Raw genomic sequence first — 72,089 nt, 5'->3', positions numbered from 1 at the left:
AATCTCAAGTGACCCTTAGCCCTGTGTTTAAAGCTGCTGTTGTGGGAAACGGCCACAAGGCGGCAGCATTTCTCCATTCCCAAGTCTGGTTACTAGGGCAGCAGAGCCTTCCTGAAAGTTGTGTTCCTAGGTTGTAAATTAGAATGGGATGTGCCAGGGAAAACCCCAATAACTTTATGTCTCATTAATTGTTGTTCGTGGTTTTAATTTTTTAAATTGGGGTAATGAGCAGAATAGTGTTTGTTCTGGGTGTGCACAATCAGGTTCAATGGAACATTATATATATCTACTCATGTACAGATCCTCTTCCCATGTAAATTACTATTATTTTTTTAAATAAATTTATTTTATTTATTTATTTATTTTTGGCTGAGTTGGATCTTCGTTGCTGCATGTGGGCTTTCTCCAGTTGCGGTGAGCGGGGGCTACTCTCCGTTGCGGTGCACCGGCTTCTCACTGCAGTGGCTTCTCTTGTTGCGGAGCACGGGCTCTAGGCGTGTGGGCTTCAGTAGTTGTGGTGCATGGGCTCAGTAGTTATGGCTCATGGGCTCCAGAGCGTAGGCTCATTAGTTGTGGTGCACGGGCTTAGTTGCTCTGCTGCATGTGGGACCTTCCCGAACCAGGGATCGAACCTGTGTCCCCTGCATTGGCAGGTGGATTCTTAACCACGGTGCCACCAGGCAAGCCCCCGTGTAAATTATTACAGCGCGTTCAGTAGACCTCCCTTGGTATATGGTCGGTCTTTTTGATACGTGTGTTTAATATGTATTTGTATACGTACGGTAACCCTAATCTTAATGTGTCCATTCCTCCCACCTTTCCTTTTAGATAACCATAGTTTGTTTTCTAAGTCTGTGAGAGTCTTTCTCTGTGGAAATATGTTCATACGTGTCAGTTGTTAGGTAACAGCTAGGAGTGATATCACAGGTTATTTGTCGGCTGCTTTCCGACTTACCTCATGTTCTGTGATTATCTCTAGGCTCATCTATGGTGCTGCAAAGAGCAGTGTTTCATCCTTTTCCATGGCGAATATTGCATTGTGTACATGGACCACTTCTTCTTTGTGCATTCATCTGTGGATGGACATTTTGGTTACTTCCAAGTCTTGGCAATGCTAAATATTGATGCAGTGCAGGATTGCCAGCCTGTGTCTTTTGGATTCTGGTCTTCTCAGGGATTAGGCCCAGCAGTGGGCCTACTAGATCATATGGTGGTTCAAATTTTTCCCTTTCAACGCACCTCCATTCTGTTCTCACTACTGGCTGTTACCAGTTTACATGCCACCAGCAACTAGAGGGTACACAGTTCTCTAAAACCCCTTCAGAATTTATTGTTTGTAGACTTTTTACTGATGGCATTTTGAGTGTTGGGTGGTGATACCTTCTTGTAGGTTGGATTTGCATGCGTCTAATAATTCCCGATATTGAGCTTTCATCTACGTTTTTTTTTTTAAGTAAAACAGAGAAACTCACCTCTTCAAATTGTTTCCTTGAAAAATTTGCCATGTTCCCTGAATTCCTGTGGCCATTACCTGCACCAGGACATTTTTTGAGGGCAGGTGTCCTTTACAGCCCTGTAGTAATTGTGAATATCACATGACCATTAGTTCTGCATTTAAAGCTGCTGTTGCAGGAAACGGCCACAAGGGGGCAGCATTTCTATATTCCCAACTCTGGTTACTAGGGCAACACAGCCTTCCTGGAAGTCCTGTTTGTAGGTTGTAAAGTAGAGTGGAATGTGCCAGGACAAACCCCCAGAAACTATGTCTACTTATTTGTTGTTGATATTCTCAGTTTAATTTTCATTTTTCTCAGAGCAAATTTGATTGCAATGTTGTGTTTGTTCTAGGTGTACAGAATGTCTTTCATTGATTCATATATCTTTTCATGTTTGGATCCTGTTCCGTAGAGATTATTACAGAATGTTGTGTAGACCTCTCTTGGTATTCGGTATGTCTGATGATTATATATTTTATAAGTATTAGCATATGTCTGTTAAACCCAATATCCTCCGTTATACATTCCTCACACCTTTCCGTTTGGTTAAGCACAAGCTTGTTTTCTGAACACGTGAGTGTCCCTCTCTGTGGAAATAGGTTCATTCCTATCAATTTTTAGATAAGACCTATACGTGATATCATAGGATATGTGTCTCTCGCTTTCTGACTTACTTCAAGGTGCGTGATTGTCTGTAGCCTCGTCTATGGTGCTGCAAACGGCATTGTTTCATTCTTTTCTGTGTCTAATATTGCATTGTGTACATGGACCACTTTTTCGTCCATTCATCTGATGGTGGACATTTTTGTTGCTTCCATGTCTTGGCTATTGTAAATACTGCTGCAATACACGATGTTCCATCCTGTGTCTTTTTGATTCTGGCTTTCACAGGTGACAGGCCCAATAGTGGGCCTTCCGGATCATATGGGGACTCAATTTTTACCTTTCAACGCACTGCCATTCTGTTCCTATTATTGGCGGTTACCAGTTTACATCCCACTTAGACCGAGAGGTTACGCTATTCTCCACAACTTCTTCAACATCTATTGTTTGTTGACGTTTTGCTGATGGTCATTCTGACTGGTGTGAGGTGATACGTTTGTGTAGATTGGATTTGCATGCGTCTAATAATTCCTGATGTTTTGCGTGGATCAATGTCCTTTTCATTTTTTTTTTAAGATTCAGCTAAACTTACAACTTCAAATTTCCTTCTTGAAAAATTTGCCGCGTTTGGATTTTTTTGGCCATTCCCTACCCCAGGACAGTTTTTGAGGGCATGAGTCATTTACAGCCCTGCAGTCCTTGTGAATATTAGTGACCATTAGCAGTGGATTTAAAGCTGCTGTTTGAGGAAACGGCCTTAAGGTGGCAGCATTTCTACGTTGGCAACTCTGCTTGCTAGGGAAACAGAACCTTGCTGCAAGTTGTGCTTTTAGGTTGCAGATTAGAGTGGAATGTGTCAGGACAAACCCCCATAAGTTTTAGCCTCCTTAATTCTTGTTTGTGTCTTTAAGTTTTCATTTTTATCAGAGCAAATTGGATTTTAAAATGTCTTTTGTTCTAGCTGCACAGAATCTTGTTCATGTACACATATACATATATCTATTGATCGTTGTGTCCTTTTCCATGTAGGTTATTGTAGAGTGTTGAATAGACCACTCTTGGTATTCCATAGGTCTTTGGGGATGATATATTTTATATGTATTAGTATATGTTTGTTAACCCCAATATCCTAATTTGTCCATTCCTCACACCTTTTCTTTGGCTTAACCATAAGTTTGTCTTCTCCATCTGAGATCGTCTTTCCCTATGGAAATATGTTCATTTTTATGAATTTTCAGATAACATAAGTGATATCGTAGAACATTTGTCTTTCGCAATCTGACTTACTTCACGTTGTGTGATTATCTCTAGGCTCATCCGTGGTGCTGCATATGCCATTCTTTTATTTTTTTTCGTGGCTAATATTCCATTCTGTACATATACCACTTCTTCTTTGTCCATTCATCTGTTTATGGAGCTTTTTTTTGCTTCCATGTCTTGGCTCTTTCAATATTGCTGCAGTGCACATTTGCCTGCCTCTGTCTTTCCGATTCTGGTGGTCTTAGGTTATAGGCCCAGAAGGTGCCCTGCCGCATCATACGGTAGCTCAATTTTTACCTTTTAAAGCAGCTGCATTCAGTTTTCATTAGTGCTGTTAGCACTTTACACCCCATCAGCAGCTAGAAGGTACACAGTTCCCTAAAACCTCTTCAGCATTTATAGTTTGTAGACTTTTTGCTGATGGTCATTTGACTGGTGTGAGCTGAAACCTTTGTGGACGTGGGATTTGCATGCAGCTAATAATTCCTTATACTGAGCTATAGGCATGTCTTTTTTTTTCTTTTCCTTTTTTTTAAAGAGTGAGTACAACTTCCCTCTCATATTGACTTCTTGAAAACTTTGTCATGTGTTGAAATTTCTTGCCTATTCCCTACCCCAGGACATTTTTCGAGGGCAGGTATCATTTACAGCCCCGCAGTCCTCGTGACTATTAAGCGACCATTAGCACTGTGTTTAAAGCTGCTGTTGTGGGAAACAGCCACAAGGCGGCAGCATTGTTACGTTCTCAACTCTTGTTACTAGGGCAACAGAGTCTTCCTGGACGTCGTGTTCCTCGGTTGTAAATTAGAGTGGAATGTGCTGGGACAAGCCCCCAGAAGTTTATGTCTCCTTACTTATGTTCGTTTTTTAAATTTAATTTATATTTCTTATCGGAGGAAATTTGATTAGAGTGTTGTGATTGTCTGGCTGTACAGAATCTGGTCAATGATTCATACATATGTCTGTTCATCTTCGGATCCTGTTACCATGTATGTTATTACAGAATGTTGAGTAGACCTCCCTTGGTATTTGGTAGGTGTTTTGTCATGATATATTTTATATGTATTGGTGATTATATATTTCATATAGTTTATATGTTATATGTTTATATACATTTAACATACATTAGTATATGTATGCTACCCCCATAATCCTAATTTATCCATCCTCCCACCTTTCATTTTGGTTAACCATTAGTTTGTTTTATCAGTCTGTGAGTGTGTTTTTCTGTGGAAATATGTTCATTGGGAGCAATCTTAGGATGGATAACACGTATAAATGATATCATAGGATATTTGTCATTCCTTTTTGACTTACTTAACGTACTATGATTATTTCTAGGCTCATGTGTAGTCCTGAAAACGGCATTGTTCATTTTTTTCCCGAGGCTACTATTCCATTCGGTACGTACACCACTTCTTCTTTGTCCATTTGTCTGTTGATGGACATTTTGTTTGCTTGCATGGCTTGGCTATTGTAAATATTGCTGCAGTGCATGTTTGCCTGTCTGTGCCTTTCCCATTCTGGTCTTCTTAGGGTATAGGCCCATTAGGGGATCGGCCGCATGATATGGTAGCTCAATTTTTACCTTTTAAACGCAGCTCCGTTCTGTTCTCATGATTAGCTGTTACCAGTTTACATCCAACCAACAGCATAGTGGGTATGCATTTCTCCCCCAACCCGTCAGCATGCATGGTTTGTAGACTTTTTACGGATGGCATTTTGAATATTGGGTGGTGAAATCTTTTTGTAGTTTGGATTTGCATCCAACCAATAATTCCTGATATTGAGCTTTTATCCATGTTCTTCTTTTTTTAGAACAACCGAGTGAGTAACACTTACCTCTTCAAATTGTTTTCTTGAAAAATTTTCCGTGTTGTGAACTTTCTTGGCCATTACCTACCCCAGGACATTTTTTGAGGACACGTGTCATTTACGGCCCTACAATTACTGTGAATCTCAAGTGACCCTTAGCCCTGTGTTTAAAGCTGCTGTTGTGGGAAACGGCCACAAGGCGGCAGCATTTCTCCATTCCCAAGTCTGGTTACTAGGGCAGCAGAGCCTTCCTGAAAGTTGTGTTCCTAGGTTGTAAATTAGAATGGGATGTGCCAGGGAAAACCCCAATAACTTTATGTCTCATTAATTGTTGTTCGTGGTTTTAATTTTTTAAATTGGGGTAATGAGCAGAATAGTGTTTGTTCTGGGTGTGCACAATCAGGTTCAATTGAACATTATATATATCTACTCATGTACAGATCCTCTTCCCATGTAAATTACTATTATTTTTTAAAATAAATTTATTTTATTTATTTATTTATTTTTGGCTGAGTTGGATCTTCGTTGCTGCATGTGGGCTTTCTCCAGTTGCGGTGAGCGGGGGCTACTCTCCGTTGCGGTGCACCGGCTTCTCACTGCAGTGGCTTCTCTTGTTGCGGAGCACGGGCTCTAGGCGTGTGGGCTTCAGTAGTTGTGGTGCATGGGCTCAGTAGTTATGGCTCATGGGCTCCAGAGCGTAGGCTCATTAGTTGTGGTGCACGGGCTTAGTTGCTCTGCTGCATGTGGGACCTTCCCGAACCAGGGATCGAACCTGTGTCCCCTGCATTGGCAGGTGGATTCTTAACCACGGTGCCACCAGGCAAGCCCCCGTGTAAATTATTACAGCGCGTTCAGTAGACCTCCCTTGGTATATGGTCGGTCTTTTTGATACGTGTGTTTAATATGTATTTGTATACGTACGGTAACCCTAATCTTAATGTGTCCATTCCTCCCACCTTTCCTTTTAGATAACCATAGTTTGTTTTCTAAGTCTGTGAGAGTCTTTCTCTGTGGAAATATGTTCATACGTGTCAGTTGTTAGGTAACAGCTAGGAGTGATATCACAGGTTATTTGTCGGCTGCTTTCCGACTTACCTCATGTTCTGTGATTATCTCTAGGCTCATCTATGGTGCTGCAAAGAGCAGTGTTTCATCCTTTTCCATGGCGAATATTGCATTGTGTACATGGACCACTTCTTCTTTGTGCATTCATCTGTGGATGGACATTTTGGTTACTTCCAAGTCTTGGCAATGCTAAATATTGATGCAGTGCAGGATTGCCAGCCTGTGTCTTTTGGATTCTGGTCTTCTCAGGGATTAGGCCCAGCAGTGGGCCTACTAGATCATATGGTGGTTCAAATTTTTCCCTTTCAACGCACCTCCATTCTGTTCTCACTACTGGCTGTTACCAGTTTACATGCCACCAGCAACTAGAGGGTACACAGTTCTCTAAAACCCCTTCAGAATTTATTGTTTGTAGACTTTTTACTGATGGCATTTTGAGTGTTGGGTGGTGATACCTTCTTGTAGGTTGGATTTGCATGCGTCTAATAATTCCCGATATTGAGCTTTCATCTACGTTTTTTTTTTAAGTAAAACAGAGAAACTCACCTCTTCAAATTGTTTCCTTGAAAAATTTGCCATGTTCCCTGAATTCCTGTGGCCATTACCTGCACCAGGACATTTTTTGAGGGCAGGTGTCCTTTACAGCCCTGTAGTAATTGTGAATATCACATGACCATTAGTTCTGCATTTAAAGCTGCTGTTGCAGGAAACGGCCACAAGGGGGCAGCATTTCTATATTCCCAACTCTGGTTACTAGGGCAACACAGCCTTCCTGGAAGTCCTGTTTGTAGGTTGTAAAGTAGAGTGGAATGTGCCAGGACAAACCCCCAGAAACTATGTCTACTTATTTGTTGTTGATATTCTCAGTTTAATTTTCATTTTTCTCAGAGCAAATTTGATTGCAATGTTGTGTTTGTTCTAGGTGTACAGAATGTCTTTCATTGATTCATATATCTTTTCATGTTTGGATCCTGTTCCGTAGAGATTATTACAGAATGTTGTGTAGACCTCTCTTGGTATTCGGTATGTCTGATGATTATATATTTTATAAGTATTAGCATATGTCTGTTAAACCCAATATCCTCCGTTATACATTCCTCACACCTTTCCGTTTGGTTAAGCACAAGCTTGTTTTCTGAACACGTGAGTGTCCCTCTCTGTGGAAATAGGTTCATTCCTATCAATTTTTAGATAAGACCTATACGTGATATCATAGGATATGTGTCTCTCGCTTTCTGACTTACTTCAAGGTGTGTGATTGTCTGTAGCCTCGTCTATGGTGCTGCAAACGGCATTGTTTCATTCTTTTCTGTGTCTAATATTGCATTGTGTACATGGACCACTTTTTCGTCCATTCATCTGATGGTGGACATTTTTGTTGCTTCCATGTCTTGGCTATTGTAAATACTGCTGCAATACACGATGTTCCATCCTGTGTCTTTTTGATTCTGGCTTTCACAGGCGACAGGCCCAATAGTGGGCCTTCCGGATCATATGGGGACTCAATTTTTACCTTTCAACGCACTGCCATTCTGTTCCTATTATTGGCGGTTACCAGTTTACATCCCACTTAGACCGAGAGGTTACGCTATTCTCCACAACTTCTTCAACATCTATTGTTTGTTGACGTTTTGCTGATGGTCATTCTGACTGGTGTGAGGTGATACGTTTGTGTAGATTGGATTTGCATGCGTCTAATAATTCCTGATGTTTTGCGTGGATCAATGTCCTTTTCATTTTTTTTTTAAGATTCAGCTAAACTTACAACTTCAAATTTCCTTCTTGAAAAATTTGCCGCGTTTGGATTTTTTTGGCCATTCCCTACCCCAGGACAGTTTTTGAGGGCATGAGTCATTTACAGCCCTGCAGTCCTTGTGAATATTAGTGACCATTAGCAGTGGATTTAAAGCTGCTGTTTGAGGAAACGGCCTTAAGGTGGCAGCATTTCTACGTTGGCAACTCTGCTTGCTAGGGAAACAGAACCTTGCTGCAAGTTGTGCTTTTAGGTTGCAGATTAGAGTGGAATGTGTCAGGACAAACCCCCATAAGTTTTAGCCTCCTTAATTCTTGTTTGTGTCTTTAAGTTTTCATTTTTATCAGAGCAAATTGGATTTTAAAATGTCTTTTGTTCTAGCTGCACAGAATCTTGTTCATGTACACATATACATATATCTATTGATCGTTGTGTCCTTTTCCATGTAGGTTATTGTAGAGTGTTGAATAGACCACTCTTGGTATTCCATAGGTCTTTGGGGATGATATATTTTATATGTATTAGTATATGTTTGTTAACCCCAATATCCTAATTTGTCCATTCCTCACACCTTTTCTTTGGCTTAACCATAAGTTTGTCTTCTCCATCTGAGATCGTCTTTCCCTATGGAAATATGTTCATTTTTATGAATTTTCAGATAACATAAGTGATATCGTAGAACATTTGTCTTTCGCAATCTGACTTACTTCACGTTGTGTGATTATCTCTAGGCTCATCCGTGGTGCTGCATATGCCATTCTTTTATTTTTTTTCGTGGCTAATATTCCATTCTGTACATATACCACTTCTTCTTTGTCCATTCATCTGTTTATGGAGCTTTTTTTTGCTTCCATGTCTTGGCTCTTTCAATATTGCTGCAGTGCACATTTGCCTGCCTCTGTCTTTCCGATTCTGGTGGTCTTAGGTTATAGGCCCAGAAGGTGCCCTGCCGCATCATACGGTAGCTCAATTTTTACCTTTTAAAGCAGCTGCATTCAGTTTTCATTAGTGCTGTTAGCACTTTACACCCCATCAGCAGCTAGAAGGTACACAGTTCCCTAAAACCTCTTCAGCATTTATAGTTTGTAGACTTTTTGCTGATGGTCATTTGACTGGTGTGAGCTGAAACCTTTGTGGACGTGGGATTTGCATGCAGCTAATAATTCCTTATACTGAGCTTTAGGCATGTCTTTTTTTTCTTTTCCTTTTTTTTTAAAGAGTGAGTACAACTTCCCTCTCATATTGACTTCTTGAAAACTTTGTCATGTGTTGAAATTTCTTGCCTATTCCCTACCCCAGGACATTTTTTGAGGGCAGGTATCATTTACAGCCCCGCAGTCCTCGTGACTATTAAGCGACCATTAGCACTGTGTTTAAAGCTGCTGTTGTGGGAAACAGCCACAAGGCGGCAGCATTGTTACGTTCTCAACTCTTGTTACTAGGGCAACAGAGTCTTCCTGGACGTCGTGTTCCTCGGTTGTAAATTAGAGTGGAATGTGCTGGGACAAGCCCCCAGAAGTTTATGTCTCCTTACTTATGTTCGTTTTTTAAATTTAATTTATATTTCTTATCGGAGGAAATTTGATTAGAGTGTTGTGATTGTCTGGCTGTACAGAATCTGGTCAATGATTCATACATATGTCTGTTCATCTTCGGATCCTGTTACCATGTATGTTATTACAGAATGTTGAGTAGACCTCCCTTGGTATTTGGTAGGTGTTTTGTCATGATATATTTTATATGTATTGGTGATTATATAATTCATATAGTTTATATGTTATATGTTTATATACATTTAACATACATTAGTATATGTATGCTACCCCCATAATCCTAATTTATCCATCCTCCCACCTTTCATTTTGGTTAACCATTAGTTTGTTTTATCAGTCTGTGAGTGTGTTTTTCTGTGGAAATATGTTCATTGGGAGCAATCTTAGGATGGATAACACGTATAAATGATATCATAGGATATTTGTCATTCCTTTTTGACTTACTTAACGTACTATGATTATTTCTAGGCTCATGTGTAGTCCTGAAAACGGCATTGTTCATTTTTTTCCCGAGGCTACTATTCCATTCGGTACGTACACCACTTCTTCTTTGTCCATTTGTCTGTTGATGGACATTTTGTTTGCTTGCATGGCTTGGCTATTGTAAATATTGCTGCAGTGCATGTTTGCCTGTCTGTGCCTTTCCCATTCTGGTCTTCTTAGGGTATAGGCCCATTAGGGGATCGGCCGCATGATATGGTAGCTCAATTTTTACCTTTTAAACGCAGCTCCGTTCTGTTCTCATGATTAGCTGTTACCAGTTTACATCCAACCAACAGCATAGTGGGTATGCATTTCTCCCCCAACCCGTCAGCATGCATGGTTTGTAGACTTTTTACGGATGGCATTTTGAATATTGGGTGGTGAAATCTTTTTGTAGTTTGGATTTGCATCCAACCAATAATTCCTGATATTGAGCTTTTATCCATGTTCTTCTTTTTTTAGAACAACCGAGTGAGTAACACTTACCTCTTCAAATTGTTTTCTTGAAAAATTTTCCGTGTTGTGAACTTTCTTGGCCATTACCTACCCCAGGACATTTTTTGAGGACACGTGTCATTTACGGCCCTACAATTACTGTGAATCTCAAGTGACCCTTAGCCCTGTGTTTAAAGCTGCTGTTGTGGGAAACGGCCACAAGGCGGCAGCATTTCTCCATTCCCAAGTCTGGTTACTAGGGCAGCAGAGCCTTCCTGAAAGTTGTGTTCCTAGGTTGTAAATTAGAATGGGATGTGCCAGGGAAAACCCCAATAACTTTATGTCTCATTAATTGTTGTTCGTGGTTTTAATTTTTTAAATTGGGGTAATGAGCAGAATAGTGTTTGTTCTGGGTGTGCACAATCAGGTTCAATTGAACATTATATATATCTACTCATGTACAGATCCTCTTCCCATGTAAATTACTATTATTTTTTTAAATAAATTTATTTTATTTATTTATTTATTTTTGGCTGAGTTGGATCTTCGTTGCTGCATGTGGGCTTTCTCCAGTTGCGGTGAGCGGGGGCTACTCTCCGTTGCGGTGCACCGGCTTCTCACTGCAGTGGCTTCTCTTGTTGCGGAGCACGGGCTCTAGGCGTGTGGGCTTCAGTAGTTGTGGTGCATGGGCTCAGTAGTTATGGCTCATGGGCTCCAGAGCGTAGGCTCATTAGTTGTGGTGCACGGGCTTAGTTGCTCTGCTGCATGTGGGACCTTCCCGAACCAGGGATCGAACCTGTGTCCCCTGCATTGGCAGGTGGATTCTTAACCACGGTGCCACCAGGCAAGCCCCCGTGTAAATTATTACAGCGCGTTCAGTAGACCTCCCTTGGTATATGGTCGGTCTTTTTGATACGTGTGTTTAATATGTATTTGTATACGTACGGTAACCCTAATCTTAATGTGTCCATTCCTCCCACCTTTCCTTTTAGATAACCATAGTTTGTTTTCTAAGTCTGTGAGAGTCTTTCTCTGTGGAAATATGTTCATACGTGTCAGTTGTTAGGTAACAGCTAGGAGTGATATCACAGGTTATTTGTCGGCTGCTTTCCGACTTACCTCATGTTCTGTGATTATCTCTAGGCTCATCTATGGTGCTGCAAAGAGCAGTGTTTCATCCTTTTCCATGGCGAATATTGCATTGTGTACATGGACCACTTCTTCTTTGTGCATTCATCTGTGGATGGACATTTTGGTTACTTCCAAGTCTTGGCAATGCTAAATATTGATGCAGTGCAGGATTGCCAGCCTGTGTCTTTTGGATTCTGGTCTTCTCAGGGATTAGGCCCAGCAGTGGGCCTACTAGATCATATGGTGGTTCAAATTTTTCCCTTTCAACGCACCTCCATTCTGTTCTCACTACTGGCTGTTACCAGTTTACATGCCACCAGCAACTAGAGGGTACACAGTTCTCTAAAACCCCTTCAGAATTTATTGTTTGTAGACTTTTTACTGATGGCATTTTGAGTGTTGGGTGGTGATACCTTCTTGTAGGTTGGATTTGCATGCGTCTAATAATTCCCGATATTGAGCTTTCATCTACGTTTTTTTTTTAAGTAAAACAGAGAAACTCACCTCTTCAAATTGTTTCCTTGAAAAATTTGCCATGTTCCCTGAATTCCTGTGGCCATTACCTGCACCAGGACATTTTTTGAGGGCAGGTGTCCTTTACAGCCCTGTAGTAATTGTGAATATCACATGACCATTAGTTCTGCATTTAAAGCTGCTGTTGCAGGAAACGGCCACAAGGGGGCAGCATTTCTATATTCCCAACTCTGGTTACTAGGGCAACACAGCCTTCCTGGAAGTCCTGTTTGTAGGTTGTAAAGTAGAGTGGAATGTGCCAGGACAAACCCCCAGAAACTATGTCTACTTATTTGTTGTTGATATTCTCAGTTTAATTTTCATTTTTCTCAGAGCAAATTTGATTGCAATGTTGTGTTTGTTCTAGGTGTACAGAATGTCTTTCATTGATTCATATATCTTTTCATGTTTGGATCCTGTTCCGTAGAGATTATTACAGAATGTTGTGTAGACCTCTCTTGGTATTCGGTATGTCTGATGATTATATATTTTATAAGTATTAGCATATGTCTGTTAAACCCAATATCCTCCGTTATACATTCCTCACACCTTTCCGTTTGGTTAAGCACAAGCTTGTTTTCTGAACACGTGAGTGTCCCTCTCTGTGGAAATAGGTTCATTCCTATCAATTTTTAGATAAGACCTATATGTGATATCATAGGATATGTGTCTCTCGCTTTCTGACTTACTTCAAGGTGCGTGATTGTCTGTAGCCTCGTCTATGGTGCTGCAAACGGCATTGTTTCATTCTTTTCTGTGTCTAATATTGCATTGTGTACATGGACCACTTTTTCGTCCATTCATCTGATGATGGACATTTTTGTTGCTTCCATGTCTTGGCTATTGTAAATACTGCTGCAATACACGATGTTCCATCCTGTGTCTTTTTGATTCTGGCTTTCACAGGTGACAGGCCCAATAGTGGGCCTTCCGGATCATATGGGGACTCAATTTTTACCTTTCAATGCACTGCCATTCTGTTCCTATTATTGGCGGTTACCAGTTTACATCCCACTTAGACCGAGAGGTTACGCTATTCTCCACAACTTCTTCAACATCTATTGTTTGTTGACGTTTTGCTGATGGTCATTCTGACTGGTGTGAGGTGATACGTTTGTGTAGATTGGATTTGCATGCGTCTAATAATTCCTGATGTTTTGCGTGGATCAATGTCCTTTTCATTTTTTTTTTAAGATTCAGCTAAACTTACAACTTCAAATTTCCTTCTTGAAAAATTTGCCGCGTTTGGATTTTTTTGGCCATTCCCTACCCCAGGACAGTTTTTGAGGGCATGAGTCATTTACAGCCCTGCAGTCCTTGTGAATATTAGTGACCATTAGCAGTGGATTTAAAGCTGCTGTTTGAGGAAACGGCCTTAAGGTGGCAGCATTTCTACGTTGGCAACTCTGCTTGCTAGGGAAACAGAACCTTGCTGCAAGTTGTGCTTTTAGGTTGCAGATTAGAGTGGAATGTGTCAGGACAAACCCCCATAAGTTTTAGCCTCCTTAATTCTTGTTTGTGTCTTTAAGTTTTCATTTTTATCAGAGCAAATTGGATTTTAAAATGTCTTTTGTTCTAGCTGCACAGAATCTTGTTCATGTACACATATACATATATCTATTGATCGTTGTGTCCTTTTCCATGTAGGTTATTGTAGAGTGTTGAATAGACCACTCTTGGTATTCCATAGGTCTTTGGGGATGATATATTTTATATGTATTAGTATATGTTTGTTAACCCCAATATCCTAATTTGTCCATTCCTCACACCTTTTCTTTGGCTTAACCATAAGTTTGTCTTCTCCATCTGAGATCGTCTTTCCCTATGGAAATATGTTCATTTTTATGAATTTTCAGATAACATAAGTGATATCGTAGAACATTTGTCTTTCGCAATCTGACTTACTTCACGTTGTGTGATTATCTCTAGGCTCATCCGTGGTGCTGCATATGCCATTCTTTTATTTTTTTTCGTGGCTAATATTCCATTCTGTACATATACCACTTCTTCTTTGTCCATTCATCTGTTTATGGAGCTTTTTTTTGCTTCCATGTCTTGGCTCTTTCAATATTGCTGCAGTGCACATTTGCCTGCCTCTGTCTTTCCGATTCTGGTGGTCTTAGGTTATAGGCCCAGAAGGTGCCCTGCCGCATCATACGGTAGCTCAATTTTTACCTTTTAAAGCAGCTGCATTCAGTTTTCATTAGTGCTGTTAGCACTTTACACCCCATCAGCAGCTAGAAGGTACACAGTTCCCTAAAACCTCTTCAGCATTTATAGTTTGTAGACTTTTTGCTGATGGTCATTTGACTGGTGTGAGCTGAAACCTTTGTGGACGTGGGATTTGCATGCAGCTAATAATTCCTTATACTGAGCTTTAGGCATGTCTTTTTTTTTCTTTTCCTTTTTTTTTAAAGAGTGAGTACAACTTCCCTCTCATATTGACTTCTTGAAAACTTTGTCATGTGTTGAAATTTCTTGCCTATTCCCTACCCCAGGACATTTTTCGAGGGCAGGTATCATTTACAGCCCCGCAGTCCTCGTGACTATTAAGCGACCATTAGCACTGTGTTTAAAGCTGCTGTTGTGGGAAACAGCCACAAGGCGGCAGCATTGTTACGTTCTCAACTCTTGTTACTAGGGCAACAGAGTCTTCCTGGACGTCGTGTTCCTCGGTTGTAAATTAGAGTGGAATGTGCTGGGACAAGCCCCCAGAAGTTTATGTCTCCTTACTTATGTTCGTTTTTTAAATTTAATTTATATTTCTTATCGGAGGAAATTTGATTAGAGTGTTGTGATTGTCTGGCTGTACAGAATCTGGTCAATGATTCATACATATGTCTGTTCATCTTCGGATCCTGTTACCATGTATGTTATTACAGAATGTTGAGTAGACCTCCCTTGGTATTTGGTAGGTGTTTTGTCATGATATATTTTATATGTATTGGTGATTATATAATTCATATAGTTTATATGTTATATGTTTATATACATTTAACATACATTAGTATATGTATGCTACCCCCATAATCCTAATTTATCCATCCTCCCACCTTTCATTTTGGTTAACCATTAGTTTGTTTTATCAGTCTGTGAGTGTGTTTTTCTGTGGAAATATGTTCATTGGGAGCAATCTTAGGATGGATAACACGTATAAATGATATCATAGGATATTTGTCATTCCTTTTTGACTTACTTAACGTACTATGATTATTTCTAGGCTCATGTGTAGTCCTGAAAACGGCATTGTTCATTTTTTTCCCGAGGCTACTATTCCATTCGGTACGTACACCACTTCTTCTTTGTCCATTTGTCTGTTGATGGACATTTTGTTTGCTTGCATGGCTTGGCTATTGTAAATATTGCTGCAGTGCATGTTTGCCTGTCTGTGCCTTTCCCATTCTGGTCTTCTTAGGGTATAGGCCCATTAGGGGATCGGCCGCATGATATGGTAGCTCAATTTTTACCTTTTAAACGCAGCTCCGTTCTGTTCTCATGATTAGCTGTTACCAGTTTACATCCAACCAACAGCATAGTGGGTATGCATTTCTCCCCCAACCCGTCAGCATGCATGGTTTGTAGACTTTTTACGGATGGCATTTTGAATATTGGGTGGTGAAATCTTTTTGTAGTTTGGATTTGCATCCAACCAATAATTCCTGATATTGAGCTTTTATCCATGTTCTTCTTTTTTTAGAACAACCGAGTGAGTAACACTTACCTCTTCAAATTGTTTTCTTGAAAAATTTTCCGTGTTGTGAACTTTCTTGGCCATTACCTACCCCAGGACATTTTTTGAGGACACGTGTCATTTACGGCCCTACAATTACTGTGAATCTCAAGTGACCCTTAGCCCTGTGTTTAAAGCTGCTGTTGTGGGAAACGGCCACAAGGCGGCAGCATTTCTCCATTCCCAAGTCTGGTTACTAGGGCAGCAGAGCCTTCCTGAAAGTTGTGTTCCTAGGTTGTAAATTAGAATGGGATGTGCCAGGGAAAACCCCAATAACTTTATGTCTCATTAATTGTTGTTCGTGGTTTTAATTTTTTAAATTGGGGTAATGAGCAGAATAGTGTTTGTTCTGGGTGTGCACAATCAGGTTCAATTGAACATTATATATATCTACTCATGTACAGATCCTCTTCCCATGTAAATTACTATTATTTTTTTAAATAAATTTATTTTATTTATTTATTTATTTTTGGCTGAGTTGGATCTTCGTTGCTGCATGTGGGCTTTCTCCAGTTGCGGTGAGCGGGGGCTACTCTCCGTTGCGGTGCACCGGCTTCTCACTGCAGTGGCTTCTCTTGTTGCGGAGCACGGGCTCTAGGCGTGTGGGCTTCAGTAGTTGTGGTGCATGGGCTCAGTAGTTATGGCTCATGGGCTCCAGAGCGTAGGCTCATTAGTTGTGGTGCACGGGCTTAGTTGCTCTGCTGCATGTGGGACCTTCCCGAACCAGGGATCAAACCTGTGTCCCCTGCATTGGCAGGTGGATTCTTAACCACGGTGCCACCAGGCAAGCCCCCGTGTAAATTATTACAGCGCGTTCAGTAGACCTCCCTTGGTATATGGTCGGTCTTTTTGATACGTGTGTTTAATATGTATTTGTATACGTACGGTAACCCTAATCTTAATGTGTCCATTCCTCCCACCTTTCCTTTTAGATAACCATAGTTTGTTTTCTAAGTCTGTGAGAGTCTTTCTCTGTGGAAATATGTTCATACGTGTCAGTTGTTAGGTAACAGCTAGGAGTGATATCACAGGTTATTTGTCGGCTGCTTTCCGACTTACCTCATGTTCTGTGATTATCTCTAGGCTCATCTATGGTGCTGCAAAGAGCAGTGTTTCATCCTTTTCCATGGCGAATATTGCATTGTGTACATGGACCACTTCTTCTTTGTGCATTCATCTGTGGATGGACATTTTGGTTACTTCCAAGTCTTGGCAATGCTAAATATTGATGCAGTGCAGGATTGCCAGCCTGTGTCTTTTGGATTCTGGTCTTCTCAGGGATTAGGCCCAGCAGTGGGCCTACTAGATCATATGGTGGTTCAAATTTTTCCCTTTCAACGCACCTCCATTCTGTTCTCACTACTGGCTGTTACCAGTTTACATGCCACCAGCAACTAGAGGGTACACAGTTCTCTAAAACCCCTTCAGAATTTATTGTTTGTAGACTTTTTACTGATGGCATTTTGAGTGTTGGGTGGTGATACCTTCTTGTAGGTTGGATTTGCATGCGTCTAATAATTCCCGATATTGAGCTTTCATCTACGTTTTTTTTTTAAGTAAAACAGAGAAACTCACCTCTTCAAATTGTTTCCTTGAAAAATTTGCCATGTTCCCTGAATTCCTGTGGCCATTACCTGCACCAGGACATTTTTTGAGGGCAGGTGTCCTTTACAGCCCTGTAGTAATTGTGAATATCACATGACCATTAGTTCTGCATTTAAAGCTGCTGTTGCAGGAAACGGCCACAAGGGGGCAGCATTTCTATATTCCCAACTCTGGTTACTAGGGCAACACAGCCTTCCTGGAAGTCCTGTTTGTAGGTTGTAAAGTAGAGTGGAATGTGCCAGGACAAACCCCCAGAAACTATGTCTACTTATTTGTTGTTGATATTCTCAGTTTAATTTTCATTTTTCTCAGAGCAAATTTGATTGCAATGTTGTGTTTGTTCTAGGTGTACAGAATGTCTTTCATTGATTCATATATCTTTTCATGTTTGGATCCTGTTCCGTAGAGATTATTACAGAATGTTGTGTAGACCTCTCTTGGTATTCGGTATGTCTGATGATTATATATTTTATAAGTATTAGCATATGTCTGTTAAACCCAATATCCTCCGTTATACATTCCTCACACCTTTCCGTTTGGTTAAGCACAAGCTTGTTTTCTGAACACGTGAGTGTCCCTCTCTGTGGAAATAGGTTCATTCCTATCAATTTTTAGATAAGACCTATACGTGATATCATAGGATATGTGTCTCTCGCTTTCTGACTTACTTCAAGGTGTGTGATTGTCTGTAGCCTCGTCTATGGTGCTGCAAACGGCATTGTTTCATTCTTTTCTGTGTCTAATATTGCATTGTGTACATGGACCACTTTTTCGTCCATTCATCTGATGGTGGACATTTTTGTTGCTTCCATGTCTTGGCTATTGTAAATACTGCTGCAATACACGATGTTCCATCCTGTGTCTTTTTGATTCTGGCTTTCACAGGTGACAGGCCCAATAGTGGGCCTTCCGGATCATATGGGGACTCAATTTTTACCTTTCAACGCACTGCCATTCTGTTCCTATTATTGGCGGTTACCAGTTTACATCCCACTTAGACCGAGAGGTTACGCTATTCTCCACAACTTCTTCAACATCTATTGTTTGTTGACGTTTTGCTGATGGTCATTCTGACTGGTGTGAGGTGATACGTTTGTGTAGATTGGATTTGCATGCGTCTAATAATTCCTGATGTTTTGCGTGGATCAATGTCCTTTTCATTTTTTTTTTAAGATTCAGCTAAACTTACAACTTCAAATTTCCTTCTTGAAAAATTTGCCGCGTTTGGATTTTTTTGGCCATTCCCTACCCCAGGACAGTTTTTGAGGGCATGAGTCATTTACAGCCCTGCAGTCCTTGTGAATATTAGTGACCATTAGCAGTGGATTTAAAGCTGCTGTTTGAGGAAACGGCCTTAAGGTGGCAGCATTTCTACGTTGGCAACTCTGCTTGCTAGGGAAACAGAACCTTGCTGCAAGTTGTGCTTTTAGGTTGCAGATTAGAGTGGAATGTGTCAGGACAAACCCCCATAAGTTTTAGCCTCCTTAATTCTTGTTTGTGTCTTTAAGTTTTCATTTTTATCAGAGCAAATTGGATTTTAAAATGTCTTTTGTTCTAGCTGCACAGAATCTTGTTCATGTACACATATACATATATCTATTGATCGTTGTGTCCTTTTCCATGTAGGTTATTGTAGAGTGTTGAATAGACCACTCTTGGTATTCCATAGGTCTTTGGGGATGATATATTTTATATGTATTAGTATATGTTTGTTAACCCCAATATCCTAATTTGTCCATTCCTCACACCTTTTCTTTGGCTTAACCATAAGTTTGTCTTCTCCATCTGAGATCGTCTTTCCCTATGGAAATATGTTCATTTTTATGAATTTTCAGATAACATAAGTGATATCGTAGAACATTTGTCTTTCGCAATCTGACTTACTTCACGTTGTGTGATTATCTCTAGGCTCATCCGTGGTGCTGCATATGCCATTCTTTTATTTTTTTTCGTGGCTAATATTCCATTCTGTACATATACCACTTCTTCTTTGTCCATTCATCTGTTTATGGAGCTTTTTTTTGCTTCCATGTCTTGGCTCTTTCAATATTGCTGCAGTGCACATTTGCCTGCCTCTGTCTTTCCGATTCTGGTGGTCTTAGGTTATAGGCCCAGAAGGTGCCCTGCCGCATCACACGGTAGCTCAATTTTTACCTTTTAAAGCAGCTGCATTCAGTTTTCATTAGTGCTGTTAGCACTTTACACCCCATCAGCAGCTAGAAGGTACACAGTTCCCTAAAACCTCTTCAGCATTTATAGTTTGTAGACTTTTTGCTGATGGTCATTTGACTGGTGTGAGCTGAAACCTTTGTGGACGTGGGATTTGCATGCAGCTAATAATTCCTTATACTGAGCTATAGGCATGTCTTTTTTTTCCTTTTCCTTTTTTTTTAAAGAGTGAGTACAACTTCCCTCTCATATTGACTTCTTGAAAACTTTGTCATGTGTTGAAATTTCTTGCCTATTCCCTACCCCAGGACATTTTTCGAGGGCAGGTATCATTTACAGCCCCGCAGTCCTCGTGACTATTAAGCGACCATTAGCACTGTGTTTAAAGCTGCTGTTGTGGGAAACAGCCACAAGGCGGCAGCATTGTTACGTTCTCAACTCTTGTTACTAGGGCAACAGAGTCTTCCTGGACGTCGTGTTCCTCGGTTGTAAATTAGAGTGGAATGTGCTGGGACAAGCCCCCAGAAGTTTATGTCTCCTTACTTATGTTCGTTTTTTAAATTTAATTTATATTTCTTATCGGAGGAAATTTGATTAGAGTGTTGTGATTGTCTGGCTGTACAGAATCTGGTCAATGATTCATACATATGTCTGTTCATCTTCGGATCCTGTTACCATGTATGTTATTACAGAATGTTGAGTAGACCTCCCTTGGTATTTGGTAGGTGTTTTGTCATGATATATTTTATATGTATTGGTGATTATATAATTCATATAGTTTATATGTTATATGTTTATATACATTTAACATACATTAGTATATGTATGCTACCCCCATAATCCTAATTTATCCATCCTCCCACCTTTCATTTTGGTTAACCATTAGTTTGTTTTATCAGTCTGTGAGTGTGTTTTTCTGTGGAAATATGTTCATTGGGAGCAATCTTAGGATGGATAACACGTATAAATGATATCATAGGATATTTGTCATTCCTTTTTGACTTACTTAACGTACTATGATTATTTCTAGGCTCATGTGTAGTCCTGAAAACGGCATTGTTCATTTTTTTCCCGAGGCTACTATTCCATTCGGTACGTACACCACTTCTTCTTTGTCCATTTGTCTGTTGATGGACATTTTGTTTGCTTGCATGGCTTGGCTATTGTAAATATTGCTGCAGTGCATGTTTGCCTGTCTGTGCCTTTCCCATTCTGGTCTTCTTAGGGTATAGGCCCATTAGGGGATCGGCCGCATGATATGGTAGCTCAATTTTTACCTTTTAAACGCAGCTCCGTTCTGTTCTCATGATTAGCTGTTACCAGTTTACATCCAACCAACAGCATAGTGGGTATGCATTTCTCCCCCAACCCGTCAGCATGCATGGTTTGTAGACTTTTTACGGATGGCATTTTGAATATTGGGTGGTGAAATCTTTTTGTAGTTTGGATTTGCATCCAACCAATAATTCCTGATATTGAGCTTTTATCCATGTTCTTCTTTTTTTAAAACAACCGAGTGAGTAACACTTACCTCTTCAAATTGTTTTCTTGAAAAATTTTCCGTGTTGTGAACTTTCTTGGCCATTACCTACCCCAGGACATTTTTTGAGGACACGTGTCATTTACGGCCCTACAATTACTGTGAATCTCAAGTGACCCTTAGCCCTGTGTTTAAAGCTGCTGTTGTGGGAAACGGCCACAAGGCGGCAGCATTTCTCCATTCCCAAGTCTGGTTACTAGGGCAGCAGAGCCTTCCTGAAAGTTGTGTTCCTAGGTTGTAAATTAGAATGGGATGTGCCAGGGAAAACCCCAATAACTTTATGTCTCATTAATTGTTGTTCGTGGTTTTAATTTTTTAAATTGGGGTAATGAGCAGAATAGTGTTTGTTCTGGGTGTGCACAATCAGGTTCAATTGAACATTATATATATCTACTCATGTACAGATCCTCTTCCCATGTAAATTACTATTATTTTTTTAAATAAATTTATTTTATTTATTTATTTATTTTTGGCTGAGTTGGATCTTCGTTGCTGCATGTGGGCTTTCTCCAGTTGCGGTGAGCGGGGGCTACTCTCCGTTGCGGTGCACCGGCTTCTCACTGCAGTGGCTTCTCTTGTTGCGGAGCACGGGCTCTAGGCGTGTGGGCTTCAGTAGTTGTGGTGCATGGGCTCAGTAGTTATGGCTCATGGGCTCCAGAGCGTAGGCTCATTAGTTGTGGTGCACGGGCTTAGTTGCTCTGCTGCATGTGGGACCTTCCCGAACCAGGGATCAAACCTGTGTCCCCTGCATTGGCAGGTGGATTCTTAACCATGGTGCCACCAGGCAAGCCCCCGTGTAAATTATTACAGCGCGTTCAGTAGACCTCCCTTGGTATATGGTCGGTCTTTTTGATACGTGTGTTTAATATGTATTTGTATACGTACGGTAACCCTAATCTTAATGTGTCCATTCCTCCCACCTTTCCTTTTAGATAACCATAGTTTGTTTTCTAAGTCTGTGAGAGTCTTTCTCTGTGGAAATATGTTCATACGTGTCAGTTGTTAGGTAACAGCTAGGAGTGATATCACAGGTTATTTGTCGGCTGCTTTCCGACTTACCTCATGTTCTGTGATTATCTCTAGGCTCATCTATGGTGCTGCAAAGAGCAGTGTTTCATCCTTTTCCATGGCGAATATTGCATTGTGTACATGGACCACTTCTTCTTTGTGAATTCATCTGTGGATGGACATTTTGGTTACTTCCAAGTCTTGGCAATGCTAAATATTGATGCAGTGCAGGATTGCCAGCCTGTGTCTTTTGGATTCTGGTCTTCTCAGGGATTAGGCCCAGCAGTGGGCCTACTAGATCATATGGTGGTTCAAATTTTTCCCTTTCAACGCACCTCCATTCTGTTCTCACTACTGGCTGTTACCAGTTTACATGCCACCAGCAACTAGAGGGTACACAGTTCTCTAAAACCCCTTCAGAATTTATTGTTTGTAGACTTTTTACTGATGGCATTTTGAGTGTTGGGTGGTGATACCTTCTTGTAGGTTGGATTTGCATGCGTCTAATAATTCCCGATATTGAGCTTTCATCTACGTTTTTTTTTTAAGTAAAACAGAGAAACTCACCTCTTCAAATTGTTTCCTTGAAAAATTTGCCATGTTCCCTGAATTCCTGTGGCCATTACCTGCACCAGGACATTTTTTGAGGGCAGGTGTCCTTTACAGCCCTGTAGTAATTGTGAATATCACATGACCATTAGTTCTGCATTTAAAGCTGCTGTTGCAGGAAACGGCCACAAGGGGGCAGCATTTCTATATTCCCAACTCTGGTTACTAGGGCAACACAGCCTTCCTGGAAGTCCTGTTTGTAGGTTGTAAAGTAGAGTGGAATGTGCCAGGACAAACCCCCAGAAACTATGTCTACTTATTTGTTGTTGATATTCTCAGTTTAATTTTCATTTTTCTCAGAGCAAATTTGATTGCAATGTTGTGTTTGTTCTAGGTGTACAGAATGTCTTTCATTGATTCATATATCTTTTCATGTTTGGATCCTGTTCCGTAGAGATTATTACAGAATGTTGTGTAGACCTCTCTTGGTATTCGGTATGTCTGATGATTATATATTTTATAAGTATTAGCATATGTCTGTTAAACCCAATATCCTCCGTTATACATTCCTCACACCTTTCCGTTTGGTTAAGCACAAGCTTGTTTTCTGAACACGTGAGTGTCCCTCTCTGTGGAAATAGGTTCATTCCTATCAATTTTTAGATAAGACCTATACGTGATATCATAGGATATGTGTCTCTCGCTTTCTGACTTACTTCAAGGTGCGTGATTGTCTGTAGCCTCGTCTATGGTGCTGCAAACGGCATTGTTTCATTCTTTTCTGTGTCTAATATTGCATTGTGTACATGGACCACTTTTTCGTCCATTCATCTGATGGTGGACATTTTTGTTGCTTCCATGTCTTGGCTATTGTAAATACTGCTGCAATACACGATGTTCCATCCTGTGTCTTTTTGATTCTGGCTTTCACAGGTGACAGGCCCAATAGTGGGCCTTCCGGATCATATGGGGACTCAATTTTTACCTTTCAACGCACTGCCATTCTGTTCCTATTATTGGCGGTTACCAGTTTACATCCCACTTAGACCGAGAGGTTACGCTATTCTCCACAACTTCTTCAACATCTATTGTTTGTTGACGTTTTGCTGATGGTCATTCTGACTGGTGTGAGGTGATACGTTTGTGTAGATTGGATTTGCATGCGTCTAATAATTCCTGATGTTTTGCGTGGATCAATGTCCTTTTCATTTTTTTTTTAAGATTCAGCTAAACTTACAACTTCAAATTTCCTTCTTGAAAAATTTGCCGCGTTTGGATTTTTTTGGCCATTCCCTACCCCAGGACAGTTTTTGAGGGCATGAGTCATTTACAGCCCTGCAGTCCTTGTGAATATTAGTGACCATTAGCAGTGGATTTAAAGCTGCTGTTTGAGGAAACGGCCTTAAGGTGGCAGCATTTCTACGTTGGCAACTCTGCTTGCTAGGGAAACAGAACCTTGCTGCAAGTTGTGCTTTTAGGTTGCAGATTAGAGTGGAATGTGTCAGGACAAACCCCCATAAGTTTTAGCCTCCTTAATTCTTGTTTGTGTCTTTAAGTTTTCATTTTTATCAGAGCAAATTGGATTTTAAAATGTCTTTTGTTCTAGCTGCACAGAATCTTGTTCATGTACACATATACATATATCTATTGATCGTTGTGTCCTTTTCCATGTAGGTTATTGTAGAGTGTTGAATAGACCACTCTTGGTATTCCATAGGTCTTTGGGGATGATATATTTTATATGTATTAGTATATGTTTGTTAACCCCAATATCCTAATTTGTCCATTCCTCACACCTTTTCTTTGGCTTAACCATAAGTTTGTCTTCTCCATCTGAGATCGTCTTTCCCTATGGAAATATGTTCATTTTTATGAATTTTCAGATAACATAAGTGATATCGTAGAACATTTGTCTTTCGCAATCTGACTTACTTCACGTTGTGTGATTATCTCTAGGCTCATCCGTGGTGCTGCATATGCCATTCTTTTATTTTTTTTCGTGGCTAATATTCCATTCTGTACATATACCACTTCTTCTTTGTCCATTCATCTGTTTATGAAGCTTTTTTTTGCTTCCATGTCTTGGCTCTTTCAATATTGCTGCAGTGCACATTTGCCTGCCTCTGTCTTTCCGATTCTGGTGGTCTTAGGTTATAGGCCCAGAAGGTGCCCTGCCGCATCACACGGTAGCTCAATTTTTACCTTTTAAAGCAGCTGCATTCAGTTTTCATTAGTGCTGTTAGCACTTTACACCCCATCAGCAGCTAGAAGGTACACAGTTCCCTAAAACCTCTTCAGCATTTATAGTTTGTAGACTCTTTGCTGATGGTCATTTGACTGGTGTGAGCTGAAACCTTTGTGGACGTGGGATTTGCATGCAGCTAATAATTCCTTATACTGAGCTATAGGCATGTCTTTTTTTTCCTTTTCCTTTTTTTTTAAAGAGTGAGTACAACTTCCCTCTCATATTGACTTCTTGAAAACTTTGTCATGTGTTGAAATTTCTTGCCTATTCCCTACCCCAGGACATTTTTCGAGGGCAGGTATCATTTACAGCCCCGCAGTCCTCGTGACTATTAAGCGACCATTAGCACTGTGTTTAAAGCTGCTGTTGTGGGAAACAGCCACAAGGCGGCAGCATTGTTACGTTCTCAACTCTTGTTACTAGGGCAACAGAGTCTTCCTGGACGTCGTGTTCCTCGGTTGTAAATTAGAGTGGAATGTGCTGGGACAAGCCCCCAGAAGTTTATGTCTCCTTACTTATGTTCGTTTTTTAAATTTAATTTATATTTCTTATCGGAGGAAATTTGATTAGAGTGTTGTGATTGTCTGGCTGTACAGAATCTGGTCAATGATTCATACATATGTCTGTTCATCTTCGGATCCTGTTACCATGTATGTTATTACAGAATGTTGAGTAGACCTCCCTTGGTATTTGGTAGGTGTTTTGTCATGATATATTTTATATGTATTGGTGATTATATAATTCATATAGTTTATATGTTATATGTTTATATACATTTAACATACATTAGTATATGTATGCTACCCCCATAATCCTAATTTATCCATCCTCCCACCTTTCATTTTGGTTAACCATTAGTTTGTTTTATCAGTCTGTGAGTGTGTTTTTCTGTGGAAATATGTTCATTGGGAGCAATCTTAGGATGGATAACACGTATAAATGATATCATAGGATATTTGTCATTCCTTTTTGACTTACTTAACGTACTATGATTATTTCTAGGCTCATGTGTAGTCCTGAAAACGGCATTGTTCATTTTTTTCCCGAGGCTACTATTCCATTCGGTACGTACACCACTTCTTCTTTGTCCATTTGTCTGTTGATGGACATTTTGTTTGCTTGCATGGCTTGGCTATTGTAAATATTGCTGCAGTGCATGTTTGCCTGTCTGTGCCTTTCCCATTCTGGTCTTCTTAGGGTATAGGCCCATTAGGGGATCGGCCGCATGATATGGTAGCTCAATTTTTACCTTTTAAACGCAGCTCCGTTCTGTTCTCATGATTAGCTGTTACCAGTTTACATCCAACCAACAGCATAGTGGGTATGCATTTCTCCCCCAACCCGTCAGCATGCATGGTTTGTAGACTTTTTACGGATGGCATTTTGAATATTGGGTGGTGAAATCTTTTTGTAGTTTGGATTTGCATCCAACCAATAATTCCTGATATTGAGCTTTTATCCATGTTCTTCTTTTTTTAAAACAACCGAGTGAGTAACACTTACCTCTTCAAATTGTTTTCTTGAAAAATTTTCCGTGTTGTGAACTTTCTTGGCCATTACCTACCCCAGGACATTTTTTGAGGACACGTGTCATTTACGGCCCTACAATTACTGTGAATCTCAAGTGACCCTTAGCCCTGTGTTTAAAGCTGCTGTTGTGGGAAACGGCCACAAGGCGGCAGCATTTCTCCATTCCCAAGTCTGGTTACTAGGGCAGCAGAGCCTTCCTGAAAGTTGTGTTCCTAGGTTGTAAATTAGAATGGGATGTGCCAGGGAAAACCCCAATAACTTTATGTCTCATTAATTGTTGTTCGTGGTTTTAATTTTTTAAATTGGGGTAATGAGCAGAATAGTGTTTGTTCTGGGTGTGCACAATCAGGTTCAATTGAACATTATATATATCTACTCATGTACAGATCCTCTTCCCATGTAAATTACTATTATTTTTTTAAATAAATTTATTTTATTTATTTATTTATTTTTGGCTGAGTTGGATCTTCGTTGCTGCATGTGGGCTTTCTCCAGTTGCGGTGAGCGGGGGCTACTCTCCGTTGCGGTGCACTGGCTTCTCACTGCAGTGGCTTCTCTTGTTGCGGAGCACGGGCTCTAGGCGTGTGGGCTTCAGTAGTTGTGGTGCATGGGCTCAGTAGTTATGGCTCATGGGCTCCAGAGCGTAGGCTCATTAGTTGTGGTGCACGGGCTTAGTTGCTCTGCTGCATGTGGGACCTTCCCGAACCAGGGATCAAACCTGTGTCCCCTGCATTGGCAGGTGGATTCTTAACCATGGTGCCACCAGGCAAGCCCCCGTGTAAATTATTACAGCGCGTTCAGTAGACCTCCCTTGGTATATGGTCGGTCTTTTTGATACGTGTGTTTAATATGTATTTGTATACGTACGGTAACCCTAATCTTAATGTGTCCATTCCTCCCACCTTTCCTTTTAGATAACCATAGTTTGTTTTCTAAGTCTGTGAGAGTCTTTCTCTGTGGAAATATGTTCATACGTGTCAGTTGTTAGGTAACAGCTAGGAGTGATATCACAGGTTATTTGTCGGCTGCTTTCCGACTTACCTCATGTTCTGTGATTATCTCTAGGCTCATCTATGGTGCTGCAAAGAGCAGTGTTTCATCCTTTTCCATGGCGAATATTGCATTGTGTACATGGACCACTTCTTCTTTGTGCATTCATCTGTGGATGGACATTTTGGTTACTTCCAAGTCTTGGCAATGCTAAATATTGATGCAGTGCAGGATTGCCAGCCTGTGTCTTTTGGATTCTGGTCTTCTCAGGGATTAGGCCCAGCAGTGGGCCTACTAGATCATATGGTGGTTCAAATTTTTCCCTTTCAACGCACCTCCATTCTGTTCTCACTACTGGCTGTTACCAGTTTACATGCCACCAGCAACTAGAGGGTACACAGTTCTCTAAAACCCCTTCAGAATTTATTGTTTGTAGACTTTTTACTGATGGCATTTTGAGTGTTGGGTGGTGATACCTTCTTGTAGGTTGGATTTGCATGCGTCTAATAATTCCCGATATTGAGCTTTCATCTACGTTTTTTTTTTAAGTAAAACAGAGAAACTCACCTCTTCAAATTGTTTCCTTGAAAAATTTGCCATGTTCCCTGAATTCCTGTGGCCATTACCTGCACCAGGACATTTTTTGAGGGCAGGTGTCCTTTACAGCCCTGTAGTAATTGTGAATATCACATGACCATTAGTTCTGCATTTAAAGCTGCTGTTGCAGGAAACGGCCACAAGGGGGCAGCATTTCTATATTCCCAACTCTGGTTACTAGGGCAACACAGCCTTCCTGGAAGTCCTGTTTGTAGGTTGTAAAGTAGAGTGGAATGTGCCAGGACAAACCCCCAGAAACTATGTCTACTTATTTGTTGTTGATATTCTCAGTTTAATTTTCATTTTTCTCAGAGCAAATTTGATTGCAATGTTGTGTTTGTTCTAGGTGTACAGAATGTCTTTCATTGATTCATATATCTTTTCATGTTTGGATCCTGTTCCGTAGAGATTATTACAGAATGTTGTGTAGACCTCTCTTGGTATTCGGTATGTCTGATGATTATATATTTTATAAGTATTAGCATATGTCTGTTAAACCCAATATCCTCCGTTATACATTCCTCACACCTTTCCGTTTGGTTAAGCACAAGCTTGTTTTCTGAACACGTGAGTGTCCCTCTCTGTGGAAATAGGTTCATTCCTATCAATTTTTAGATAAGACCTATACGTGATATCATAGGATATGTGTCTCTCGCTTTCTGACTTACTTCAAGGTGCGTGATTGTCTGTAGCCTCGTCTATGGTGCTGCAAACGGCATTGTTTCATTCTTTTCTGTGTCTAATATTGCATTGTGTACATGGACCACTTTTTCGTCCATTCATCTGATGGTGGACATTTTTGTTGCTTCCATGTCTTGGCTATTGTAAATACTGCTGCAATACACGATGTTCCATCCTGTGTCTTTTTGATTCTGGCTTTCACAGGTGACAGGCCCAATAGTGGGCCTTCCGGATCATATGGGGACTCAATTTTTACCTTTCAACGCACTGCCATTCTGTTCCTATTATTGGCGGTTACCAGTTTACATCCCACTTAGACCGAGAGGTTACGCTATTCTCCACAACTTCTTCAACATCTATTGTTTGTTGACGTTTTGCTGATGGTCATTCTGACTGGTGTGAGGTGATACGTTTGTGTAGATTGGATTTGCATGCGTCTAATAATTCCTGATGTTTTGCGTGGATCAATGTCCTTTTCATTTTTTTTTTAAGATTCAGCTAAACTTACAACTTCAAATTTCCTTCTTGAAAAATTTGCCGCGTTTGGATTTTTTTGGCCATTCCCTACCCCAGGACAGTTTTTGAGGGCATGAGTCATTTACAGCCCTGCAGTCCTTGTGAATATTAGTGACCATTAGCAGTGGATTTAAAGCTGCTGTTTGAGGAAACGGCCTTAAGGTGGCAGCATTTCTACGTTGGCAACTCTGCTTGCTAGGGAAACAGAACCTTGCTGCAAGTTGTGCTTTTAGGTTGCAGATTAGAGTGGAATGTGTCAGGACAAACCCCCATAAGTTTTAGCCTCCTTAATTCTTGTTTGTGTCTTTAAGTTTTCATTTTTATCAGAGCAAATTGGATTTTAAAATGTCTTTTGTTCTAGCTGCACAGAATCTTGTTCATGTACACATATACATATATCTATTGATCGTTGTGTCCTTTTCCATGTAGGTTATTGTAGAGTGTTGAATAGACCACTCTTGGTATTCCATAGGTCTTTGGGGATGATATATTTTATATGTATTAGTATATGTTTGTTAACCCCAATATCCTAATTTGTCCATTCCTCACACCTTTTCTTTGGCTTAACCATAAGTTTGTCTTCTCCATCTGAGATCGTCTTTCCCTATGGAAATATGTTCATTTTTATGAATTTTCAGATAACATAAGTGATATCGTAGAACATTTGTCTTTCGCAATCTGACTTACTTCACGTTGTGTGATTATCTCTAGGCTCATCCGTGGTGCTGCATATGCCATTCTTTTATTTTTTTTCGTGGCTAATATTCCATTCTGTACATATACCACTTCTTCTTTGTCCATTCATCTGTTTATGGAGCTTTTTTTTGCTTCCATGTCTTGGCTCTTTCAATATTGCTGCAGTGCACATTTGCCTGCCTCTGTCTTTCCGATTCTGGTGGTCTTAGGTTATAGGCCCAGAAGGTGCCCTGCCGCATCATACGGTAGCTCAATTTTTACCTTTTAAAGCAGCTGCATTCAGTTTTCATTAGTGCTGTTAGCACTTTACACCCCATCAGCAGCTAGAAGGTACACAGTTCCCTAAAACCTCTTCAGCATTTATAGTTTGTAGACTTTTTGCTGATGGTCATTTGACTGGTGTGAGCTGAAACCTTTGTGGACGTGGGATTTGCATGCAGCTAATAATTCCTTATACTGAGCTATAGGCATGTCTTTTTTTTTCTTTTCCTTTTTTTTTAAAGAGTGAGTACAACTTCCCTCTCATATTGACTTCTTGAAAACTTTGTCATGTGTTGAAATTTCTTGCCTATTCCCTACCCCAGGACATTTTTCGAGGGCAGGTATCATTTACAGCCCCGCAGTCCTCGTGACTATTAAGCGACCATTAGCACTGTGTTTAAAGCTGCTGTTGTGGGAAACAGCCACAAGGCGGCAGCATTGTTACGTTCTCAACTCTTGTTACTAGGGCAACAGAGTCTTCCTGGACGTCGTGTTCCTCGGTTGTAAATTAGAGTGGAATGTGCTGGGACAAGCCCCCAGAAGTTTATGTCTCCTTACTTATGTTCGTTTTTTAAATTTAATTTATATTTCTTATCGGAGGAAATTTGATTAGAGTGTTGTGATTGTCTGGCTGTACAGAATCTGGTCAATGATTCATACATATGTCTGTTCATCTTCGGATCCTGTTACCATGTATGTTATTACAGAATGTTGAGTAGACCTCCCTTGGTATTTGGTAGGTGTTTTGTCATGATATATTTTATATGTATTGGTGATTATATAATTCATATAGTTTATATGTTATATGTTTATATACATTTAACATACATTAGTATATGTATGCTACCCCCATAATCCTAATTTATCCATCCTCCCACCTTTCATTTTGGTTAACCATTAGTTTGTTTTATCAGTCTGTGAGTGTGTTTTTCTGTGGAAATATGTTCATTGGGAGCAATCTTAGGATGGATAACACGTATAAATGATATCATAGGATATTTGTCATTCCTTTTTGACTTACTTAACGTACTATGATTATTTCTAGGCTCATGTGTAGTCCTGAAAACGGCATTGTTCATTTTTTTCCCGAGGCTACTATTCCATTCGGTACGTACACCACTTCTTCTTTGTCCATTTGTCTGTTGATGGACATTTTGTTTGCTTGCATGGCTTGGCTATTGTAAATATTGCTGCAGTGCATGTTTGCCTGTCTGTGCCTTTCCCATTCTGGTCTTCTTAGGGTATAGGCCCATTAGGGGATCGGCCGCATGATATGGTAGCTCAATTTTTACCTTTTAAACGCAGCTCCGTTCTGTTCTCATGATTAGCTGTTACCAGTTTACATCCAACCAACAGCATAGTGGGTATGCATTTCTCCCCCAACCCGTCAGCATGCATGGTTTGTAGACTTTTTACGGATGGCATTTTGAATATTGGGTGGTGAAATCTTTTTGTAGTTTGGATTTGCATCCAACCAATAATTCCTGATATTGAGCTTTTATCCATGTTCTTCTTTTTTTAGAACAACCGAGTGAGTAACACTTACCTCTTCAAATTGTTTTCTTGAAAAATTTTCCGTGTTGTGAACTTTCTTGGCCATTACCTACCCCAGGACATTTTTTGAGGACACGTGTCATTTACGGCCCTACAATTACTGTGAATCTCAAGTGACCCTTAGCCCTGTGTTTAAAGCTGCTGTTGTGGGAAACGGCCACAAGGCGGCAGCATTTCTCCATTCCCAAGTCTGGTTACTAGGGCAGCAGAGCCTTCCTGAAAGTTGTGTTCCTAGGTTGTAAATTAGAATGGGATGTGCCAGGGAAAACCCCAATAACTTTATGTCTCATTAATTGTTGTTCGTGGTTTTAATTTTTTAAATTGGGGTAATGAGCAGAATAGTGTTTGTTCTGGGTGTGCACAATCAGGTTCAATTGAACATTATATATATCTACTCATGTACAGATCCTCTTCCCATGTAAATTACTATTATTTTTTAAAATAAATTTATTTTATTTATTTATTTATTTTTGGCTGAGTTGGATCTTCGTTGCTGCATGTGGGCTTTCTCCAGTTGCGGTGAGCGGGGGCTACTCTCCGTTGCGGTGCACCGGCTTCTCACTGCAGTGGCTTCTCTTGTTGCGGAGCACGGGCTCTAGGCGTGTGGGCTTCAGTAGTTGTGGTGCATGGGCTCAGTAGTTATGGCTCATGGGCTCCAGAGCGTAGGCTCATTAGTTGTGGTGCACGGGCTTAGTTGCTCTGCTGCATGTGGGACCTTCCCGAACCAGGGATCGAACCTGTGTCCCCTGCATTGGCAGGTGGATTCTTAACCACGGTGCCACCAGGCAAGCCCCCGTGTAAATTATTACAGCGCGTTCAGTAGACCTCCCTTGGTATATGGTCGGTCTTTTTGATACGTGTGTTTAATATGTATTTGTATACGTACGGTAACCCTAATCTTAATGTGTCCATTCCTCCCACCTTTCCTTTTAGATAACCATAGTTTGTTTTCTAAGTCTGTGAGAGTCTTTCTCTGTGGAAATATGTTCATACGTGTCAGTTGTTAGGTAACAGCTAGGAGTGATATCACAGGTTATTTGTCGGCTGCTTTCCGACTTACCTCATGTTCTGTGATTATCTCTAGGCTCATCTATGGTGCTGCAAAGAGCAGTGTTTCATCCTTTTCCATGGCGAATATTGCATTGTGTACATGGACCACTTCTTCTTTGTGCATTCATCTGTGGATGGACATTTTGGTTACTTCCAAGTCTTGGCAATGCTAAATATTGATGCAGTGCAGGATTGCCAGCCTGTGTCTTTTGGATTCTGGTCTTCTCAGGGATTAGGCCCAGCAGTGGGCCTACTAGATCATATGGTGGTTCAAATTTTTCCCTTTCAACGCACCTCCATTCTGTTCTCACTACTGGCTGTTACCAGTTTACATGCCACCAGCAACTAGAGGGTACACAGTTCTCTAAAACCCCTTCAGAATTTATTGTTTGTAGACTTTTTACTGATGGCATTTTGAGTGTTGGGTGGTGATACCTTCTTGTAGGTTGGATTTGCATGCGTCTAATAATTCCCGATATTGAGCTTTCATCTACGTTTTTTTTTTAAGTAAAACAGAGAAACTCACCTCTTCAAATTGTTTCCTTGAAAAATTTGCCATGTTCCCTGAATTCCTGTGGCCATTACCTGCACCAGGACATTTTTTGAGGGCAGGTGTCCTTTACAGCCCTGTAGTAATTGTGAATATCACATGACCATTAGTTCTGCATTTAAAGCTGCTGTTGCAGGAAACGGCCACAAGGGGGCAGCATTTCTATATTCCCAACTCTGGTTACTAGGGCAACACAGCCTTCCTGGAAGTCCTGTTTGTAGGTTGTAAAGTAGAGTGGAATGTGCCAGGACAAACCCCCAGAAACTATGTCTACTTATTTGTTGTTGATATTCTCAGTTTAATTTTCATTTTTCTCAGAGCAAATTTGATTGCAATGTTGTGTTTGTTCTAGGTGTACAGAATGTCTTTCATTGATTCATATATCTTTTCATGTTTGGATCCTGTTCCGTAGAGATTATTACAGAATGTTGTGTAGACCTCTCTTGGTATTCGGTATGTCTGATGATTATATATTTTATAAGTATTAGCATATGTCTGTTAAACCCAATATCCTCCGTTATACATTCCTCACACCTTTCCGTTTGGTTAAGCACAAGCTTGTTTTCTGAACACGTGAGTGTCCCTCTCTGTGGAAATAGGTTCATTCCTATCAATTTTTAGATAAGACCTATACGTGATATCATAGGATATGTGTCTCTCGCTTTCTGACTTACTTCAAGGTGCGTGATTGTCTGTAGCCTCGTCTATGGTGCTGCAAACGGCATTGTTTCATTCTTTTCTGTGTCTAATATTGCATTGTGTACATGGACCACTTTTTCGTCCATTCATCTGATGGTGGACATTTTTGTTGCTTCCATGTCTTGGCTATTGTAAATACTGCTGCAATACACGATGTTCCATCCTGTGTCTTTTTGATTCTGGCTTTCACAGGTGACAGGCCCAATAGTGGGCCTTCCGGATCATATGGGGACTCAATTTTTACCTTTCAACGCACTGCCATTCTGTTCCTATTATTGGCGGTTACCAGTTTACATCCCACTTAGACCGAGAGGTTACGCTATTCTCCACAACTTCTTCAACATCTATTGTTTGTTGACGTTTTGCTGATGGTCATTCTGACTGGTGTGAGGTGATACGTTTGTGTAGATTGGATTTGCATGCGTCTAATAATTCCTGATGTTTTGCGTGGATCAATGTCCTTTTCATTTTTTTTTTAAGATTCAGCTAAACTTACAACTTCAAATTTCCTTCTTGAAAAATTTGCCGCGTTTGGATTTTTTTGGCCATTCCCTACCCCAGGACAGTTTTTGAGGGCATGAGTCATTTACAGCCCTGCAGTCCTTGTGAATATTAGTGACCATTAGCAGTGGATTTAAAGCTGCTGTTTGAGGAAACGGCCTTAAGGTGGCAGCATTTCTACGTTGGCAACTCTGCTTGCTAGGGAAACAGAACCTTGCTGCAAGTTGTGCTTTTAGGTTGCAGATTAGAGTGGAATGTGTCAGGACAAACCCCCATAAGTTTTAGCCTCCTTAATTCTTGTTTGTGTCTTTAAGTTTTCATTTTTATCAGAGCAAATTGGATTTTAAAATGTCTTTTGTTCTAGCTGCACAGAATCTTGTTCATGTACACATATACATATATCTATTGATCGTTGTGTCCTTTTCCATGTAGGTTATTGTAGAGTGTTGAATAGACCACTCTTGGTATTCCATAGGTCTTTGGGGATGATATATTTTATATGTATTAGTATATGTTTGTTAACCCCAATATCCTAATTTGTCCATTCCTCACACCTTTTCTTTGGCTTAACCATAAGTTTGTCTTCTCCATCTGAGATCGTCTTTCCCTATGGAAATATGTTCATTTTTATGAATTTTCAGATAACATAAGTGATATCGTAGAACATTTGTCTTTCGCAATCTGACTTACTTCACGTTGTGTGATTATCTCTAGGCTCATCCGTGGTGCTGCATATGCCATTCTTTTATTTTTTTTCGTGGCTAATATTCCATTCTGTACATATACCACTTCTTCTTTGTCCATTCATCTGTTTATGGAGCTTTTTTTTGCTTCCATGTCTTGGCTCTTTCAATATTGCTGCAGTGCACATTTGCCTGCCTCTGTCTTTCCGATTCTGGTGGTCTTAGGTTATAGGCCCAGAAGGTGCCCTGCCGCATCACACGGTAGCTCAATTTTTACCTTTTAAAGCAGCTGCATTCAGTTTTCATTAGTGCTGTTAGCACTTTACACCCCATCAGCAGCTAGAAGGTACACAGTTCCCTAAAACCTCTTCAGCATTTATAGTTTGTAGACTTTTTGCTGATGGTCATTTGACTGGTGTGAGCTGAAACCTTTGTGGACGTGGGATTTGCATGCAGCTAATAATTCCTTATACTGAGCTATAGGCATGTCTTTTTTTTTCTTTTCCTTTTTTTTTAAAGAGTGAGTACAACTTCCCTCTCATATTGACTTCTTGAAAACTTTGTCATGTGTTGAAATTTCTTGCCTATTCCCTACCCCAGGACATTTTTCGAGGGCAGGTATCATTTATAGCCCCGCAGTCCTCGTGACTATTAAGCGACCATTAGCACTGTGTTTAAAGCTGCTGTTGTGGGAAACAGCCACAAGGCGGCAGCATTGTTACGTTCTCAACTCTTGTTACTAGGGCAACAGAGTCTTCCTGGACGTCGTGTTCCTCGGTTGTAAATTAGAGTGGAATGTGCTGGGACAAGCCCCCAGAAGTTTATGTCTCCTTACTTATGTTCGTTTTTTAAATTTAATTTATATTTCTTATCGGAGGAAATTTGATTAGAGTGTTGTGATTGTCTGGCTGTACAGAATCTGGTCAATGATTCATACATATGTCTGTTCATCTTCGGATCCTGTTACCATGTATGTTATTACAGAATGTTGAGTAGACCTCCCTTGGTATTTGGTAGGTGTTTTGTCATGATATATTTTATATGTATTGGTGATTATATAATTCATATAGTTTATATGTTATATGTTTATATACATTTAACATACATTAGTATATGTATGCTACCCCCATAATCCTAATTTATCCATCCTCCCACCTTTCATTTTGGTTAACCATTAGTTTGTTTTATCAGTCTGTGAGTGTGTTTTTCTGTGGAAATATGTTCATTGGGAGCAATCTTAGGATGGATAACACGTATAAATGATATCATAGGATATTTGTCATTCCTTTTTGACTTACTTAACGTACTATGATTATTTCTAGGCTCATGTGTAGTCCTGAAAACGGCATTGTTCATTTTTTTCCCGAGGCTACTATTCCATTCGGTACGTACACCACTTCTTCTTTGTCCATTTGTCTGTTGATGGACATTTTGTTTGCTTGCATGGCTTGGCTATTGTAAATATTGCTGCAGTGCATGTTTGCCTGTCTGTGCCTTTCCCATTCTGGTCTTCTTAGGGTATAGGCCCATTAGGGGATCGGCCGCATGATATGGTAGCTCAATTTTTACCTTTTAAGCGCAGCTCCGTTCTGTTCTCATGATTAGCTGTTACCAGTTTACATCCAACCAACAGCATAGTGGGTATGCATTTCTCCCCCAACCCGTCAGCATGCATGGTTTGTAGACTTTTTACGGATGGCATTTTGAATATTGGGTGGTGAAATCTTTTTGTAGTTTGGATTTGCATCCAACCAATAATTCCTGATATTGAGCTTTTATCCATGTTCTTCTTTTTTTAGAACAACCGAGTGAGTAACACTTACCTCTTCAAATTGTTTTCTTGAAAAATTTTCCGTGTTGTGAACTTTCTTGGCCATTACCTACCCCAGGACATTTTTTGAGGACACGTGTCATTTACGGCCCTACAATTACTGTGAATCTCAAGTGACCCTTAGCCCTGTGTTTAAAGCTGCTGTTGTGGGAAACGGCCACAAGGCGGCAGCATTTCTCCATTCCCAAGTCTGGTTACTAGGGCAGCAGAGCCTTCCTGAAAGTTGTGTTCCTAGGTTGTAAATTAGAATGGGATGTGCCAGGGAAAACCCCAATAACTTTATGTCTCATTAATTGTTGTTCGTGGTTTTAATTTTTTAAATTGGGGTAATGAGCAGAATAGTGTTTGTTCTGGGTGTGCACAATCAGGTTCAATTGAACATTATATATATCTACTCATGTACAGATCCTCTTCCCATGTAAATTACTATTATTTTTTAAAATAAATTTATTTTATTTATTTATTTATTTTTGGCTGAGTTGGGTCTTCGTTGCTGCATGTGGGCTTTCTCCAGTTGCGGTGAGCGGGGGCTACTCTCCGTTGCGGTGCACCGGCTTCTCACTGCAGTGGCTTCTCTTGTTGCGGAGCACGGGCTCTAGGCGTGTGGGCTTCAGTAGTTGTGGTGCATGGGCTCAGTAGTTATGGCTCATGGGCTCCAGAGCGTAGGCTCATTAGTTGTGGTGCACGGGCTTAGTTGCTCTGCTGCATGTGGGACCTTCCCGAACCAGGGATCGAACCTGTGTCCCCTGCATTGGCAGGTGGATTCTTAACCACGGTGCCACCAGGCAAGCCCCCGTGTAAATTATTACAGCACGTTCAGTAGACCTCCCTTGGTATATGGTCGGTCTTTTTGATACGTGTGTTTAATATGTATTTGTATACGTACGGTAACCCTAATCTTAATGTGTCCATTCCTCCCACCTTTCCTTTTAGATAACCATAGTTTGTTTTCTAAGTCTGTGAGAGTCTTTCTCTGTGGAAATATGTTCATACGTGTCAGTTGTTAGGTAACAGCTAGGAGTGATATCACAGGTTATTTGTCGGCTGCTTTCCGACTTACCTCATGTTCTGTGATTATCTCTAGGCTCATCTATGGTGCTGCAAAGAGCAGTGTTTCATCCTTTTCCATGGCGAATATTGCATTGTGTACATGGACCACTTCTTCTTTGTGCATTCATCTGTGGATGGACATTTTGGTTACTTCCAAGTCTTGGCAATGCTAAATATTGATGCAGTGCAGGATTGCCAGCCTGTGTCTTTTGGATTCTGGTCTTCTCAGGGATTAGGCCCAGCAGTGGGCCTACTAGATCATATGGTGGTTCAAATTTTTCCCTTTCAACGCACCTCCATTCTGTTCTCACTACTGGCTGTTACCAGTTTACATGCCACCAGCAACTAGAGGGTACACAGTTCTCTAAAACCCCTTCAGAATTTATTGTTTGTAGACTTTTTACTGATGGCATTTTGAGTGTTGGGTGGTGATACCTTCTTGTAGGTTGGATTTGCATGCGTCTAATAATTCCCGATATTGAGCTTTCATCTACGTTTTTTTTTTAAGTAAAACAGAGAAACTCACCTCTTCAAATTGTTTCCTTGAAAAATTTGCCATGTTCCCTGAATTCCTGTGGCCATTACCTGCACCAGGACATTTTTTGAGGGCAGGTGTCCTTTACAGCCCTGTAGTAATTGTGAATATCACATGACCATTAGTTCTGCATTTAAAGCTGCTGTTGCAGGAAACGGCCACAAGGGGGCAGCATTTCTATATTCCCAACTCTGGTTACTAGGGCAACACAGCCTTCCTGGAAGTCCTGTTTGTAGGTTGTAAAGTAGAGTGGAATGTGCCAGGACAAACCCCCAGAAACTATGTCTACTTATTTGTTGTTGATATTCTCAGTTTAATTTTCATTTTTCTCAGAGCAAATTTGATTGCAATGTTGTGTTTGTTCTAGGTGTACAGAATGTCTTTCATTGATTCATATATCTTTTCATGTTTGGATCCTGTTCCGTAGAGATTATTACAGAATGTTGTGTAGACCTCTCTTGGTATTCGGTATGTCTGATGATTATATATTTTATAAGTATTAGCATATGTCTGTTAAACCCAATATCCTCCGTTATACATTCCTCACACCTTTCCGTTTGGTTAAGCACAAGCTTGTTTTCTGAACACATGAGTGTCCCTCTCTGTGGAAATAGGTTCATTCCTATCAATTTTTAGATAAGACCTATACGTGATATCATAGGATATGTGTCTCTCGCTTTCTGACTTACTTCAAGGTGTGTGATTGTCTGTAGCCTCGTCTATGGTGCTGCAAACGGCATTGTTTCATTCTTTTCTGTGTCTAATATTGCATTGTGTACATGGACCACTTTTTCGTCCATTCATCTGATGGTGGACATTTTTGTTGCTTCCATGTCTTGGCTATTGTAAATACTGCTGCAATACACGATGTTCCATCCTGTGTCTTTTTGATTCTGGCTTTCACAGGTGACAGGCCCAATAGTGGGCCTTCCGGATCATATGGGGACTCAATTTTTACCTTTCAACGCACTGCCATTCTGTTCCTATTATTGGCGGTTACCAGTTTACATCCCACTTAGACCGAGAGGTTACGCTATTCTCCACAACTTCTTCAACATCTATTGTTTGTTGACGTTTTGCTGATGGTCATTCTGACTGGTGTGAGGTGATACGTTTGTGTAGATTGGATTTGCATGCGTCTAATAATTCCTGATGTTTTGCGTGGATCAATGTCCTTTTCATTTTTTTTTTTAAGATTCAGCTAAACTTACAACTTCAAATTTCCTTCTTGAAAAATTTGCCGCGTTTGGATTTTTTTGGCCATTCCCTACCCCAGGACAGTTTTTGAGGGCATGAGTCATTTACAGCCCTGCAGTCCTTGTGAATATTAGTGACCATTAGCAGTGGATTTAAAGCTGCTGTTTGAGGAAACGGCCTTAAGGTGGCAGCATTTCTACGTTGGCAACTCTGCTTGCTAGGGAAACAGAACCTTGCTGCAAGTTGTGCTTTTAGGTTGCAGATTAGAGTGGAATGTGTCAGGACAAACCCCCATAAGTTTTAGCCTCCTTAATTCTTGTTTGTGTCTTTAAGTTTTCATTTTTATCAGAGCAAATTGGATTTTAAAATGTCTTTTGTTCTAGCTGCACAGAATCTTGTTCATGTACACATATACATATATCTATTGATCGTTGTGTCCTTTTCCATGTAGGTTATTGTAGAGTGTTGAATAGACCACTCTTGGTATTCCATAGGTCTTTGGGGATGATATATTTTATATGTATTAGTATATGTTTGTTAACCCCAATATCCTAATTTGTCCATTCCTCACACCTTTTCTTTGGCTTAACCATAAGTTTGTCTTCTCCATCTGAGATCGTCTTTCCCTATGGAAATATGTTCATTTTTATGAATTTTCAGATAACATAAGTGATATCGTAGAACATTTGTCTTTCGCAATCTGACTTACTTCACGTTGTGTGATTATCTCTAGGCTCATCCGTGGTGCTGCATATGCCATTCTTTTATTTTTTTTCGTGGCTAATATTCCATTCTGTACATATACCACTTCTTCTTTGTCCATTCATCTGTTTATGGAGCTTTTTTTTGCTTCCATGTCTTGGCTCTTTCAATATTGCTGCAGTGCACATTTGCCTGCCTCTGTCTTTCCGATTCTGGTGGTCTTAGGTTATAGGCCCAGAAGGTGCCCTGCCGCATCATACGGTAGCTCAATTTTTACCTTTTAAAGCAGCTGCATTCAGTTTTCATTAGTGCTGTTAGCACTTTACACCCCATCAGCAGCTAGAAGGTACACAGTTCCCTAAAACCTCTTCAGCATTTATAGTTTGTAGACTTTTTGCTGATGGTCATTTGACTGGTGTGAGCTGAAACCTTTGTGGACGTGGGATTTGCATGCAGCTAATAATTCCTTATACTGAGCTTTAGGCATGTCTTTTTTTTTCTTTTCCTTTTTTTTTAAAGAGTGAGTACAACTTCCCTCTCATATTGACTTCTTGAAAACTTTGTCATGTGTTGAAATTTCTTGCCTATTCCCTACCCCAGGACATTTTTTGAGGGCAGGTATCATTTACAGCCCCGCAGTCCTCGTGACTATTAAGCGACCATTAGCACTGTGTTTAAAGCTGCTGTTGTGGGAAACAGCCACAAGGCGGCAGCATTGTTACGTTCTCAACTCTTGTTACTAGGGCAACAGAGTCTTCCTGGACGTCGTGTTCCTCGGTTGTAAATTAGAGTGGAATGTGCTGGGACAAGCCCCCAGAAGTTTATGTCTCCTTACTTATGTTCGTTTTTTAAATTTAATTTATATTTCTTATCGGAGGAAATTTGATTAGAGTGTTGTGATTGTCTGGCTGTACAGAATCTGGTCAATGATTCATACATATGTCTGTTCATCTTCGGATCCTGTTACCATGTATGTTATTACAGAATGTTGAGTAGACCTCCCTTGGTATTTGGTAGGTGTTTTGTCATGATATATTTTATATGTATTGGTGATTATATAATTCATATAGTTTATATGTTATATGTTTATATACATTTAACATACATTAGTATATGTATGCTACCCCCATAATCCTAATTTATCCATCCTCCCACCTTTCATTTTGGTTAACCATTAGTTTGTTTTATCAGTCTGTGAGTGTGTTTTTCTGTGGAAATATGTTCATTGGGAGCAATCTTAGGATGGATAACACGTATAAATGATATCATAGGATATTTGTCATTCCTTTTTGACTTACTTAACGTACTATGATTATTTCTAGGCTCATGTGTAGTCCTGAAAACGGCATTGTTCATTTTTTTCCCGAGGCTACTATTCCATTCGGTACGTACACCACTTCTTCTTTGTCCATTTGTCTGTTGATGGACATTTTGTTTGCTTGCATGGCTTGGCTATTGTAAATATTGCTGCAGTGCATGTTTGCCTGTCTGTGCCTTTCCCATTCTGGTCTTCTTAGGGTATAGGCCCATTAGGGGATCGGCCGCATGATATGGTAGCTCAATTTTTACCTTTTAAACGCAGCTCCGTTCTGTTCTCATGATTAGCTGTTACCAGTTTACATCCAACCAACAGCATAGTGGGTATGCATTTCTCCCCCAACCCGTCAGCATGCATGGTTTGTAGACTTTTTACGGATGGCATTTTGAATATCGGGTGGTGAAATCTTTTTGTAGTTTGGATTTGCATCCAACCAATAATTCCTGATATTGAGCTTTTATCCATGTTCTTTTTTTAGAACAACCGAGTGAGTAACACTTACCTCTTCAAATTGTTTTCTTGAAAAATTTTCCGTGTTGTGAACTTTCTTGGCCATTACCTACCCCAGGACATTTTTTGAGGACACGTGTCATTTACGGCCCTACAATTACTGTGAATCTCAAGTGACCCTTAGCCCTGTGTTTAAAGCTGCTGTTGTGGGAAACGGCCACAAGGCGGCAGCATTTCTCCATTCCCAAGTCTGGTTACTAGGGCAGCAGAGCCTTCCTGAAAGTTGTGTTCCTAGGTTGTAAATTAGAATGGGATGTGCCAGGGAAAACCCCAATAACTTTATGTCTCATTAATTGTTGTTCGTGGTTTTAATTTTTTAAATTGGGGTAATGAGCAGAATAGTGTTTGTTCTGGGTGTGCACAATCAGGTTCAATTGAACATTATATATATCTACTCATGTACAGATCCTCTTCCCATGTAAATTACTATTATTTTTTTAAATAAATTTATTTTATTTATTTATTTATTTTTGGCTGAGTTGGATCTTCGTTGCTGCATGTGGGCTTTCTCCAGTTGCGGTGAGCGGGGGCTACTCTCCGTTGCGGTGCACCGGCTTCTCACTGCAGTGGCTTCTCTTGTTGCGGAGCACGGGCTCTAGGCGTGTGGGCTTCAGTAGTTGTGGTGCATGGGCTCAGTAGTTATGGCTCATGGGCTCCAGAGCGTAGGCTCATTAGTTGTGGTGCACGGGCTTAGTTGCTCTGCTGCATGTGGGACCTTCCCGAACCAGGGATCGAACCTGTGTCCCCTGCATTGGCAGGTGGATTCTTAACCACGGTGCCACCAGGCAAGCCCCCGTGTAAATTATTACAGCGCGTTCAGTAGACCTCCCTTGGTATATGGTCGGTCTTTTTGATACGTGTGTTTAATATGTATTTGTATACGTACGGTAACCCTAATCTTAATGTGTCCATTCCTCCCACCTTTCCTTTTAGATAACCATAGTTTGTTTTCTAAGTCTGTGAGAGTCTTTCTCTGTGGAAATATGTTCATACGTGTCAGTTGTTAGGTAACAGCTAGGAGTGATATCACAGGTTATTTGTCGGCTGCTTTCCGACTTACCTCATGTTCTGTGATTATCTCTAGGCTCATCTATGGTGCTGCAAAGAGCAGTGTTTCATCCTTTTCCATGGCGAATATTGCATTGTGTACATGGACCACTTCTTCTTTGTGCATTCATCTGTGGATGGACATTTTGGTTACTTCCAAGTCTTGGCAATGCTAAATATTGATGCAGTGCAGGATTGCCAGCCTGTGTCTTTTGGATTCTGGTCTTCTCAGGGTTTAGGCCCAGCAGTGGGCCTACTAGATCATATGGTGGTTCAAATTTTTCCCTTTCAACGCACCTCCATTCTGTTCTCACTACTGGCTGTTACCAGTTTACATGCCACCAGCAACTAGAGGGTACACAGTTCTCTAAAACCCCTTCAGAATTTATTGTTTGTAGACTTTTTACTGATGGCATTTTGAGTGTTGGGTGGTGATACCTTCTTGTAGGTTGGATTTGCATGCGTCTAATAATTCCCGATATTGAGCTTTCATCTACGTTTTTTTTTTAAGTAAAACAGAGAAACTCACCTCTTCAAATTGTTTCCTTGAAAAATTTGCCATGTTCCCTGAATTCCTGTGGCCATTACCTGCACCAGGACATTTTTTGAGGGCAGGTGTCCTTTACAGCCCTGTAGTAATTGTGAATATCACATGACCATTAGTTCTGCATTTAAAGCTGCTGTTGCAGGAAACGGCCACAAGGGGGCAGCATTTCTATATTCCCAACTCTGGTTACTAGGGCAACACAGCCTTCCTGGAAGTCCTGTTTGTAGGTTGTAAAGTAGAGTGGAATGTGCCAGGACAAACCCCCAGAAACTATGTCTACTTATTTGTTGTTGATATTCTCAGTTTAATTTTCATTTTTCTCAGAGCAAATTTGATTGCAATGTTGTGTTTGTTCTAGGTGTACAGAATGTCTTTCATTGATTCATATATCTTTTCATGTTTGGATCCTGTTCCGTAGAGATTATTACAGAATGTTGTGTAGACCTCTCTTGGTATTCGGTATGTCTGATGATTATATATTTTATAAGTATTAGCATATGTCTGTTAAACCCAATATCCTCCGTTATACATTCCTCACACCTTTCCGTTTGGTTAAGCACAAGCTTGTTTTCTGAACACGTGAGTGTCCCTCTCTGTGGAAATAGGTTCATTCCTATCAATTTTTAGATAAGACCTATATGTGATATCATAGGATATGTGTCTCTCGCTTTCTGACTTACTTCAAGGTGCGTGATTGTCTGTAGCCTCGTCTATGGTGCTGCAAACGGCATTGTTTCATTCTTTTCTGTGTCTAATATTGCATTGTGTACATGGACCACTTTTTCGTCCATTCATCTGATGATGGACATTTTTGTTGCTTCCATGTCTTGGCTATTGTAAATACTGCTGCAATACACGATGTTCCATCCTGTGTCTTTTTGATGCTGGCTTTCACAGGTGACAGGCCCAATAGTGGGCCTTCCGGATCATATGGGGACTCAATTTTTACCTTTCAATGCACTGCCATTCTGTTCCTATTATTGGCGGTTACCAGTTTACATCCCACTTAGACCGAGAGGTTACGCTATTCTCCACAACTTCTTCAACATCTATTGTTTGTTGACGTTTTGCTGATGGTCATTCTGACTGGTGTGAGGTGATACGTTTGTGTAGATTGGATTTGCATGCGTCTAATAATTCCTGATGTTTTGCGTGGATCAATGTCCTTTTCATTTTTTTTTTAAGATTCAGCTAAACTTACAACTTCAAATTTCCTTCTTGAAAAATTTGCCGCGTTTGGATTTTTTTGGCCATTCCCTACCCCAGGACAGTTTTTGAGGGCATGAGTCATTTACAGCCCTGCAGTCCTTGTGAATATTAGTGACCATTAGCAGTGGATTTAAAGCTGCTGTTTGAGGAAACGGCCTTAAGGTGGCAGCATTTCTACGTTGGCAACTCTGCTTGCTAGGGAAACAGAACCTTGCTGCAAGTTGTGCTTTTAGGTTGCAGATTAGAGTGGAATGTGTCAGGACAAACCCCCATAAGTTTTAGCCTCCTTAATTCTTGTTTGTGTCTTTAAGTTTTCATTTTTATCAGAGCAAATTGGATTTTAAAATGTCTTTTGTTCTAGCTGCACAGAATCTTGTTCATGTACACATATACATATATCTATTGATCGTTGTGTCCTTTTCCATGTAGGTTATTGTAGAGTGTTGAATAGACCACTCTTGGTATTCCATAGGTCTTTGGGGATGATATATTTTATATGTATTAGTATATGTTTGTTAACCCCAATATCCTAATTTGTCCATTCCTCACACCTTTTCTTTGGCTTAACCATAAGTTTGTCTTCTCCATCTGAGATCGTCTTTCCCTATGGAAATATGTTCATTTTTATGAATTTTCAGATAACATAAGTGATATCGTAGAACATTTGTCTTTCGCAATCTGACTTACTTCACGTTGTGTGATTATCTCTAGGCTCATCCGTGGTGCTGCATATGCCATTCTTTTATTTTTTTTCGTGGCTAATATTCCATTCTGTACATATACCACTTCTTCTTTGTCCATTCATCTGTTTATGGAGCTTTTTTTTGCTTCCATGTCTTGGCTCTTTCAATATTGCTGCAGTGCACATTTGCCTGCCTCTGTCTTTCCGATTCTGGTGGTCTTAGGTTATAGGCCCAGAAGGTGCCCTGCCGCATCACACGGTAGCTCAATTTTTACCTTTTAAAGCAGCTGCATTCAGTTTTCATTAGTGCTGTTAGCACTTTACACCCCATCAGCAGCTAGAAGGTACACAGTTCCCTAAAACCTCTTCAGCATTTATAGTTTGTAGACTCTTTGCTGATGGTCATTTGACTGGTGTGAGCTGAAACCTTTATGGACGTGGGATTTGCATGCAGCTAATAATTCCTTATACTGAGCTATAGGCATGTCTTTTTTTTCCTTTTCCTTTTTTTTTAAAGAGTGAGTACAACTTCCCTCTCATATTGACTTCTTGAAAACTTTGTCATGTGTTGAAATTTCTTGCCTATTCCCTACCCCAGGACATTTTTCGAGGGCAGGTATCATTTACAGCCCCGCAGTCCTCGTGACTATTAAGCGACCATTAGCACTGTGTTTAAAGCTGCTGTTGTGGGAAACAGCCACAAGGCGGCAGCATTATTACGTTCTCAACTCTTGTTACTAGGGCAACAGAGTCTTCCTGGACGTCGTGTTCCTCGGTTGTAAATTAGAGTGGAATGTGCTGGGACAAGCCCCCAGAAGTTTATGTCTCCTTACTTATGTTCGTTTTTTAAATTTAATTTATATTTCTTATCGGAGGAAATTTGATTAGAGTGTTGTGATTGTCTGGCTGTACAGAATCTGGTCAATGATTCATACATATGTCTGTTCATCTTTGGATCCGGTTAGCATGTATGTTATTACAGAATGTTGAGTAGACCTCCCTTGGTATTTGGTAGGTGTTTTGTCATGATATATTTTATATGTATTGGTGATTATATAATTCATATAGTTTATATGTTATATGTTTATATACATTTAACATACATTAGTATATGTATGCTACCCCCATAATCCTAATTTATCCATCCTCCCACCTTTCATTTTGGTTAACCATTAGTTTGTTTTATCAGTCTGTGAGTGTGTTTTTCTGTGGAAATATGTTCATTGGGAGCAATCTTAGGATGGATAACACGTATAAATGATATCATAGGATATTTGTCATTCCTTTTTGACTTACTTAACGTACTATGATTATTTCTAGGCTCATGTGTAGTCCTGAAAACGGCATTGTTCATTTTTTTCCCGAGGCTACTATTCCATTCGGTACGTACACCACTTCTTCTTTGTCCATTTGTCTGTTGATGGACATTTTGTTTGCTTGCATGGCTTGGCTATTGTAAATATTGCTGCAGTGCATGTTTGCCTGTCTGTGCCTTTCCCATTCTGGTCTTCTTAGGGTATAGGCCCATTAGGGGATCGGCCGCATGATATGGTAGCTCAATTTTTACCTTTTAAGCGCAGCTCCGTTCTGTTCTCATGATTAGCTGTTACCAGTTTACATCCAACCAACAGCATAGTGGGTATGCATTTCTCCCCCAACCCGTCAGCATGCATGGTTTGTAGACTTTTTACGGATGGCATTTTGAATATTGGGTGGTGAAATCTTTTTGTAGTTTGGATTTGCATCCAACCAATAATTCCTGATATTGAGCTTTTATCCATGTTCTTCTTTTTTTAGAACAACCGAGTGAGTAACACTTACCTCTTCAAATTGTTTTCTTGAAAAATTTTCCGTGTTGTGAACTTTCTTGGCCATTACCTACCCCAGGACATTTTTTGAGGACACGTGTCATTTACGGCCCTACAATTACTGTGAATCTCAAGTGACCCTTAGCCCTGTGTTTAAAGCTGCTGTTGTGGGAAACGGCCACAAGGCGGCAGCATTTCTCCATTCCCAAGTCTGGTTACTAGGGCAGCAGAGCCTTCCTGAAAGTTGTGTTCCTAGGTTGTAAATTAGAATGGGATGTGCCAGGGAAAACCCCAATAACTTTATGTCTCATTAATTGTTGTTCGTGGTTTTAATTTTTTAAATTGGGGTAATGAGCAGAATAGTGTTTGTTCTGGGTGTGCACAATCAGGTTCAATTGAACATTATATATATCTACTCATGTACAGATCCTCTTCCCATGTAAATTACTATTATTTTTTTAAATAAATTTATTTTATTTATTTATTTATTTTTGGCTGAGTTGGATCTTCGTTGCTGCATGTGGGCTTTCTCCAGTTGCGGTGAGCGGGGGCTACTCTCCGTTGCGGTGCACCGGCTTCTCACTGCAGTGGCTTCTCTTGTTGCGGAGCACGGGCTCTAGGCGTGTGGGCTTCAGTAGTTGTGGTGCATGGGCTCAGTAGTTATGGCTCATGGGCTCCAGAGCGTAGGCTCATTAGTTGTGGTGCACGGGCTTAGTTGCTCTGCTGCATGTGGGACCTTCCCGAACCAGGGATCGAACCTGTGTCCCCTGCATTGGCAGGTGGATTCTTAACCACGGTGCCACCAGGCAAGCCCCCGTGTAAATTATTACAGCGCGTTCAGTAGACCTCCCTTGGTATATGGTCGGTCTTTTTGATACGTGTGTTTAATATGTATTTGTATACGTACGGTAACCCTAATCTTAATGTGTCCATTCCTCCCACCTTTCCTTTTAGATAACCATAGTTTGTTTTCTATGTCTGTGAGAGTCTTTCTCTGTGGAAATATGTTCATACGTGTCAGTTGTTAGGTAACAGCTAGGAGTGATATCACAGGTTATTTGTCGGCTGCTTTCCGACTTACCTCATGTTCTGTGATTATCTCTAGGCTCATCTATGGTGCTGCAAAGAGCAGTGTTTCATCCTTTTCCATGGCGAATATTGCATTGTGTACATGGACCACTTCTTCTTTGTGCATTCATCTGTGGATGGACATTTTGGTTACTTCCAAGTCTTGGCAATGCTAAATATTGATGCAGTGCAGGATTGCCAGCCTGTGTCTTTTGGATTCTGGTCTTCTCAGGGATTAGGCCCAGCAGTGGGCCTACTAGATCATATGGTGGTTCAAATTTTTCCCTTTCAACGCACCTCCATTCTGTTCTCACTACTGGCTGTTACCAGTTTACATGCCACCAGCAACTAGAGGGTACACAGTTCTCTAAAACCCCTTCAGAATTTATTGTTTGTAGACTTTTTACTGATGGCATTTTGAGTGTTGGGTGGTGATACCTTCTTGTAGGTTGGATTTGCATGCGTCTAATAATTCCCGATATTGAGCTTTCATCTACGTTTTTTTTTTAAGTAAAACAGAGAAACTCACCTCTTCAAATTGTTTCCTTGAAAAATTTGCCATGTTCCCTGAATTCCTGTGGCCATTACCTGCACCAGGACATTTTTTGAGGGCAGGTGTCCTTTACAGCCCTGTAGTAATTGTGAATATCACATGACCATTAGTTCTGCATTTAAAGCTGCTGTTGCAGGAAACGGCCACAAGGGGGCAGCATTTCTATATTCCCAACTCTGGTTACTAGGGCAACACAGCCTTCCTGGAAGTCCTGTTTGTAGGTTGTAAAGTAGAGTGGAATGTGCCAGGACAAACCCCCAGAAACTATGTCTACTTATTTGTTGTTGATATTCTCAGTTTAATTTTCATTTTTCTCAGAGCAAATTTGATTGCAATGTTGTGTTTGTTCTAGGTGTACAGAATGTCTTTCATTGATTCATATATCTTTTCATGTTTGGATCCTGTTCCGTAGAGATTATTACAGAATGTTGTGTAGACCTCTCTTGGTATTCGGTATGTCTGATGATTATATATTTTATAAGTATTAGCATATGTCTGTTAAACCCAATATCCTCCGTTATACATTCCTCACACCTTTCCGTTTGGTTAAGCACAAGCTTGTTTTCTGAACACGTGAGTGTCCCTCTCTGTGGAAATAGGTTCATTCCTATCAATTTTTAGATAAGACCTATACGTGATATCATAGGATATGTGTCTCTCGCTTTCTGACTTACTTCAAGGTGCGTGATTGTCTGTAGCCTCGTCTATGGTGCTGCAAACGGCATTGTTTCATTCTTTTCTGTGTCTAATATTGCATTGTGTACATGGACCACTTTTTCGTCCATTCATCTGATGGTGGACATTTTTGTTGCTTCCATGTCTTGGCTATTGTAAATACTGCTGCAATACACGATGTTCCATCCTGTGTCTTTTTGATTCTGGCTTTCACAGGTGACAGGCCCAATAGTGGGCCTTCCGGATCATATGGGGACTCAATTTTTACCTTTCAACGCACTGCCATTCTGTTCCTATTATTGGCGGTTACCAGTTTACATCCCACTTAGACCGAGAGGTTACGCTATTCTCCACAACTTCTTCAACATCTATTGTTTGTTGACGTTTTGCTGATGGTCATTCTGACTGGTGTGAGGTGATACGTTTGTGTAGATTGGATTTGCATGCGTCTAATAATTCCTGATGTTTTGCGTGGATCAATGTCCTTTTCATTTTTTTTTTAAGATTCAGCTAAACTTACAACTTCAAATTTCCTTCTTGAAAAATTTGCCGCGTTTGGATTTTTTTGGCCATTCCCTACCCCAGGACAGTTTTTGAGGGCATGAGTCATTTACAGCCCTGCAGTCCTTGTGAATATTAGTGACCATTAGCAGTGGATTTAAAGCTGCTGTTTGAGGAAACGGCCTTAAGGTGGCAGCATTTCTACGTTGGCAACTCTGCTTGCTAGGGAAACAGAACCTTGCTGCAAGTTGTGCTTTTAGGTTGCAGATTAGAGTGGAATGTGTCAGGACAAACCCCCATAAGTTTTAGCCTCCTTAATTCTTGTTTGTGTCTTTAAGTTTTCATTTTTATCAGAGCAAATTGGATTTTAAAATGTCTTTTGTTCTAGCTGCACAGAATCTTGTTCATGTACACATATACATATATCTATTGATCGTTGTGTCCTTTTCCATGTAGGTTATTGTAGAGTGTTGAATAGACCACTCTTGGTATTCCATAGGTCTTTGGGGATGATATATTTTATATGTATTAGTATATGTTTGTTAACCCCAATATCCTAATTTGTCCATTCCTCACACCTTTTCTTTGGCTTAACCATAAGTTTGTCTTCTCCATCTGAGATCGTCTTTCCCTATGGAAATATGTTCATTTTTATGAATTTTCAGATAACATAAGTGATATCGTAGAACATTTGTCTTTCGCAATCTGACTTACTTCACGTTGTGTGATTATCTCTAGGCTCATCCGTGGTGCTGCATATGCCATTCTTTTATTTTTTTTCGTGGCTAATATTCCATTCTGTACATATACCACTTCTTCTTTGTCCATTCATCTGTTTATGGAGCTTTTTTTTGCTTCCATGTCTTGGCTCTTTCAATATTGCTGCAGTGCACATTTGCCTGCCTCTGTCTTTCCGATTCTGGTGGTCTTAGGTTATAGGCCCAGAAGGTGCCCTGCCGCATCACACGGTAGCTCAATTTTTACCTTTTAAAGCAGCTGCATTCAGTTTTCATTAGTGCTGTTAGCACTTTACACCCCATCAGCAGCTAGAAGGTACACAGTTCCCTAAAACCTCTTCAGCATTTATAGTTTGTAGACTCTTTGCTGATGGTCATTTGACTGGTGTGAGCTGAAACCTTTGTGGACGTGGGATTTGCATGCAGCTAATAATTCCTTATACTGAGCTATAGGCATGTCTTTTTTTTCCTTTTCCTTTTTTTTTAAAGAGTGAGTACAACTTCCCTCTCATATTGACTTCTTGAAAACTTTGTCATGTGTTGAAATTTCTTGCCTATTCCCTACCCCAGGACATTTTTCGAGGGCAGGTATCATTTACAGCCCCGCAGTCCTCGTGACTATTAAGCGACCATTAGCACTGTGTTTAAAGCTGCTGTTGTGGGAAACAGCCACAAGGCGGCAGCATTGTTACGTTCTCAACTCTTGTTACTAGGGCAACAGAGTCTTCCTGGACGTCGTGTTCCTCGGTTGTAAATTAGAGTGGAATGTGCTGGGACAAGCCCCCAGAAGTTTATGTCTCCTTACTTATGTTCGTTTTTTAAATTTAATTTATATTTCTTATCGGAGGAAATTTGATTAGAGTGTTGTGATTGTCTGGCTGTACAGAATCTGGTCAATGATTCATACATATGTCTGTTCATCTTCGGATCCTGTTACCATGTATGTTATTACAGAATGTTGAGTAGACCTCCCTTGGTATTTGGTAGGTGTTTTGTCATGATATATTTTATATGTATTGGTGATTATATAATTCATATAGTTTATATGTTATATGTTTATATACATTTAACATACATTAGTATATGTATGCTACCCCCATAATCCTAATTTATCCATCCTCCCACCTTTCATTTTGGTTAACCATTAGTTTGTTTTATCAGTCTGTGAGTGTGTTTTTCTGTGGAAATATGTTCATTGGGAGCAATCTTAGGATGGATAACACGTATAAATGATATCATAGGATATTTGTCATTCCTTTTTGACTTACTTAACGTACTATGATTATTTCTAGGCTCATGTGTAGTCCTGAAAACGGCATTGTTCATTTTTTTCCCGAGGCTACTATTCCATTCGGTACGTACACCACTTCTTCTTTGTCCATTTGTCTGTTGATGGACATTTTGTTTGCTTGCATGGCTTGGCTATTGTAAATATTGCTGCAGTGCATGTTTGCCTGTCTGTGCCTTTCCCATTCTGGTCTTCTTAGGGTATAGGCCCATTAGGGGATCGGCCGCATGATATGGTAGCTCAATTTTTACCTTTTAAACGCAGCTCCGTTCTGTTCTCATGATTAGCTGTTACCAGTTTACATCCAACCAACAGCATAGTGGGTATGCATTTCTCCCCCAACCCGTCAGCATGCATGGTTTGTAGACTTTTTACGGATGGCATTTTGAATATTGGGTGGTGAAATCTTTTTGTAGTTTGGATTTGCATCCAACCAATAATTCCTGATATTGAGCTTTTATCCATGTTCTTCTTTTTTTAAAACAACCGAGTGAGTAACACTTACCTCTTCAAATTGTTTTCTTGAAAAATTTTCCGTGTTGTGAACTTTCTTGGCCATTACCTACCCCAGGACATTTTTTGAGGACACGTGTCATTTACGGCCCTACAATTACTGTGAATCTCAAGTGACCCTTAGCCCTGTGTTTAAAGCTGCTGTTGTGGGAAACGGCCACAAGGCCGCAGCATTTCTCCATTCCCAAGTCTGGTTACTAGGGCAGCAGAGCCTTCCTGAAAGTTGTGTTCCTAGGTTGTAAATTAGAATGGGATGTGCCAGGGAAAACCCCAATAACTTTATGTCTCATTAATTGTTGTTCGTGGTTTTAATTTTTTAAATTGGGGTAATGAGCAGAATAGTGTTTGTTCTGGGTGTGCACAATCAGGTTCAATGGAACATTATATATATCTACTCATGTACAGATCCTCTTCCCATGTAAATTACTATTATTTTTTTAAATAAATTTATTTTATTTATTTATTTATTTTTGGCTGAGTTGGATCTTCGTTGCTGCATGTGGGCTTTCTCCAGTTGCGGTGAGCGGGGGCTACTCTCCGTTGCGGTGCACCGGCTTCTCACTGCAGTGGCTTCTCTTGTTGCGGAGCACGGGCTCTAGGCGTGTGGGCTTCAGTAGTTGTGGTGCATGGGCTCAGTAGTTATGGCTCATGGGCTCCAGAGCGTAGGCTCATTAGTTGTGGTGCACGGGCTTAGTTGCTCTGCTGCATGTGGGACCTTCCCGAACCAGGGATCAAACCTGTGTCCCCTGCATTGGCAGGTGGATTCTTAACCATGGTGCCACCAGGCAAGCCCCCGTGTAAATTATTACAGCGCGTTCAGTAGACCTCCCTTGGTATATGGTCGGTCTTTTTGATACGTGTGTTTAATATGTATTTGTATACGTACGGTAACCCTAATCTTAATGTGTCCATTCCTCCCACCTTTCCTTTTAGATAACCATAGTTTGTTTTCTAAGTCTGTGAGAGTCTTTCTCTGTGGAAATATGTTCATACGTGTCAGTTGTTAGGTAACAGCTAGGAGTGATATCACAGGTTATTTGTCGGCTGCTTTCCGACTTACCTCATGTTCTGTGATTATCTCTAGGCTCATCTATGGTGCTGCAAAGAGCAGTGTTTCATCCTTTTCCATGGCGAATATTGCATTGTGTACATGGACCACTTCTTCTTTGTGCATTCATCTGTGGATGGACATTTTGGTTACTTCCAAGTCTTGGCAATGCTAAATATTGATGCAGTGCAGGATTGCCAGCCTGTGTCTTTTGGATTCTGGTCTTCTCAGGGATTAGGCCCAGCAGTGGGCCTACTAGATCATATGGTGGTTCAAATTTTTCCCTTTCAACGCACCTCCATTCTGTTCTCACTACTGGCTGTTACCAGTTTACATGCCACCAGCAACTAGAGGGTACACAGTTCTCTAAAACCCCTTCAGAATTTATTGTTTGTAGACTTTTTACTGATGGCATTTTGAGTGTTGGGTGGTGATACCTTCTTGTAGGTTGGATTTGCATGCGTCTAATAATTCCCGATATTGAGCTTTCATCTACGTTTTTTTTTTAAGTAAAACAGAGAAACTCACCTCTTCAAATTGTTTCCTTGAAAAATTTGCCATGTTCCCTGAATTCCTGTGGCCATTACCTGCACCAGGACATTTTTTGAGGGCAGGTGTCCTTTACAGCCCTGTAGTAATTGTGAATATCACATGACCATTAGTTCTGCATTTAAAGCTGCTGTTGCAGGAAACGGCCACAAGGGGGCAGCATTTCTATATTCCCAACTCTGGTTACTAGGGCAACACAGCCTTCCTGGAAGTCCTGTTTGTAGGTTGTAAAGTAGAGTGGAATGTGCCAGGACAAACCCCCAGAAACTATGTCTACTTATTTGTTGTTGATATTCTCAGTTTAATTTTCATTTTTCTCAGAGCAAATTTGATTGCAATGTTGTGTTTGTTCTAGGTGTACAGAATGTCTTTCATTGATTCATATATCTTTTCATGTTTGGATCCTGTTCCGTAGAGATTATTACAGAATGTTGTGTAGACCTCTCTTGGTATTCGGTATGTCTGATGATTATATATTTTATAAGTATTAGCATATGTCTGTTAAACCCAATATCCTCCGTTATACATTCCTCACACCTTTCCGTTTGGTTAAGCACAAGCTTGTTTTCTGAACACGTGAGTGTCCCTCTCTGTGGAAATAGGTTCATTCCTATCAATTTTTAGATAAGACCTATACGTGATATCATAGGATATGTGTCTCTCGCTTTCTGACTTACTTCAAGGTGCGTGATTGTCTGTAGCCTCGTCTATGGTGCTGCAAACGGCATTGTTTCATTCTTTTCTGTGTCTAATATTGCATTGTGTACATGGACCACTTTTTCGTCCATTCATCTGATGGTGGACATTTTTGTTGCTTCCATGTCTTGGCTATTGTAAATACTGCTGCAATACACGATGTTCCATCCTGTGTCTTTTTGATTCTGGCTTTCACAGGTGACAGGCCCAATAGTGGGATCATATGGGGACTCAATTTTTACCTTTCAACGCACTGCCATTCTGTTCCTATTATTGGCGGTTACCAGTTTACATCCCACTTAGACCGAGAGGTTACGCTATTCTCCACAACTTCTTCAACATCTATTGTTTGTTGACGTTTTGCTGATGGTCATTCTGACTGGTGTGAGGTGATACGTTTGTGTAGATTGGATTTGCATGCGTCTAATAATTCCTGATGTTTTGCGTGGATCAATGTCCTTTTCATTTTTTTTTTAAGATTCAGCTAAACTTACAACTTCAAATTTCCTTCTTGAAAAATTTGCCGCGTTTGGATTTTTTTGGCCATTCCCTACCCCAGGACAGTTTTTGAGGGCATGAGTCATTTACAGCCCTGCAGTCCTTGTGAATATTAGTGACCATTAGCAGTGGATTTAAAGCTGCTGTTTGAGGAAACGGCCTTAAGGTGGCAGCATTTCTACGTTGGCAACTCTGCTTGCTAGGGAAACAGAACCTTGCTGCAAGTTGTGCTTTTAGGTTGCAGATTAGAGTGGAATGTGTCAGGACAAACCCCCATAAGTTTTAGCCTCCTTAATTCTTGTTTGTGTCTTTAAGTTTTCATTTTTATCAGAGCAAATTGGATTTTAAAATGTCTTTTGTTCTAGCTGCACAGAATCTTGTTCATGTACACATATACATATATCTATTGATCGTTGTGTCCTTTTCCATGTAGGTTATTGTAGAGTGTTGAATAGACCACTCTTGGTATTCCATAGGTCTTTGGGGATGATATATTTTATATGTATTAGTATATGTTTGTTAACCCCAATATCCTAATTTGTCCATTCCTCACACCTTTTCTTTGGCTTAACCATAAGTTTGTCTTCTCCATCTGAGATCGTCTTTCCCTATGGAAATATGTTCATTTTTATGAATTTTCAGATAACATAAGTGATATCGTAGAACATTTGTCTTTCGCAATCTGACTTACTTCACGTTGTGTGATTATCTCTAGGCTCATCCGTGGTGCTGCATATGCCATTCTTTTATTTTTTTTCGTGGCTAATATTCCATTCTGTACATATACCACTTCTTCTTTGTCCATTCATCTGTTTATGGAGCTTTTTTTTGCTTCCATGTCTTGGCTCTTTCAATATTGCTGCAGTGCACATTTGCCTGCCTCTGTCTTTCCGATTCTGGTGGTCTTAGGTTATAGGCCCAGAAGGTGCCCTGCCGCATCACACGGTAGCTCAATTTTTACCTTTTAAAGCAGCTGCATTCAGTTTTCATTAGTGCTGTTAGCACTTTACACCCCATCAGCAGCTAGAAGGTACACAGTTCCCTAAAACCTCTTCAGCATTTATAGTTTGTAGACTCTTTGCTGATGGTCATTTGACTGGTGTGAGCTGAAACCTTTGTGGACGTGGGATTTGCATGCAGCTAATAATTCCTTATACTGAGCTATAGGCATGTCTTTTTTTTCCTTTTCCTTTTTTTTTAAAGAGTGAGTACAACTTCCCTCTCATATTGACTTCTTGAAAACTTTGTCATGTGTTGAAATTTCTTGCCTATTCCCTACCCCAGGACATTTTTCGAGGGCAGGTATCATTTACAGCCCCGCAGTCCTCGTGACTATTAAGCGACCATTAGCACTGTGTTTAAAGCTGCTGTTGTGGGAAACAGCCACAAGGCGGCAGCATTGTTACGTTCTCAACTCTTGTTACTAGGGCAACAGAGTCTTCCTGGACGTCGTGTTCCTCGGTTGTAAATTAGAGTGGAATGTGCTGGGACAAGCCCCCAGAAGTTTATGTCTCCTTACTTATGTTCGTTTTTTAAATTTAATTTATATTTCTTATCGGAGGAAATTTGATTAGAGTGTTGTGATTGTCTGGCTGTACAGAATCTGGTCAATGATTCATACATATGTCTGTTCATCTTCGGATCCTGTTACCATGTATGTTATTACAGAATGTTGAGTAGACCTCCCTTGGTATTTGGTAGGTGTTTTGTCATGATATATTTTATATGTATTGGTGATTATATAATTCATATAGTTTATATGTTATATGTTTATATACATTTAACATACATTAGTATATGTATGCTACCCCCATAATCCTAATTTATCCATCCTCCCACCTTTCATTTTGGTTAACCATTAGTTTGTTTTATCAGTCTGTGAGTGTGTTTTTCTGTGGAAATATGTTCATTGGGAGCAATCTTAGGATGGATAACACGTATAAATGATATCATAGGATATTTGTCATTCCTTTTTGACTTACTTAACGTACTATGATTATTTCTAGGCTCATGTGTAGTCCTGAAAACGGCATTGTTCATTTTTTTCCCGAGGCTACTATTCCATTCGGTACGTACACCACTTCTTCTTTGTCCATTTGTCTGTTGATGGACATTTTGTTTGCTTGCATGGCTTGGCTATTGTAAATATTGCTGCAGTGCATGTTTGCCTGTCTGTGCCTTTCCCATTCTGGTCTTCTTAGGGTATAGGCCCATTAGGGGATCGGCCGCATGATATGGTAGCTCAATTTTTACCTTTTAAACGCAGCTCCGTTCTGTTCTCATGATTAGCTGTTACCAGTTTACATCCAACCAACAGCATAGTGGGTATGCATTTCTCCCCCAACCCGTCAGCATGCATGGTTTGTAGACTTTTTACGGATGGCATTTTGAATATTGGGTGGTGAAATCTTTTTGTAGTTTGGATTTGCATCCAACCAATAATTCCTGATATTGAGCTTTTATCCATGTTCTTCTTTTTTTAAAACAACCGAGTGAGTAACACTTACCTCTTCAAATTGTTTTCTTGAAAAATTTTCCGTGTTGTGAACTTTCTTGGCCATTACCTACCCCAGGACATTTTTTGAGGACACGTGTCATTTACGGCCCTACAATTACTGTGAATCTCAAGTGACCCTTAGCCCTGTGTTTAAAGCTGCTGTTGTGGGAAACGGCCACAAGGCGGCAGCATTTCTCCATTCCCAAGTCTGGTTACTAGGGCAGCAGAGCCTTCCTGAAAGTTGTGTTCCTAGGTTGTAAATTAGAATGGGATGTGCCAGGGAAAACCCCAATAACTTTATGTCTCATTAATTGTTGTTCGTGGTTTTAATTTTTTAAATTGGGGTAATGAGCAGAATAGTGTTTGTTCTGGGTGTGCACAATCAGGTTCAATGGAACATTATATATATCTACTCATGTACAGATCCTCTTCCCATGTAAATTACTATTATTTTTTTAAATAAATTTATTTTATTTATTTATTTATTTTTGGCTGAGTTGGATCTTCGTTGCTGCATGTGGGCTTTCTCCAGTTGCGGTGAGCGGGGGCTACTCTCCGTTGCGGTGCACCGGCTTCTCACTGCAGTGGCTTCTCTTGTTGCGGAGCACGGGCTCTAGGCGTGTGGGCTTCAGTAGTTGTGGTGCATGGGCTCAGTAGTTATGGCTCATGGGCTCCAGAGCGTAGGCTCATTAGTTGTGGTGCACGGGCTTAGTTGCTCTGCTGCATGTGGGACCTTCCCGAACCAGGGATCAAACCTGTGTCCCCTGCATTGGCAGGTGGATTCTTAACCATGGTGCCACCAGGCAAGCCCCCGTGTAAATTATTACAGCGCGTTCAGTAGACCTCCCTTGGTATATGGTCGGTCTTTTTGATACGTGTGTTTAATATGTATTTGTATACGTACGGTAACCCTAATCTTAATGTGTCCATTCCTCCCACCTTTCCTTTTAGATAACCATAGTTTGTTTTCTAAGTCTGTGAGAGTCTTTCTCTGTGGAAATATGTTCATACGTGTCAGTTGTTAGGTAACAGCTAGGAGTGATATCACAGGTTATTTGTCGGCTGCTTTCCGACTTACCTCATGTTCTGTGATTATCTCTAGGCTCATCTATGGTGCTGCAAAGAGCAGTGTTTCATCCTTTTCCATGGCGAATATTGCATTGTGTACATGGACCACTTCTTCTTTGTGCATTCATCTGTGGATGGACATTTTGGTTACTTCCAAGTCTTGGCAATGCTAAATATTGATGCAGTGCAGGATTGCCAGCCTGTGTCTTTTGGATTCTGGTCTTCTCAGGGATTAGGCCCAGCAGTGGGCCTACTAGATCATATGGTGGTTCAAATTTTTCCCTTTCAACGCACCTCCATTCTGTTCTCACTACTGGCTGTTACCAGTTTACATGCCACCAGCAACTAGAGGGTACACAGTTCTCTAAAACCCCTTCAGAATTTATTGTTTGTAGACTTTTTACTGATGGCATTTTGAGTGTTGGGTGGTGATACCTTCTTGTAGGTTGGATTTGCATGCGTCTAATAATTCCCGATATTGAGCTTTCATCTACGTTTTTTTTTTAAGTAAAACAGAGAAACTCACCTCTTCAAATTGTTTCCTTGAAAAATTTGCCATGTTCCCTGAATTCCTGTGGCCATTACCTGCACCAGGACATTTTTTGAGGGCAGGTGTCCTTTACAGCCCTGTAGTAATTGTGAATATCACATGACCATTAGTTCTGCATTTAAAGCTGCTGTTGCAGGAAACGGCCACAAGGGGGCAGCATTTCTATATTCCCAACTCTGGTTACTAGGGCAACACAGCCTTCCTGGAAGTCCTGTTTGTAGGTTGTAAAGTAGAGTGGAATGTGCCAGGACAAACCCCCAGAAACTATGTCTACTTATTTGTTGTTGATATTCTCAGTTTAATTTTCATTTTTCTCAGAGCAAATTTGATTGCAATGTTGTGTTTGTTCTAGGTGTACAGAATGTCTTTCATTGATTCATATATCTTTTCATGTTTGGATCCTGTTCCGTAGAGATTATTACAGAATGTTGTGTAGACCTCTCTTGGTATTCGGTATGTCTGATGATTATATATTTTATAAGTATTAGCATATGTCTGTTAAACCCAATATCCTCCGTTATACATTCCTCACACCTTTCCGTTTGGTTAAGCACAAGCTTGTTTTCTGAACACGTGAGTGTCCCTCTCTGTGGAAATAGGTTCATTCCTATCAATTTTTAGATAAGACCTATACGTGATATCATAGGATATGTGTCTCTCGCTTTCTGACTTACTTCAAGGTGCGTGATTGTCTGTAGCCTCGTCTATGGTGCTGCAAACGGCATTGTTTCATTCTTTTCTGTGTCTAATATTGCATTGTGTACATGGACCACTTTTTCGTCCATTCATCTGATGGTGGACATTTTTGTTGCTTCCATGTCTTGGCTATTGTAAATACTGCTGCAATACACGATGTTCCATCCTGTGTCTTTTTGATTCTGGCTTTCACAGGTGACAGGCCCAATAGTGGGCCTTCCGGATCATATGGGGACTCAATTTTTACCTTTCAACGCACTGCCATTCTGTTCCTATTATTGGCGGTTACCAGTTTACATCCCACTTAGACCGAGAGGTTACGCTATTCTCCACAACTTCTTCAACATCTATTGTTTGTTGACGTTTTGCTGATGGTCATTCTGACTGGTGTGAGGTGATACGTTTGTGTAGATTGGATTTGCATGCGTCTAATAATTCCTGATGTTTTGCGTGGATCAATGTCCTTTTCATTTTTTTTTTAAGATTCAGCTAAACTTACAACTTCAAATTTCCTTCTTGAAAAATTTGCCGCGTTTGGATTTTTTTGGCCATTCCCTACCCCAGGACAGTTTTTGAGGGCATGAGTCATTTACAGCCCTGCAGTCCTTGTGAATATTAGTGACCATTAGCAGTGGATTTAAAGCTGCTGTTTGAGGAAACGGCCTTAAGGTGGCAGCATTTCTACGTTGGCAACTCTGCTTGCTAGGGAAACAGAACCTTGCTGCAAGTTGTGCTTTTAGGTTGCAGATTAGAGTGGAATGTGTCAGGACAAACCCCCATAAGTTTTAGCCTCCTTAATTCTTGTTTGTGTCTTTAAGTTTTCATTTTTATCAGAGCAAATTGGATTTTAAAATGTCTTTTGTTCTAGCTGCACAGAATCTTGTTCATGTACACATATACATATATCTATTGATCGTTGTGTCCTTTTCCATGTAGGTTATTGTAGAGTGTTGAATAGACCACTCTTGGTATTCCATAGGTCTTTGGGGATGATATATTTTATATGTATTAGTATATGTTTGTTAACCCCAATATCCTAATTTGTCCATTCCTCACACCTTTTCTTTGGCTTAACCATAAGTTTGTCTTCTCCATCTGAGATCGTCTTTCCCTATGGAAATATGTTCATTTTTATGAATTTTCAGATAACATAAGTGATATCGTAGAACATTTGTCTTTCGCAATCTGACTTACTTCACGTTGTGTGATTATCTCTAGGCTCATCCGTGGTGCTGCATATGCCATTCTTTTATTTTTTTTCGTGGCTAATATTCCATTCTGTACATATACCACTTCTTCTTTGTCCATTCATCTGTTTATGGAGCTTTTTTTTGCTTCCATGTCTTGGCTCTTTCAATATTGCTGCAGTGCACATTTGCCTGCCTCTGTCTTTCCGATTCTGGTGGTCTTAGGTTATAGGCCCAGAAGGTGCCCTGCCGCATCACACGGTAGCTCAATTTTTACCTTTTAAAGCAGCTGCATTCAGTTTTCATTAGTGCTGTTAGCACTTTACACCCCATCAGCAGCTAGAAGGTACACAGTTCCCTAAAACCTCTTCAGCATTTATAGTTTGTAGACTCTTTGCTGATGGTCATTTGACTGGTGTGAGCTGAAACCTTTGTGGACGTGGGATTTGCATGCAGCTAATAATTCCTTATACTGAGCTATAGGCATGTCTTTTTTTTTCTTTTCCTTTTTTTTTAAAGAGTGAGTACAACTTCCCTCTCATATTGACTTCTTGAAAACTTTGTCATGTGTTGAAATTTCTTGCCTATTCCCTACCCCAGGACATTTTTCGAGGGCAGGTATCATTTACAGCCCCGCAGTCCTCGTGACTATTAAGCGACCATTAGCACTGTGTTTAAAGCTGCTGTTGTGGGAAACAGCCACAAGGCGGCAGCATTGTTACGTTCTCAACTCTTGTTACTAGGGCAACAGAGTCTTCCTGGACGTCGTGTTCCTCGGTTGTAAATTAGAGTGGAATGTGCTGGGACAAGCCCCCAGAAGTTTATGTCTCCTTACTTATGTTCGTTTTTTAAATTTAATTTATATTTCTTATCGGAGGAAATTTGATTAGAGTGTTGTGATTGTCTGGCTGTACAGAATCTGGTCAATGATTCATACATATGTCTGTTCATCTTCGGATCCTGTTAGCATGTATGTTATTACAGAATGTTGAGGAGACCTCCCTTGGTATTTGGTAGGTGTTTTGTCATGATATATTTTATATGTATTGGTGATTATATAATTCATATAGTTTATATGTTATATGTTTATATACATTTAACATACATTAGTATATGTATGCTACCCCCATAATCCTAATTTATCCATCCTCCCACCTTTCATTTTGGTTAACCATTAGTTTGTTTTATCAGTCTGTGAGTGTGTTTTTCTGTGGAAATATGTTCATTGGGAGCAATCTTAGGATGGATAACACGTATAAATGATATCATAGGATATTTGTCATTCCTTTTTGACTTACTTAACGTACTATGATTATTTCTAGGCTCATGTGTAGTCCTGAAAACGGCATTGTTCATTTTTTTCCCGAGGCTACTATTCCATTCGGTACGTACACCACTTCTTCTTTGTCCATTTGTCTGTTGATGGACATTTTGTTTGCTTGCATGGCTTGGCTATTGTAAATATTGCTGCAGTGCATGTTTGCCTGTCTGTGCCTTTCCCATTCTGGTCTTCTTAGGGTATAGGCCCATTAGGGGATCGGCCGCATGATATGGTAGCTCAATTTTTACCTTTTAAACGCAGCTCCGTTCTGTTCTCATGATTAGCTGTTACCAGTTTACATCCAACCAACAGCATAGTGGGTATGCATTTCTCCCCCAATCCGTCAGCATGCATGGTTTGTAGACTTTTTACGGATGGCATTTTGAATATTGGGTGGTGAAATCTTTTTGTAGTTTGGATTTGCATCCAACCAATAATTCCTGATATTGAGCTTTTATCCATGTTCTTCTTTTTTTAGAACAACCGAGTGAGTAACACTTACCTCTTCAAATTGTTTTCTTGAAAAATTTTCCGTGTTGTGAACTTTCTTGGCCATTACCTACCCCAGGACATTTTTTGAGGACACGTGTCATTTACGGCCCTACAATTACTGTGAATCTCAAGTGACCCTTAGCCCTGTGTTTAAAGCTGCTGTTGTGGGAAACGGCCACAAGGCGGCAGCATTTCTCCATTCCCAAGTCTGGTTACTAGGGCAGCAGAGCCTTCCTGAAAGTTGTGTTCCTAGGTTGTAAATTAGAATGGGATGTGCCAGGGAAAACCCCAATAACTTTATGTCTCATTAATTGTTGTTCGTGGTTTTAATTTTTTAAATTGGGGTAATGAGCAGAATAGTGTTTGTTCTGGGTGTGCACAATCAGGTTCAATTGAACATTATATATATCTACTCATGTACAGATCCTCTTCCCATGTAAATTACTATTATTTTTTTAAATAAATTTATTTTATTTATTTATTTATTTTTGGCTGAGTTGGATCTTCGTTGCTGCATGTGGGCTTTCTCCAGTTGCGGTGAGCGGGGGCTACTCTCCGTTGCGGTGCACCGGCTTCTCACTGCAGTGGCTTCTCTTGTTGCGGAGCACGGGCTCTAGGCGTGTGGGCTTCAGTAGTTGTGGTGCATGGGCTCAGTAGTTATGGCTCATGGGCTCCAGAGCGTAGGCTCATTAGTTGTGGTGCACGGGCTTAGTTGCTCTGCTGCATGTGGGACCTTCCCGAACCAGGGATCGAACCTGTGTCCCCTGCATTGGCAGGTGGATTCTTAACCACGGTGCCACCAGGCAAGCCCCCGTGTAAATTATTACAGCGCGTTCAGTAGACCTCCCTTGGTATATGGTCGGTCTTTTTGATACGTGTGTTTAATATGTATTTGTATACGTACGGTAACCCTAATCTTAATGTGTCCATTCCTCCCACCTTTCCTTTTAGATAACCATAGTTTGTTTTCTAAGTCTGTGAGAGTCTTTCTCTGTGGAAATATGTTCATACGTGTCAGTTGTTAGGTAACAGCTAGGAGTGATATCACAGGTTATTTGTCGGCTGCTTTCCGACTTACCTCATGTTCTGTGATTATCTCTAGGCTCATCTATGGTGCTGCAAAGAGCAGTGTTTCATCCTTTTCCATGGCGAATATTGCATTGTGTACATGGACCACTTCTTCTTTGTGCATTCATCTGTGGATGGACATTTTGGTTACTTCCAAGTCTTGGCAATGCTAAATATTGATGCAGTGCAGGATTGCCAGCCTGTGTCTTTTGGATTCTGGTCTTCTCAGGGATTAGGCCCAGCAGTGGGCCTACTAGATCATATGGTGGTTCAAATTTTTCCCTTTCAACGCACCTCCATTCTGTTCTCACTACTGGCTGTTACCAGTTTACATGCCACCAGCAACTAGAGGGTACACAGTTCTCTAAAACCCCTTCAGAATTTATTGTTTGTAGACTTTTTACTGATGGCATTTTGAGTGTTGGGTGGTGATACCTTCTTGTAGGTTGGATTTGCATGCGTCTAATAATTCCCGATATTGAGCTTTCATCTACGTTTTTTTTTTAAGTAAAACAGAGAAACTCACCTCTTCAAATTGTTTCCTTGAAAAATTTGCCATGTTCCCTGAATTCCTGTGGCCATTACCTGCACCAGGACATTTTTTGAGGGCAGGTGTCCTTTACAGCCCTGTAGTAATTGTGAATATCACATGACCATTAGTTCTGCATTTAAAGCTGCTGTTGCAGGAAACGGCCACAAGGGGGCAGCATTTCTATATTCCCAACTCTGGTTACTAGGGCAACACAGCCTTCCTGGAAGTCCTGTTTGTAGGTTGTAAAGTAGAGTGGAATGTGCCAGGACAAACCCCCAGAAACTATGTCTACTTATTTGTTGTTGATATTCTCAGTTTAATTTTCATTTTTCTCAGAGCAAATTTGATTGCAATGTTGTGTTTGTTCTAGGTGTACAGAATGTCTTTCATTGATTCATATATCTTTTCATGTTTGGATCCTGTTCCGTAGAGATTATTACAGAATGTTGTGTAGGCCTCTCTTGGTATTCGGTATGTCTGATGATTATATATTTTATAAGTATTAGCATATGTCTGTTAAACCCAATATCCTCCGTTATACATTCCTCACACCTTTCCGTTTGGTTAAGCACAAGCTTGTTTTCTGAACACGTGAGTGTCCCTCTCTGTGGAAATAGGTTCATTCCTATCAATTTTTAGATAAGACCTATACGTGATATCATAGGATATGTGTCTCTCGCTTTCTGACTTACTTCAAGGTGCGTGATTGTCTGTAGCCTCGTCTATGGTGCTGCAAACGGCATTGTTTCATTCTTTTCTGTGTCTAATATTGCATTGTGTACATGGACCACTTTTTCGTCCATTCATCTGATGGTGGACATTTTTGTTGCTTCCATGTCTTGGCTATTGTAAATACTGCTGCAATACACGATGTTCCATCCTGTGTCTTTTTGATTCTGGCTTTCACAGGTGACAGGCCCAATAGTGGGCCTTCCGGATCATATGGGGACTCAATTTTTACCTTTCAACGCACTGCCATTCTGTTCCTATTATTGGCGGTTACCAGTTTACATCCCACTTAGACCGAGAGGTTACGCTATTCTCCACAACTTCTTCAACATCTATTGTTTGTTGACGTTTTGCTGATGGTCATTCTGACTGGTGTGAGGTGATACGTTTGTGTAGATTGGATTTGCATGCGTCTAATAATTCCTGATGTTTTGCGTGGATCAATGTCCTTTTCATTTTTTTTTTAAGATTCAGCTAAACTTACAACTTCAAATTTCCTTCTTGAAAAATTTGCCGCGTTTGGATTTTTTTGGCCATTCCCTACCCCAGGACAGTTTTTGAGGGCATGAGTCATTTACAGCCCTGCAGTCCTTGTGAATATTAGTGACCATTAGCAGTGGATTTAAAGCTGCTGTTTGAGGAAACGGCCTTAAGGTGGCAGCATTTCTACGTTGGCAACTCTGCTTGCTAGGGAAACAGAACCTTGCTGCAAGTTGTGCTTTTAGGTTGCAGATTAGAGTGGAATGTGTCAGGACAAACCCCCATAAGTTTTAGCCTCCTTAATTCTTGTTTGTGTCTTTAAGTTTTCATTTTTATCAGAGCAAATTGGATTTTAAAATGTCTTTTGTTCTAGCTGCACAGAATCTTGTTCATGTACACATATACATATATCTATTGATCGTTGTGTCCTTTTCCATGTAGGTTATTGTAGAGTGTTGAATAGACCACTCTTGGTATTCCATAGGTCTTTGGGGATGATATATTTTATATGTATTAGTATATGTTTGTTAACCCCAATATCCTAATTTGTCCATTCCTCACACCTTTTCTTTGGCTTAACCATAAGTTTGTCTTCTCCATCTGAGATTGTCTTTCCCTATGGAAATATGTTCATTTTTATGAATTTTCAGATAACATAAGTGATATCGTAGAACATTTGTCTTTCGCAATCTGACTTACTTCACGTTGTGTGATTATCTCTAGGCTCATCCGTGGTGCTGCATATGCCATTCTTTTATTTTTTTTCGTGGCTAATATTCCATTCTGTACATATACCACTTCTTCTTTGTCCATTCATCTGTTTATGGAGCTTTTTTTTGCTTCCATGTCTTGGCTCTTTCAATATTGCTGCAGTGCACATTTGCCTGCCTCTGTCTTTCCGATTCTGGTGGTCTTAGGTTATAGGCCCAGAAGGTGCCCTGCCGCATCACACGGTAGCTCAATTTTTACCTTTTAAAGCAGCTGCATTCAGTTTTCATTAGTGCTGTTAGCACTTTACACCCCATCAGCAGCTAGAAGGTACACAGTTCCCTAAAACCTCTTCAGCATTTATAGTTTGTAGACTCTTTGCTGATGGTCATTTGACTGGTGTGAGCTGAAACCTTTGTGGACGTGGGATTTGCATGCAGCTAATAATTCCTTATACTGAGCTATAGGCATGTCTTTTTTTTTCTTTTCCTTTTTTTTTAAAGAGTGAGTACAACTTCCCTCTCATATTGACTTCTTGAAAACTTTGTCATGTGTTGAAATTTCTTGCCTATTCCCTACCCCAGGACATTTTTCGAGGGCAGGTATCATTTACAGCCCCGCAGTCCTCGTGACTATTAAGCGACCATTAGCACTGTGTTTAAAGCTGCTGTTGTGGGAAACAGCCACAAGGCGGCAGCATTGTTACGTTCTCAACTCTTGTTACTAGGGCAACAGAGTCTTCCTGGACGTCGTGTTCCTCGGTTGTAAATTAGAGTGGAATGTGCTGGGACAAGCCCCCAGAAGTTTATGTCTCCTTACTTATGTTCGTTTTTTAAATTTAATTTATATTTCTTATCGGAGGAAATTTGATTAGAGTGTTGTGATTGTCTGGCTGTACAGAATCTGGTCAATGATTCATACATATGTCTGTTCATCTTCGGATCCTGTTACCATGTATGTTATTACAGAATGTTGAGTAGACCTCCCTTGGTATTTGGTAGGTGTTTTGTCATGATATATTTTATATGTATTGGTGATTATATAATTCATATAGTTTATATGTTATATGTTTATATACATTTAACATACATTAGTATATGTATGCTACCCCCATAATCCTAATTTATCCATCCTCCCACCTTTCATTTTGGTTAACCATTAGTTTGTTTTATCAGTCTTTGAGTGTGTTTTTCTGTGGAAATATGTTCATTGGGAGCAATCTTAGGATGGATAACACGTATAAATGATATCATAGGATATTTGTCATTCCTTTTTGACTTACTTAACGTACTATGATTATTTCTAGGCTCATGTGTAGTCCTGAAAACGGCATTGTTCATTTTTTTCCCGAGGCTACTATTCCATTCGGTACGTACACCACTTCTTCTTTGTCCATTTGTCTGTTGATGGACATTTTGTTTGCTTGCATGGCTTGGCTATTGTAAATATTGCTGCAGTGCATGTTTGCCTGTCTGTGCCTTTCCCATTCTGGTCTTCTTAGGGTATAGGCCCATTAGGGGATCGGCCGCATGATATGGTAGCTCAATTTTTACCTTTTAAACGCAGCTCCGTTCTGTTCTCATGATTAGCTGTTACCAGTTTACATCCAACCAACAGCATAGTGGGTATGCATTTCTCCCCCAACCCGTCAGCATGCATGGTTTGTAGACTTTTTACGGATGGCATTTTGAATATTGGGTGGTGAAATCTTTTTGTAGTTTGGATTTGCATCCAACCAATAATTCCTGATATTGAGCTTTTATCCATGTTCTTCTTTTTTTAGAACAACCGAGTGAGTAACACTTACCTCTTCAAATTGTTTTCTTGAAAAATTTTCCGTGTTGTGAACTTTCTTGGCCATTACCTACCCCAGGACATTTTTTGAGGACACGTGTCATTTACGGCCCTACAATTACTGTGAATCTCAAGTGACCCTTAGCCCTGTGTTTAAAGCTGCTGTTGTGGGAAACGGCCACAAGGCGGCAGCATTTCTCCATTCCCAAGTCTGGTTACTAGGGCAGCAGAGCCTTCCTGAAAGTTGTGTTCCTAGGTTGTAAATTAGAATGGGATGTGCCAGGGAAAACCCCAATAACTTTATGTCTCATTAATTGTTGTTCGTGGTTTTAATTTTTTAAATTGGGGTAATGAGCAGAATAGTGTTTGTTCTGGGTGTGCACAATCAGGTTCAATTGAACATTATATATATCTACTCATGTACAGATCCTCTTCCCATGTAAATTACTATTATTTTTTTAAATAAATTTATTTTATTTATTTATTTATTTTTGGCTGAGTTGGATCTTCGTTGCTGCATGTGGGCTTTCTCCAGTTGCGGTGAGCGGGGGCTACTCTCCGTTGCGGTGCACCGGCTTCTCACTGCAGTGGCTTCTCTTGTTGCGGAGCACGGGCTCTAGGCGTGTGGGCTTCAGTAGTTGTGGTGCATGGGCTCAGTAGTTATGGCTCATGGGCTCCAGAGCGTAGGCTCATTAGTTGTGGTGCACGGGCTTAGTTGCTCTGCTGCATGTGGGACCTTCCCGAACCAGGGATCGAACCTGTGTCCCCTGCATTGGCAGGTGGATTCTTAACCACGGTGCCACCAGGCAAGCCCCCGTGTAAATTATTACAGCGCGTTCAGTAGACCTCCCTTGGTATATGGTCGGTCTTTTTGATACGTGTGTTTAATATGTATTTGTATACGTACGGTAACCCTAATCTTAATGTGTCCATTCCTCCCACCTTTCCTTTTAGATAACCATAGTTTGTTTTCTAAGTCTGTGAGAGTCTTTCTCTGTGGAAATATGTTCATACGTGTCAGTTGTTAGGTAACAGCTAGGAGTGATATCACAGGTTATTTGTCGGCTGCTTTCCGACTTACCTCATGTTCTGTGATTATCTCTAGGCTCATCTATGGTGCTGCAAAGAGCAGTGTTTCATCCTTTTCCATGGCGAATATTGCATTGTGTACATGGACCACTTCTTCTTTGTGCATTCATCTGTGGATGGACATTTTGGTTACTTCCAAGTCTTGGCAATGCTAAATATTGATGCAGTGCAGGATTGCCAGCCTGTGTCTTTTGGATTCTGGTCTTCTCAGGGATTAGGCCCAGCAGTGGGCCTACTAGATCATATGGTGGTTCAAATTTTTCCCTTTCAACGCACCTCCATTCTGTTCTCACTACTGGCTGTTACCAGTTTACATCCCACCAGCAACTAGAGGGTACACAGTTCTCTAAAACCCCTTCAGAATTTATTGTTTGTAGACTTTTTACTGATGGCATTTTGAGTGTTGGGTGGTGATACCTTCTTGTAGGTTGGATTTGCATGCGTCTAATAATTCCCGATATTGAGCTTTCATCTACGTTTTTTTTTTAAGTAAAACAGAGAAACTCACCTCTTCAAATTGTTTCCTTGAAAAATTTGCCATGTTCCCTGAATTCCTGTGGCCATTACCTGCACCAGGACATTTTTTGAGGGCAGGTGTCCTTTACAGCCCTGTAGTAATTGTGAATATCACATGACCATTAGTTCTGCATTTAAAGCTGCTGTTGCAGGAAACGGCCACAAGGGGGCAGCATTTCTATATTCCCAACTCTGGTTACTAGGGCAACACAGCCTTCCTGGAAGTCCTGTTTGTAGGTTGTAAAGTAGAGTGGAATGTGCCAGGACAAACCCCCAGAAACTATGTCTACTTATTTGTTGTTGATATTCTCAGTTTAATTTTCATTTTTCTCAGAGCAAATTTGATTGCAATGTTGTGTTTGTTCTAGGTGTACAGAATGTCTTTCATTGATTCATATATCTTTTCATGTTTGGATCCTGTTCCGTAGAGATTATTACAGAATGTTGTGTAGACCTCTCTTGGTATTCGGTATGTCTGATGATTATATATTTTATAAGTATTAGCATATGTCTGTTAAACCCAATATCCTCCGTTATACATTCCTCACACCTTTCCGTTTGGTTAAGCACAAGCTTGTTTTCTGAACACGTGAGTGTCCCTCTCTGTGGAAATAGGTTCATTCCTATCAATTTTTAGATAAGACCTATACGTGATATCATAGGATATGTGTCTCTCGCTTTCTGACTTACTTCAAGGTGTGTGATTGTCTGTAGCCTCGTCTATGGTGCTGCAAACGGCATTGTTTCATTCTTTTCTGTGTCTAATATTGCATTGTGTACATGGACCACTTTTTCGTCCATTCATCTGATGGTGGACATTTTTGTTGCTTCCATGTCTTGGCTATTGTAAATACTGCTGCAATACACGATGTTCCATCCTGTGTCTTTTTGATTCTGGCTTTCACAGGTGACAGGCCCAATAGTGGGCCTTCCGGATCATATGGGGACTCAATTTTTACCTTTCAACGCACTGCCATTCTGTTCCTATTATTGGCGGTTACCAGTTTACATCCCACTTAGACCGAGAGGTTACGCTATTCTCCACAACTTCTTCAACATCTATTGTTTGTTGACGTTTTGCTGATGGTCATTCTGACTGGTGTGAGGTGATACGTTTGTGTAGATTGGATTTGCATGCGTCTAATAATTCCTGATGTTTTGCGTGGATCAATGTCCTTTTCATTTTTTTTTTAAGATTCAGCTAAACTTACAACTTCAAATTTCCTTCTTGAAAAATTTGCCGCGTTTGGATTTTTTTGGCCATTCCCTACCCCAGGACAGTTTTTGAGGGCATGAGTCATTTACAGCCCTGCAGTCCTTGTGAATATTAGTGACCATTAGCAGTGGATTTAAAGCTGCTGTTTGAGGAAACGGCCTTAAGGTGGCAGCATTTCTACGTTGGCAACTCTGCTTGCTAGGGAAACAGAACCTTGCTGCAAGTTGTGCTTTTAGGTTGCAGATTAGAGTGGAATGTGTCAGGACAAACCCCCATAAGTTTTAGCCTCCTTAATTCTTGTTTGTGTCTTTAAGTTTTCATTT

The sequence above is a fragment of the Eubalaena glacialis genome, chromosome 7 (assembly GCF_028564815.1).
Source record: "Eubalaena glacialis isolate mEubGla1 chromosome 7, mEubGla1.1.hap2.+ XY, whole genome shotgun sequence".
Taxonomy (NCBI): Eukaryota; Metazoa; Chordata; class Mammalia; order Artiodactyla; family Balaenidae; genus Eubalaena; species Eubalaena glacialis.
The sequence above is the reverse complement of the archived record's forward strand: the minus strand, read 5'-3'. Positions refer to the sequence as shown.